The sequence below is a fragment of the Cryptomeria japonica genome, chromosome 5, assembly GCF_030272615.1.
Source record: "Cryptomeria japonica chromosome 5, Sugi_1.0, whole genome shotgun sequence".
Taxonomy (NCBI): Eukaryota; Viridiplantae; Streptophyta; class Pinopsida; order Cupressales; family Cupressaceae; genus Cryptomeria; species Cryptomeria japonica.
Genome location: NC_081409.1, coordinates 198,125,966 through 198,198,054, shown reverse-complemented (window position 1 = coordinate 198,198,054; position 72,089 = coordinate 198,125,966). Strand labels below are relative to the sequence as shown.

Sequence of the window (72,089 nt, the reverse complement as noted above, 5' to 3'; positions counted from 1 at the left end):
GCCCTCCACTAAACGTGCTCTTAAATTCGGTGCAGATCTGCCTTCTCCACAAAATGCTCCCTCTGAAAATATCAGCCCTATTAAAAGCTTGAACCCTTAGCAAAACAATTGGACAATAAAAGGTCAAGTAACAAATAAGAGAAAAATGCATCAATATAATATGACAAAACGCAATGGTCAAGTTTTTAGTTTTGATATTATAGACGAAGAGGGTTGTGAAGTTAGAATTACTTCCTTTGATGAAATAGTAGAATTGCACTATCACCAAGTTGAAAAAGGAGCTTCATATGTTGTTTCCAAAGGTTCTGTAAAAGATGCAAACACAGTATACAATAAGCTTAACAGCCACCTTGAGATTATCTTGACTGAAACTTCAATTTTGAAGTGGTGAGCCCCTGATTCTGTTGAGACAAAAAAAATCACTTCACCCCTATTAATGAAGTTCTTACCAGCACCAACAATACTTTGGTTGATGTTATTGGTGTTGTTGTCAATGTCAGAGAGATTTTTGTAATTCATAGAAAGGATGGCTCTACTGTAAACAAGAGAATAGTAAAAATAAATGATATGTCATCTTTGACAATTGATGTTAACCTTTGGGGACCGCCATCAGAACAACTAGGCAATGACTTGAAGAATATGCATGCATCTGGAACATTTGTCATCCTTGCTGTTCAAAATGCAAGGATTGGTTATTTCAATGGAAAAGTTATTAATATTTCAGCCTCAGCAACTTTCAAAATTAACCCTTCCATTCCTGAAGCAGACCCCCTCCATTTAAGAGGCTCTGTCCAACAATGCCTTGATTCACACTCTTTGGGTGTGCTTGCCAAAAAAAACCAGTATCAAAGAATGTCAATTGCATCCATCCTACAACGTCTTAGCGTTGTGCCAGAAACCATTGAGACTACTATTACAGTTGTCTTGCGATTCATTAAGGAGGACCAGTTTTATTATACAACTTGCCCATTACATTTCAACGGTAAAGAATGTAAAACGAAATGTAGTAAATTAGTTGAGAATTTGTGGCTCTGCCCTAGGTGTCAAACACAATTCCCTGAATGTAATTACAAATACCTCCTACAGATGAAACTACAAGATCAAATAGGAACTGTTTGGGCTAATGCATTTGATGAGGTTGGTACAGAACTATTGGCTCTATCTGCAAAGGAATTATGCATGTTGTAATATAACTTAACAACAGAAAAACACCTTGCAACATACTTAATAAAGCTATGTTCAACCACTATAGTTTTACAGTTTTGGTGTCTACTGACATGTTGTCCTTGATTTTAGCATGGCCAAAATCGTGAGGCAACCCTACGAAACTGGTCCATTTCCTACCTTATGGTCTTCGGGAGAGCTTAATCGACTTCGTCGGTTAGTTCATTTTGTTCCTTGTTTTTTTGTTTTTATTGTTTTCCTAGTTCCTTTAAGTTTGCAATTTTACCTGCAGTTCGGCCTGTAAAGTCCAAACTACAGGGTTCTTTTTGCTAAATACACTTCAGACTTTAAAGTCCAATGTGTATTTGTAGGCTTTCTTGCCTGCAGTTCAGACTTTAAAGTCCGAACTGCAGGTGGTCTTTGCCTGCAGTTCAGACTTTAAAGTCCGAACTGCAGGTGGTTTTTCCGAAGGTTTCATGTCAGACTTTAAAGTCCGACATGCAAGTTTTCCTATCTGCATGTCGGACTTTAAAGTCTGACATGCAACTGCGAGTTGTATTAAATTTCGCATTAATTGATGAATTGGGGTTTGATTAAATGCTTTTTAAAGTTAATTTTCGCGTTTTAATCTTCATTTTGGTTTGTCTCGCGTGTTCCCTCCTCCATTTTCTCACCTTGACTCAGATCGGATCGCTCCATTGTCGGTTTTTTTCGATCATCATAGTGGAAGAGGTAGGGTTTTGGTTTCTTTTCAGGTTTTTTGGTTCTTGTTTGCTTTTGTTTTTCTGTTCGCTCTGTCTTTTTTCCTTTTGGATTTTTGTTGTCGAGGGAGCAATCGGATTTTAAAATCCCGATTGCTCCTTCCTCCTTATCCTTCCCTTTTCCTAAATGTCTCTGCATATTGGGCTTTAAAGCCCGTTATGCAATATACGGTCGAACCTCCGCATATCGGATTTTAAAGTCTGATATGCGGGATCATAACCTTCGCATATCAGACTTTAAAGTCCAATATGCGGAGAAGTAAAGGTCTGACTGACATGTCGGGTTTTAAAACCCGACATGACAGTCAGAGATTTTCCCCAACCTGCACATCGGACTTTAAAGTCCGATGTGCAAGTTGATTTTTTCCCAGATTGCACATCAGACTTTAAAGTTCGATGTGCTAATCAACTTTATTTACCATTGCACATCAGCCTTTAAAGTTCAATGTGCTAATCAAGGTGTTTTCAATTACACTTCGGACTTTAAAGTCCGATGTGCAATTTTTGTTTTCAAAAGAGTAGGTCAGACTTTTTTCCCCGACCTGCTGTTTTTGGCAGTTTTACTCCTAAGCCTATTTTGAGTTCCATTTTTTGATCCATTTGAGAAAAAATGATTTTGATAATGATGAATAGCTAATCATCAGTGTTGGATGCAGTCATCAAGAATGTCAAAGCTCCCTCACAACAAGCCCGAGTCTTCCTCAGGTCAATTGGAACCTTCTCCAATTAAAGCATCATCAAGAAAGATGAAATATAAGTACGACAGGTACTTGAATCTGTACCCAGAGAGTTCAGTAGACTCAAATATTAAGGAGATCAGAGACGACGAAATTGGGCATGTTGATATGCAAGAATTTGTTGACCGAGTTCAAAAGGCTCCTGCACATCTAACCAGTTTAATCAAACCTGAGCTACATAAGTATGCATCTTTCCCAGTTGCGGCTCATGATCCTGAATTTGTACTGGCAGTAGCTAATCACTTTGATCCAAACACAAGACAAGTAAAAGATGAAGATCAGAATGTCATCATGACCCTAGATAGTGTATTCTTCAATAGTATCTTCAAAGCTTCATCAGTTGAAGTAGCTGATATTTCTCAAGAAAGTGCTCAAGAGTACTATGAGAAACATGAGGATAAATGCAAAAAGGTGATCAAATACTATTTATCTCTCTACTGCAAGAAGTTCCCTCACCTCACGATGGCCTAAGTCCTTCCACAAGAGTGATTTTAATGAGGAATATAACGATATGGTCACCATGTTATCTAGAGTGAGAGGGTTAAAAGACTCTCATTATTTTCAAAACTGGATATCTTATTATATAAATATAATCAGAAAGGGATCCACAAGAATCGATTGGGGAGAGCAGATCAGTGATGTGCTTTATGCTCAATTGAAGGAGGTCAAGGTAACACTGAAGTTTTACATGACCTTGTACTTGGTTTATGCAGCTGCTTTGATGAGGCAATATCCAGGCTTGTCTACCAAGGGTGACAGAGGATTGGTGCCCGTTTGGGAGTACTATGACTAGCTGACAATCAAGAATCAAGGTAATCATTATAGGAGGGTTAATGACACTTTCTTTGTTGTATGGAAGTGTATTTTTGATAAAGGCCTGCAAAAGAGAAGAATATTAGAGGCCGCTTACAGCAGGGTGTCTCATTTTAGGTGTGTATTTCTACAGTTTCCCACATTCACTTATATCCGGATTGGATGTTTCTCAAGTGAGCCCTTCATTCTTCCAAGGTTCCCTTCAGATAAAATCGTCCTTGTGGAGTTGTGCAGACAAATGATTAGTGTGCATGAAAAACAATTACAAGCACATAAGACAGGGTTGAAATTCCCAGAATCAATTGGCAAATACTCAGTGCTAACCAATCCTAAGGCCAAAAATATGGAAAAAGAAATGCAGTGGAATACCATGAGAAGATTCAAGGCCCGAACCAATTTTGATTTTCAGGGTATAAAGAAAAAACTCAAAAGGACTTATACTCATGTTTACAGGTTTGAGGATGTTTGGGCAGATTGTTAGAATGAGGAGGATATAAGGAGGATGGATTTCAACTGCCTTACTATGGAACAAATTGAAAATTTGGATTTAGCTAAGATCCCAATGAACATGGAAGACACAGATGACATAGTGGACCCTGTCTATTATGAGAGGAAGATTGCTGACTCCCCACTTCCACTTGTGTAATGGTCGAAGAAAGAAAGCAAATCTATTACCCAGAGGATATCTCCTATCTTAGCAAACACAAATGCATGGCTGGTAAAGAAAAACCTCAGGATGAAACAACTTCCTGCTAGCTCAGGATATGATGACAATAGTGATGGCCCATTAGGCAAGACAACTACAGTTGAAACAAGAACGAAAAGCAGGGAAGACCCGTAAGCACTACCCTCAGCTCCTGTGGTACAATCAAAGGGTAAAGGACCCAAAATCAAATTTATAGTTAAAGGATCGAAGAAGGGTGAATCATCATCTGCATCATAGGAAGCAGTAGTGAAAGAGCCAGAACAACCACCTGCCAGTAAAGTTGGAAAGGGAAAGGAGGTTGAAGAAGGTGAAATTCCTCAACAAGAGGAAGTACAGGCAGAAGAAGTATCACATCCAATTGAAGTAGATGCCTCAACCGCTTCACAAGTAGTCATCCACTCTGTTGAATCTGACTCTGATGAAGAGGATCAAGATTTTCAAGAAGATGGAGATCTAAGTATGGGTATGACGCAATCAGAGAACGTTGGTCAATTTTTTACAATAACCAACTTCTCTAATTTAGATGATATCCCTTCATCTACTTTTGAATCCACCATGATGGATTTTAATGAAACCTTGCAAGATGCACTTGCAGAACAGGTTTCAGTAGATTTACCTGCCACTACTACCACCATCACAACAATTCCTCCATTGTTAAGTGCTGAAGTTAAATTCACGGCACCCTCAACTCTCCCATCTGTAACTAAAGAGGTAGCAGTAACAAATGTTCCACTAGATACCTCAATATCAGCACCATCAGTAACACTTACAACTGCCCCAAGCTCCAGTTAACCTGCTCCTGAAGCTTCAACTCAAAATCAACAAGGAGCTACTATTCCATCATCCAATCCAGAATTACCCCCTTGGATAGAAGTAGTGGCCCCTAAGAGGAAAAAAAAGGTGATATCTCCAGATGAATTAGACTTTGAACTTCTAGTTCCTCCAAAGCCTAAGGGAATGAAAAAGTCAAAGATAGTATCTCGGGTGGTAGTAGACCCAGCTTCCAAGAGAAAATATGTTGAAGCTATGGTGTCATCATCAGACAAGGACAAAGGCAACATACGATCAGAAGATTATACCATGCAGGTCATAGAGCTCGGGGTGGAAACACATGAGAGTGTGAAATTAGATTCTCAGACAACCTTTAATTCTTTGTTGAGAAGATTGGATTAGGAGAGGGATGAGAAAAGCATCTTGAAGCAGAAGTGTGAACAGTTAACCAATGTTCTTTTAAAGGTAACACAATCTTCTCAAGAGGTTGAACCCATAGGATCCTCAATAGATACCGAATCCCTCAAGAAGATTGAACAGGTGGGAGCTAAAGGCCGAGTGATGGATGAGTGGATCTCATGACTAAGGTCAGAAGGCTCTCATCTTTTGAGCTTAACAGTGGAACTATTGTCTGATTATGAAGTAATCCAAAGTTGAATGCAAGGACTCAAAACCTCTTTATCATAGGAGATTGAGAAAGTTGTGAAAAGTACTACCTTGTCGAGGAAAATGGAGGACTTTAGGATAGATGTCCTGGTTGAGAATAAGGCAATTCCCACAAGGGAGAAATACATCTAGATCTTGTCTTTATTGTCTCACAAGCAAGAGACAATGAAGTTAATGATTGCAGAGCTGGACCAGGAGAAGAAAGAAGGTGATGACGAGGTTGACCTTATTTTTGCCAAAGTTGGTGATCTACCTTGCTATTTATATGATGGCAATCAAAATCTCGTCACTGCTGAAGTTGTCAAGTAGGAATTCCTTTCCTTGATGGATCAATGCATGGTACAAGATTTTTCGCTTGATACTTTTGATAAACTGTTATAAATTCAGGTTAGCTTTGCAGTCCTCGCATCAATGTTGAAGGATGTTAAAAAGAAATAGGTGAAGATTCAAGATGCAATGTCCCGCATCCAAATCATCACAAGTTCTACCTTGATGCCAAATGAAGCAGAGGTCAAAGCCATCCTTGTTAAATTCGAAGGTTTCCAAAAATCCAATGAAGAAGAGAATCGAGAATGAAGTACCCCCTTTTGGCACTCTTTCTTCATGCAGTTGCACCGATAGATGTTGTCAATTTTTGTGCAGACGCACGTTTTCTTTATGTAGTAGTTGTAGTAAAATGGGACTGTGCAGTTGAATAAGTCAATTGTGCCCACCTTTTTCTCAACTTCTTTTCCTATATAAGGAGGACCTTTTTGTAAATATTTTATCTTTTTCATGCTTAGCAAAACTCTACTGAATTTTTATCCCAATTAAGACTTTGGGCTTTTGTGGTGAAAATTCAATCAAACGAATAAAGAAAATAGTTTTGTTGATCACAAACTTTGTGTTGTATCAAGCAAATCATTTATATAATTTAATTTTCCTATGTCCATTGAATATATATTATCTTTAATTCTTTGATCTTTAAGATATTGCTGCGTGGCTAGAGAGCTCTCAAATCTTGCAAATAGACTTTATGCTCTTAGCATACTTGAGAAATCTACTGATAAATTAAGTAACTTGTGGTAAACTTTGTATTGTTGTGGTTATTTGTAGTTTAATGGATTAGAAATCTATACTTGAAGACTTTGGGCTTTAAGCTGAGTTTCTAATTGTTTAATTTGTAACAATCAGTGTGAATTAGTGTTACCTTAAAGGAGACTTTGTGCTGCTTAATAGTAACTCTTGGTGTAGTTTGTTAGATTAATAATTCTTTTCTTTAAGTATCTGAAGAGGTAGAGAAATTGTAACTAGGTGAAGGGAGAATAGATAAACTCTAAAAAAAGAGAGTTATATGCCCAACACCAACCCACAAATTTAATTTCTTATTAATTAGAGGAGAAATTTCATAGGGAACCTCCCCTTGATGAGAGGAGAGATTAATTTCTCAGCATAGCGTTGTGTGAATTATATATTTTGTCATTAGTACGCTGGTGAGAAAATATTCACCCAACATGACACATACAACTTTGAGCCTAGAATAAAAGTAACAATCAAGAAAGTGCAGAGGCTCGATTTTGAAGCTGAGTGCAGCTACCTACTTGCAGAGATTGCCAAAATGGGTGCAACTGCATGACTCTATACTACAGGAAAAAAAAAAAGGATTTACCTTTGACTACGTTCACTATATGAAGCTCATTTTTTTTCATTTACAAACAGTTTGACAATATTTTGTTCCTCAAAACTCGGTCATACTTATTTCAAACATTGAACTTGTTGGTAAACAGATTTATCATTGCGGTCGTTTACCTGAAACCGACCCTATTTGCTTGATGAGCAGTGACAAACGTTCCAATAGTTGGAAAGATCATTCTATGAAACATGATCTTCCTCTGCGTTTGAGAGGGGCAGCTCCCTCGTATGATAGGGGCATTTAGGATTTTTGTGTACTTTTAACCTGAAAGTACATAAAGGAGAAAACATAAAACTAAAAAGAAATAAAGATAGAAACCCCAACAATAGACATACGACCATCAATTGAGATTTCTCAATATTAGCAACAAATTACAAGGGGAGTTTAGAAGGTAATATGCTTAGCCATGAGATGACGATAAAGAAGAATGACGAATCTCAACATACGGAGAGATAAGATACTTCAACACATTCAAACTGAGATACCAAAGGTTGCTTGTGCATCATCACATCAATTGTACATATCACATATGCATAAAAAGACTACCAATTTGACATATGAGAAATCAACAATGATAACACACGAATACATTTAGAACACATGAACTAAGACGTATTCTTCATTATCCTTTTGGAAATATACAAGTCCAAAATCCTTTCTATACATAGTGCAAATCAAAATGTCATTACAAGTTTCTCTTGGAATTCCAGCAGAGTTTTCCCCTCTATAAAAAGTCTTCCCGTACATTACAAATAGCCTTCCATTTATAGGTTTGTAGGATAACTACCTTATAACCAACTTCAATCCTGGGTTAATAACTAACTCTTTTCTGCGTAAATTTCAATGAGTTAATAACTTACACACTTATGCGCAGAAAAAGTCAATTTCCTAACCTTTGGTTACAATAAGTGACATAAGTCACATTTATCAATGAGAATTTGAAACTCATAACATCAAAAGGACAATAAGATATCGGTTTCATTGACGTGGCAATGTGTCCTCTTGCAATCATGAAGAGCTTGTTTTTGGAGGAAATCCACTTCAACTCCAACTTGGAAAGTTGCTCCCTTTTGTGGAATCAAATGTCACTCTTTCGTAGCTTTGCAATTTTGGACTTGCATCTCCATTCCTTCTTCAAAAGCACCACAAGTCACAAAATGAAAATCCAATTCATCAGAACTTACATCATGATATGATCCATCTAAAAGAAAAACCCGCACAACAACAAGAAAGCCTACTAGGACATCATTAGTCATAATCCTTCCATGACATAAACTCCTTAGACACACATTAAAGTATCAAATGTCTTCTCATTAGGAGCAAACCAATTCTACTTCTTTGTCCCACTGAATAAACTTAAAGGTACCTTGACTTTTTAAGACTTTTCAAAACATGACCAATATGTCCCATTTTCATACATAGCTACAAGAGACATCTTTAAATCTTCATTTCAAGCCATTCTTTAAAATAGGTATTCGATCATTTACATTCAAGGTGTTTTCACTGTTTTGGCCTTCACATTTCCCATCAAATTTATGTTCAAAAACTTTGAATTCCATGTTCCTTGATTTTATGCATTAACACCGTTACTATAACAAATGTATCATCAACATCAGAGCATCCTTGTGAGTTTCACATATGCACTCCTCAATAGGATATTATAACCTTTACGTTTGACAAGTAGGTTGGCACATATGATATACCAACTCTCCAGTATGTTCTCATTCTTAAAGGACTATGATTGCATTCATTTTCAATTTTGCACTTCAATCATCAGAAGGTGTTCAAGGGTACTTCATTAATTCAAATCGAGAACTTCCTTACAAAATCCATGTTGTACACAGTCTGCAATTATTTCATGGGATGACATTCTCTTCAGGCATTTTGTCGAGTAGTTCCTGCGCTTGTCTATGCTTCCACATTCACATCATGGAGGGTGTGAAAAAGATAGCAAATTCATCTTTGTGCTTGCTTGTACATTTTCAACCATAATATCTGACACTAATTTACTCTACGATATATCTTGATGGGTATCCATTTGCTATTTTTGGATATGCGATATAACTTGTGCATTGTTATAGTATTGCAATTCTACTTCTCATATTGTTTATACCTGGAAAAACACATCCATACAACTGCCACTGGTCTAAATAGCATAATAAAATAATCGAATTGCATTTGCTTGAAAGTTTCTAAATGTTCATTATGTGCATATCCTGAGATCATCTTATTCCATGGATGACATCGTTTGAGGTATTCTGCTGAACAAGGAATGTGTGGCGCAGATGTTTTAATGGGTGTCAATACCCCATTCAAAGTCCATTTTGTGGATATCCTGCAATTATCACATTTCATGACACCACATTTCTGCTATGCAAAATTTCATGAGACCACATTTCTGCAATATCACTTGTTCTAGGAAATACGTTTCAATGAAGAGCATTCTGTCGAATAGTTCATGTGCCATGTCTATGCTTCAATGGTTGAGAGCTTGGTTAACATCATATCCTGCAACCATCATATTTCCAATTTGCAACATGAGCTTGGTTGAGAGCGTTGTCATCACCGCATGTCATGAGACCACATTTCTTGGATTAACACCTGCCAAAGAGACGTTTCTTTGCAGAATTCTGACAAACATTTCACATGCGCTGCCTGTGCATTCACCATGTCATGAAACTGCATTGTTGGAGTTAATGTCTATCAAACAGTTTACATGCATTGTCTACATTGATTACATGAGACCACATTTCTTTGAGAGATTTTGGCAAATACTTCACTTGCTGGTTTTAACCTTCAACCTATGGCATTTCATGAGGTATTGCATCAAAAATTTTGCATACGTTAATTACACATTCACTTCCAGCATCATACATGGCATGAAATGTGACTAGTCGGTGGGGAGAATGAAGGTTGCAACAGATTTATATGGCGTTAATTCTGCAATTCTTACATCACGTGGCAAGGTGACATCTCCTTAAGGCACTTTGGACAATTCACTAGATGTTTTTTTTTTCTTCTCATTCTGCACACAAGACTACCAAAGTGATTACATCTGCCAGCTTGCAAACCATTCTAACTTTTATGCTTTGACAAATGACTCAGACAGTACGGTGCATATCCGACAATCATTTCAATTGTCTCCCTCCATTTTCTCTGCGATGTATGGCTTGTTTATACTCACCACATTCTCTCATACTTTTGCATTCATATCCAGAATCCGCGACATGTCTGTGCTTCCATTCTGCAATTATAAGAGGTTAAGAATGCTCAAAAAGTGAGCATTTCTAACCTTCTTGACAAAGAGGGGCCCACAACATTAAGAAATGAGGTTAGGAATGCTCACTTTTTGAGCATTCTTAACCTCTTTTTTTATTTATGAGAGGTTAAAAACATGGGTTAGAAATGCTCAAAAAGTGAGCATTTCTAACCTTCTTGACAAAAGGTTAAGAAATGAGGTTAAGAATGCTCACTTTTTGAGCATTTCTAACCTTGTGTTTCAACAAGCTATCCTTTACACCTTGGAAACCATTTTTAATTGAGGATGAATCAAGGAAGAATGCCACCGATGACTGAAGATGATTTCCTTATCGTAAATGACCAAATATATTGAAAATAATTTAAAATATTAAATTATCATTTGAGAAATAATTTAAATATTTTAAATATATCGCTTTGGCTGGAGAAAAATGGCATAAATTTCAAACGGTAGGGAGTTAGGTCCTGAAATTCAAAAAACATGTCAATGAAAGAGAAAAAGGTCTACACAATTGTTTACACCTCATGACAAAGCCTTAAATGAGATATTTTAATCATTTGGGAGCAACAGACACCAAAAATTGAAAGTTTAAAATATGACAAGGTATGAACTGGGTTCAGGTGAAAGTTGGCCACATGATATAAAATGACGCTTAGATCCTGACTATCAAGCGATTTCCCTCAATTTGTGATAATTTTCAAAATTATTTCATTTTTCATATTCTGACTAGTAAGGACCTTGGATTGCGTGTTCACTGTTTACTCAAAACAACTATTGGATCTTTACTCGACACTAAGACCGATTTAAAGTTCAAATTTTATGTAGGCAAAATATGGGGGCAATAGAACTACTACATATAACTACATATTACTATTCCGTTGTTTTGCATTTTGAGATGAATAGCTCAAACCTTTAACTGATATTTGTTTCTGCCAATGAAGGCTAGCAGTTGTTGTGTCTACTTTTGTTCATAGCTTCTTCTTCTATGGATGCTTTTATTTTGACAACCCTCCACTTCAAAAAACACTTTATGTCAATATTAATAACATTCCATTTTGGTATCCACATATACACACAATCTTTGTTACTATGTGCATATTTACAAAATTACATTTGGATCAGTACCTCAAGTTGTCTACATTGTTTTAAGACTCTTTTTGAATACATATAAATGTAGGTCTCCTTTTTATACTATTACAACTGCAATTCTGACTACAATTTTATGCCTTGTTATTGATTGTTACATAATAAAATTAAACTTGACGTTACCACTGTACAAGCTTGTCCAAATATTTCTCTTTATATATATATGAATGTATTTGTGTGCATGTATATCTATCTCAGTCTGTCTGTTCCTAAGTATATGTGCATATGTGTATACAAAGATTAATATGTCTTCCCATATATATCTATCTGCCTATGCACATATGTAACTGCATATTATACCATTCTGCACATATATGTATATACATATATATGTATGGATGTATCTATGTGTACATATATAAACACCCATAATTTTCAAGTCTCCACCCTACAATCTATTCACTTGCTGCTTGCAAATAAAAAAACCCATTCACCAGTTTTCTTTGAAGATGATTAAAAGAAAATACACTTAAGCCCATTTTCCAAGAGCAAAATTTTACTTCTCTTCATATACATGTGTAGTGCAGTCCACTATTATACCTAAATAAACATTATTTTATCCAATATCCCTAAACATAAATATCCCTTGTTTAAAATTTCATTCGAACAACATTAGAAACAAATGACACCTTTATATTTCAGCATTTCTAAACATAAACATATCTCCACAATTTTAATCGCAATGTGCATGTCTATGGATTTTGTTTTCTATTCAAAATGCAATTCTATATACGCTTTCTTGCCACCTCTTCCATATTTACATAGCAAAATTAAAGTTCAAATCATGGCAATGCTAACTTCTTCGAATTAATCTTTATACAAATACATTTAACTATTTGCATACACACAAACACACATATATATGGATGTGGATATGAGTATATATGCATATGTGCATATAAATATATATATGTGTTTGCATATACACATATGTAAATATATATTGCTTTGAACTATATATATATATATATATATATATATATATATATATATATATATATATGTATGTATGTATGTATGTAGCTATATATGCATGTGTGTGTATGCATTTACGTAGAGACGCTCCTCTGTCTATGTATTTCCATATCCACATTTGTAGCTATATATTGTTTTTACCTACATATATATCTATATACATAACTATGCTACAATCTTCTTCATGTTCAATCGGCAGAGGAGGGTGGAGAACCATTGGAAGGGAATTGGGGTTCTACTGATTGAAGCATCTTCACTGCCTTTCATGCATTTTGAATAGTGTATTTTTGCCATTATACAGTATTGTTATATTCTGCCTTACCAGCATAGTTCACATGTCTTCTACTTTGTAAAGCTTTGTTAGATTATATGTTACTAGCATCGTTGTAGGAATTCTGGATGGAACAGATCGTGATAGGATTAACTGCCATTAATCGAGTTTTCCCATTATCTATAATGCTACCTACAATTACTATTTTCCCTTTCTCTATCTTTTACTTGCTCAACCATAATAGTAATTAGTATTTTCATACAACTTAGATCTCACAAGGCCTCTATTTATTGTAATAAGTCTTCCACTAAAACGTTCTTACCTAAATTTCAGAGACCCAAATTCACCCTTCCAATTATGGTCCAACAAATTTATCTTTGCACTAATTGTTCATGCCTATTTACATTCTACTTGCATTCTTTCATCCACATTCTAAAATTCCATCTTTGTAATTTCACACTGTGCTAGAATTTACAACAACTTCTGAAGTACAACATTATTTCATTGTGATTTAATCTTGCCAAATAAAAAGTAAGGACGGTTACAAACTACTCAATTATAACTTTGTTATATTGTAAACAGTTCTTGGAAAATTAACTTGCCTATCAAATAGTGAATTACTAATTTAGTGCAGACATATGGGATTTTGGGAAAAATAAATAAATTAAAAACATGGTTGCCCACATCTTTGTTTTCTACCATCTCTTTTCAACTTATTAGTTCTAAGAAGACCTCAGGCCCTCCCATAGGTTGTTCGTCTTCTTTACAAGCCCAACAGATTTTGTAGTCCATATTTACATTTGCTTAAGGAATCAACATCTAAGCTATGTGTTTTGGCAAAAAAATATTTCTTTTCTTGTTATTTAACTTTATTAATCTATATCTTAGATTAGTTACTCTTTTCAAACATTTGTTAGTCTATATCCTGGTTTCCTACCATTATGTAATTCTTTCAGTTTTTTTAAAATCTTCCCACTCCGCTGTTCACATAGACATTAATTTAATTATCTTCTGTCCATAATGATAGTTCTGCTGTATGTATTGTCCAACGTCCTTTGTTAAATTAGTGTTGTTCCTTTATAATGGTTATTCTCATAACCTGCTCGTCAAATGGCATGAAATTGACATTCTAAACTGCATATATGCTACCTTCTTGAAATAAATCTTTGTACATATACATCTATCTCTTTGCGTACACACACACACACACACACACACATATATATATATGCATGTTAGTATATATATATATGTGTGTATATATATATACATATATATGTTACCATATTTATCTATCTGCATATGCACATATGTAAGTATATATTGTTCTAAACTACATATATGTGACTATTTACCTATTTATCTATATATATATCTATGTAGGTACATATGCATGTCCGCATGTGCATATACATATATATGCTCCTCTATCTATGTATTTACATATGCACACTTGTAACTGTATACTATTTTGAACTACATATATAGCTATATACATAAATAAGTATGTCCATACGTCCTTGCATTTATCTAAACAACCACATTTATATGTACCTTGCATAAATGCACTGCACCATTTATATGTACCCTTGTATGCCATTTCTATACATATAAGTATGCAACCACACCCGTATACGCCCTTGCACAACCGCACTTGACCAAGGTGCACACCTTCTCATTAGGCCATCCATACAATAGAATTCCCTTCATCTTAAATCGACAGAGGAGGGCGGAGAACCATTGGAAGGGAATTGGGATTCTACCAATTGAAGACTCTTCACTACATTCTAGATTGTTACATCAGAAATAAGCTTCCACCCAAATGTGTCGCACACTCAATAGCCCTCCACCTATTTTTTTCCCTTTATTGCTTCTCACTCTAACACACCACCATTCTTGTATTTCTTTCAGATCTCCAAAGAGCCTGCTACACAAATATCTAATTTGAAAAAAGCTAGAAAGAGAGAACAAAATAGGGTTTACTATGCAAAACATAGAGAAGAAATTTCTATAAAGCAGTGATACAAACGCCTTAATCAAAACATGGATTCCAATACTTTGCAGCCATTGCCAAATCTGGTTGCAACCCACTCTACAGGTATTCCCATACCTCAAATATTGTCAAGCTCATTTGCAACCCATCCTTCATATATGCTCCAGCCACATTCAACTGTGCTCGCCCAATCAGTCGCACAATATGAACAGTCATACAAGCAACCTTTGCCAATTGATCAACAGATAAATACAACTTTTCTTGCTACAACAACACCAATCTCAGACCATTTCAGATCTTCTGAATTTACACATGCATTGGCTTCTTTTCGAACAAGAATAGATAGCTTGTCGCATCTACACATATGCACAATTTGCAAATAAAAGTATGCTGGTATGCATGTCAAATTAACTCGGCCTGAGGTCATTTGCTCAAGATGCTATAACGAAAAGGGTGTTCACTGATTCTCTATTACAAACAATATGGATCCTAGCGAACAACCCATGGTTTTAAAATGACTTTCACAGGTTGAAGAAATGCTTATAGCAAGGATAGATCCTATTTTGCAAGTTAGCCATGCTAGGGGTGGTCAATACAAATATATAGGACAGACCATTAATTTCTCACAAGACATTTTAGAAATAGCAACTACTTTGCCACACAAATTCCAACATTTGGAGATTGTGATTATTCGAAGGACAAATCTCGAAGGGGAAAAATATGATTGTTATGTAAGCAGGTTCAATGCTATGGACGCATTGAATTACAAAATTCAACATGACCATTACTACAGTGATGTTATCATTGACATTGCAACTACTGATTTATTGCCACTAACATCTACCAATATATCTGATTTTTTGCATACCCTTCCAAATTGCATTGATCCTTAGCCTCCTTGACCAACACAAGAGCCACTCTATAATGTTGATGAATTTGAATTACATACCACATCATCATTCATTCCAAAGTTGCCATGTTCAACCCCTGAACTAGATGCCATTAAAAAGATATTGCACTTAGATAAGCATGATCAAAATGTTGTAGCTTGGCCTGAAATAAGTTGCTCACCCATTAATGAATACAACATTGAAGGCTTGTTCGCTATGGCTTTCCCAACATTGTTCCCAAATGGATCTGCACTACCCCAGCAACCAAGGACAAAACATGTTCATTTGCATGAATATGCTTTACACTTGATGAGATATCATGACCAAAGATTTGGACAGCATGTTAGGTTCAGTTATTATCTTTACAATCTAATAATGAGACACTGTTCCCAGCAGTCAACTTCATTTTTCCTACGCACCAACTTAGAAGACTCCTTCCCAACTACGTTGCAAGATTTACATGAACAGTTACAGGCTACACCTTCCGATCAATTGCCAAACCAATTAATGCATTTTGTAGCTTCATTGCGAGGCACTAGAGCTTATTGGAATAGATCACGCAAGGACCTCACTACAATGGTACACCAATTGGGTGCACCTACATTGTTCTTCACATTGAGTGTAGCTGATACAAAATGGCCAAAACTACATAAATTGTTTCCACCCAACTCCTCTTCAGAATTCCAGTCCACAAAGAAAAATTTATAGAAAACATTATCCACAATCCACACGTTACAGCCTTGTTCTTGCATTTTAGATTCACAATATTCCATGAGGAGATTATTGACAAAGTTTTGGAATCAAAAGATCATTGGTATAGGTACGAATGGAAACATTGTGGCTCTGCACATATACATGGATTTTTGTGGTTGCCGAATGCGCCTAATATGGACAATATAGACTGGTCTAACTATGATGATGTGCAATTAACTAAGTCCTTTTTTGATAGGTATGTTACAACATGGAATCCTCGCAACCAACTTGCCTGAGAGAATAGACTGCACACTACTTCACTATTTGATCCATGCATGGCTGATACAAACCAAATTCTATCTACTAACCCTTTCTCTGATTATGAGGAACTCGTCAATGTTGTTTAGCGGCATACAAAATACTCTACTCATACTTGCTTAAAAAAAAAAGGCCCAACCCTCCATTGTCGATACAAAGCTTTTTGGCCCGAGCAAGATTTTTTAACGCTGATTATTGATACTGACCGTGTTGGGCCCATAGTAAAAATTTCCATTTCATATGTGTCCTTGTTCGAAGTAATGCTTATCTAATTCGTCGGTCAATTCATTTGCTTAAATTTTCCTCATGTAATTCAGTCATTGTTAAGTTTCACTGCGTTGAACTTGAACCTTTTTGGTTCAAGGTTCAAAGTTCAACGAGCGTTGTTTTGAATGTTTTTTTTTCCTCTCATGCGGTTTTGAGTTTTACTAGTCCTTGTCGGCATTTTGCATTATTTAAACTTTGAACTTGAACCTTTTTGGTTCAAGGTTCAAGGTTCAACATTTGTCATGTTAAGTGTTGTGTCACGATTCTTTTGCAAAGTGCAAAATTGGATGTATAGGTTTCTTGGAGGAAATGTGACTTGCCACGAGATGACAGCACGAATTTTTAGGACATGATAAATGGCCGCCAAGGGAAATATTCTTTCTTCAATGATTTGAAATCTGCCACTTATAGCAAGTATGTGTGAGGATCCGTTGTGTCAGAAGTGAAGTGAATTAACATTTAAAGCTTGCTTCAGCGTAGTCATTTCAAAGTAAGGTCACACGAACAAGGAGTAATGAAGGCAACTTTTGGTAATGATGGGTAAGATTTTCTCAGCTTTAAAACTGAGTAGTTGTCACGTCGGGATTATTATTTTCTTAAGAAGGTTTTGAGAAGGAGTTTTCGGAGTGGGAGAAATAGGCTACGATAGAGGTTTACTGAGGACAGAGGAAGGTATGTTTAACAACTCTCTAAATTGTTGTAGTTTGTTTTAAAGATCTGGGTGTTTTGTTAGCTGCTTGCTTCCATTTCCACTTTCCTTCTTTGCTTGGGTTAATTGGGGAAAATCAATAACTAAACATGAGTCCTATTTTACCCAAATTGATGAGCTCGTATTCCCTTGTAAGCTCTTTGCTGGAATCAGGTGATACAGTGTTAGTCCAATTGGATTTGAATGTTTTTCTGGAAAGAGTAAGGAATTCATGCGCAAACCCTATGATGAGAGATGTAGCACAGAGCGGATTATTAGAAGTAGCCACCTTTCCCACAGCTGCCCCTTTCCTTGAATTAGTCTTAGAATGTATGAATCATTATGACAAGGGTAATAGGTGCATAAGGAAAATGATGGTGAAGTCCTGTTGTCCATTGATAGACAGACGGTGATGGCAGCCATGGGTATTCCACACCGGGAACCCTATGAAGATTGGACCATTGGTAAATCCTATGGGATTTTCTCTGAGAAAAAGTAGTATTATAGAACTGTTATTGCACGGAATTGGCTCCTAAGATTTTAAAAAGGAGGCTCAAGGCTATCGAGACCTCTAACCTGCAAACATTTAATTCCTGCAATCCGAGACTTGGTAATTTTGTTGAGTAGGGTAAAGGGTAATTCCCACTCTTTTTACTCGGAGGACTAGATGTATTTCTTCATTCAGGTCACTCTGGATAGAAATCAGTTCATCGGCTGGGGAACTATCATCGTGGAAAGGTTACATGAAGGTTTGAGTAATCATCTTGGGATGCCTAATTTTCATATGTCTTCCTACCTGTTATATATGCTTGCCTGTGTGAGAGAATGGTCTGGGTTGTCTCATGTAAAATGGGTTCAAGGCATGAGAATTTATGAGTATCATCCTAATCTGACTTTGAAAGGGCATGTTGATGATTATCTTCGTTGGAATGATATTTTCGCTGGAAGGCCGACCTTTGAATTACAAGGTAACTTGCATAGAAGAATGTCTGCAGAAGCTATTGAGCTTGTTAACATTTATGGCAGTTTCTTTATATAGTTCAATCACTTCACTTACCTAAGAGTCAGAGGATTTAAAGGTGAACCCTTTAGGTTACCCAGGTATGTTTTAGACTCTTGCATTTTGATAGAAATTTCTAGGCAGCTTGCCTATGTTGCAAAGGATTATGGTGAGGACTCAGACAAAAGTGGGATTTTTCCCCTTGATTTAGGCCATTATAGCTGTAGGTCTGTCTCTGATGCGCTGAATCTTGAGCTAGAGTTTAAAAGGTTTCATTTGAAGACCTTTGTGAAAAGGGATAATTTTGATAGTAAGGGTTTCATTGTTCAATATGTGAAGAAGATGGTGCTTGATCAGCATGTTCCTCAGTTAGAGTATTATTGGGAGGGTTGCCAGGATGAATATGAAGTAAGGAAAAGGACTTGGTCTAGATTAACTTTGAAACAAATTCGTGACATGAAATTGCCAATGGGTACCTTAGATGTCACTACTGATGATGAAGACATACTTGACTTTGAGTTTATGAAGCGGGTACATGATGAACCTCTTCCAGAAGTGGATTGGAGAAAAAAGATGGGGGATAGTGTTTAGACACGCACCTTCAATCTAATTCGCAGGATAGAAAATTGGCTTAGAAGTTGCCGATTTCATCTGACACAAGCAACCAATTCTAGAAGCAAAAGTGGGAAGAGGAGTATCACAAGGAAAACTTCTACTTTAACTAACATCCTCGTTTCTAGTGCAGGAAAAGGCAGACAAAGATCAAAGAAGAGAAACTTGACACCGATGTTGAGCTTTCTATTGGTGGTCGAATTACCAGGTCAAGGTCGAAGAAGTGTTTCCAGCCGTTAGCTCCTCATCTTATTCTTGATTTGGATGCAAAGGAAACACGATGCAAGATGGCTTCCCCTGTTTCTAAAGCAAACAAGGTTTCAATTGACATATATGCTACTCTTCAAGACTCAGGGACACTTGAAATCCAGTCTCATACGGATCGTGCCACACCACCATCCTCAACAAGATTTTCACCCATACCATCTAAGGAATTGACTCTGGCACCTAAATGGTTAAGTGATTCAATCACCAGGAAAAGGAATGTGGTTCCTATTTTGGTATCAATGGAGGATGTTGTGAGCAAATGCCTGGGAAGGTCTACAAAGCCCAAAAAGTTAAAAATGGAGGCCATGATTGATTTCAATGAAAACACAAAGCATTGGACTGTAGACATTGCTAGACCTGAGTCTGACAAAGATGTTGTTATGGCTTCAGAAGCAGATTATGCTATTGAACGAATTGATTTGGGGTTCGAAACCAAAGCTGTAGATGTGAAACATCTGGAGACTTCGACTAAATGAATTCTCTCGTAATTGGAAGGATGAGAGAGACAAGGCTGAGTTAAAATAGAGTTTAACACAAATGGCCCAGTATATTCATGCTCTGTAGAATAGTTTGTTACCATTGTCTCAAAGTTCAGGACCATTTAGTCCAAAATCACCTGGTAATCAAAAATTCCTTGATGAAGTTCAGCGAAACAAGATGATTGCCGAGGTTTTATCAGAATGGCTCACCTCGATCATGCATCAAGCAACCAATTACATAACGGACTTGGTGCAGATCTTCAAAGATGCCAACAAAGTCACTAAAGCAATGGACTCTGACTTGGTCTCGTGGCAGAAAGAGAAATCCAAATGGGCAGTGATTTTGAAACAGATGCGGGATATTTAGCGTTATGGTCTGATGAATTTTCTTTCTGAAAATCAAGTATCAGGATTAAATGAAGATGTAATATTTATCTGCAAAGATAGTATTGAGTGGCGCAACCAAATTATTGAACAGGGTTATAATGAGTTGGCTAGTCCGCGTGGCGAACTGACGACCTTAAGAGCGACCATGCAGAAGGATTTACACTGCGTGGATGTTCAATTACTTAAAGAAGATAGCAAAACCCTGGAAGATACTACAAAGATGATTAACCAGTTTAGCAGCCACATCAAACAAATTAAGGGTGAGAAATCCTTGTTCGTGGAAGACTTTACGAGGATTTCTAAAGTGGAATTGATGCTCACAGTTTGTCTCGATCACTTGGATTCCCACAAAGATAAAGTGCAGATGGTGAAGAGAAAGAAGGAGCTCTGGAAGCAAAGAGTAATTCATATCAGTTTGCCACACATAGCTGTAATCTAGGAGTTTTTGAAAGTGCATCGAGAGTGGAGCGCGGTGAAGGCGGTGATGGTGTTTGTTCAAAACCCCAACCCGAGCGATCACATCAGAACTGAGTAGATGACATGACTAGCATTGCTGGCAGTTGTTTGCCAGCGAGTCTAGTTATTTTCCTTAGTTTTGATTATTTAGTTAGGGTTGTTTTCTATTGACTCATGTGAGTTAATTTTACTTTGGTTAAAAGAACTATTGGTCTGGTGACCTATAAGTATGTTTCGTAATGACTTTGAAAAGGTTCACTAAGTTTTTGAAAAGACTATCTTTAAAATTGGCTAAAAATATTTTGTGTATGTAGAAAGTGGATGACCATCGGTGAATGAAAATCTTGTTAACAATTATCTTCAGTTTCAAATCTGTGTGTTTGATATTTGAAGTTTGACTTCTGTGAAAATATGTTTCAAAGAAGGGGCTATTATACTTTCTATATGTGCAGAAAACTATTCGTAAATTTCATCTTCATAAGCTTTTCATTTTGTTTTAGTGTACATGTGAAGTCTGTCGGCTTTATATAAAGAGTTATATATGAATCAATGCTTGCATTCATTTTGTATTGACTGGTGTATGCAATTACCTTTAAGTGCTTTTTGGTGAAAAGCATTCTATTGATTGTGTATAATTTGAAACCGATTGAATATTTACTTGAGGGAGTTGTACCTTAATTCAAAGGTTAATCAATTTAATGATTTTCCAACTATTTGGTAGAAAATTTATCTTTCTTTTCATGACCCACGGTGCTTAAAGATTAAACAAATAAAGGAAGACAAATCTGTTTACCAACAAATCGCAAGCCATGCTATCAACCAGCAAGAAATGACAGTCGTTTAATTCACAACCCAGTTATGCTGGCAATATGGCGTGCAAATGTTGATTGCCAGCCTGTTTGTTCCAAAATGGTTGTTCTACAATATATCTCCAAATATGCTTCAAAAATAGAACAGAAATCAGAAGGCTATGTTGACATGCTAAAGAAAATAGTTGCTACAACTAATACTCAAGATACCATCTTGCTAGCATACCAAAAATTCATGATGGGGATAGTTGTTGATCAAGACATCAGCACACAGGAAACTTGCCATTTGTTGCAAAAGCTACCATTGATCAATTGTACTCGTCATTTTGTCTCCCTTAATGTTAGCAGGAAGGTCCTCCACCGTATTACTAATCAAAATGATAATGCTTAACTTTGCAAATCTTATATTTCTGCTTATATGGAAAGGCCTATTGAATTGGAAAAAGTCCCGCTAATACAATCAACACAACAATTTTCATACAATAGCCAGCATAAGAAGCATAAATGGCAAAAACTGCAAAAATAAGCAATTGTCAATGTTTACCCACAATTTAAAACCTCTCCAAATGAGGATGATGACAACTTTGAAGCTTATTGTTGGAGTGAGTTGCTCTTGTACAAACCCTTTTGTCATATTCCTACAGATATAGGTGGATTAACAAATCAAATCATTGCAAATTGGAAGCTATTGTACATGGATGGTTACTCATGTTGGCATATTTATGGAATAGAACAAGAATGCACAATAGAGAATGATGAAGACTCTGATAATAATGATTTCTTACATTCTCACAATGAAGACCAATATGAATGGGAGTACCTTTCACAAATGGGCACTTCTAACAAAATCAACATCAATGATCTCCAAATGTTGGGTAGACGTGATTACGATATTAACTTTAATTGGACTGAACCTCATCCCACTAATCCATTTCATCATACTACTGTTAACTTCATTTCCACAAATAAAATAAATTACCAGCCTACCCTTCTCCAACCAGCTTCTTCTACCGCTGATGCATTCCCTTTGGCAGCAAAACAAAAACTTGCACTTGACCTTATTCTTGCCCATTATGCATCTCATCAAACCATCCCACCTCTTCGTATGATTATATAAGGGACTGCAGGCACTGGCAAATCATATTTGATACAATGCATTAGAAAAAAAACTTAACATTTCCACTAATCTAAAGCACAATCCTTTTCTTGTACTTGCCCCAACCGGCGTTTCTGCATATAATATCCAAGCAACAACAATCCATGCTGCCCTGCGCATCCCTCTTAGAGATATGCAGCCTTTGATAGGCCAATCTTTAATGTTCTTCCAAGAACAATACAAACAATTACAATATATTCTAATTGATGAAATGAGCTTTTTGGGTCCTAAATTGCTTTTAAAAATTGACAGCAGATTAAGTCAAGCCTTCCCTCGCCAACAACACGAACCATTTGAAGGTATCTCACTAATCCTTGTAGGTGACCTTGGCCAACTACCTCCTGTAATGGACAAGCCTTTGTATGCATCGCATTCTACAAACCTTGCATTATGGCGCTCTTTCCAAACTGTGGTTACCTTAGATACAAGTTTCCGACAGCAAAGCACCTCAAATATCTAACAATTTCATGTAATCTTGCAGAACATTAGAAATGCCAATGCGCTCCAAACAGATTGGGAAGCTCTTATGTCTTGATCCTCCACTAAACTAGTTGTTGATGATAACAAACACTTTGACTGTTCAATTCATTTATTTGCAACAAATGCATCAGCCAAACACCACAATACTAAAATGTTAAAACAATTGCACTTGCATGTTGCACGATATCTTGCCCAAGCTCCAGGTCAAACTAACATTGCATATGATAATGATGAACCGATCCCTTCGGAAATACTCCTCTCCCTCAATGAACAAGTAATGTTAATTGCTAATTTATGGATACAAGCTGGCTTGGTCAATGTCTCATTAGGACAAATCAAATCCATTGTCTATGATACAAATTCTAAACCTCCTGACTTGCCAAAGTACGTAGTTGTTGAGTTCAAAAATTATACTGGACCTCATTGGGACAATGCAAATCCAAAATTTGTGCCTATACCTCCTATTACTCGAGGTAGCCGCACTCAACTCCCCCTTGCAATGACTTGGACTCTAACTATTCACAAATCCCAAGGCCTCACTTTGGACAAAGCAAAAGTAGATATTGGAAAGACTAAAAAATAGGGGTCAACCTTCACTGCAATCTCACGAGTTAAATCACTTCAAGATCTAAGAATAGACCCGCCTTTCACTTTTGAAAGGTACTCAAAATTACAAAGCAATGCTTATACAACTATCAGGAAGAAAGAAGAAAATAGATTGGCCACTCTCTCCAATCAGATTTCTGCATCATGCCTCAATCATCCACTCTAATTAGCAACAACATTAGGTATGCCACTCCACACTTTCACTTCCACTCCACCCTTTTCCTTTTAAATTTCTGCACTCCATTTTTACTATGCATTTGATAAATAACGTCACTTCTTTTCTTGCAGGGTCCATTTTAACTATTGTTCCACTACTTGTTGTTCATACATACACCCCCATTAAAGGCTTTTCTTCCTCCACCTACAATTTCTACACACAACAACGTTCAACCTTTGCCTTACGTTATCAAGTATGCCAGCAATTTTGTATGCTACCTTCTCTTTGCATGCTCATTTCACATTTAACGATTCCACCACCCACTTTCCCCATTGCGTCCCTAAAAAAGGTATAGCTATCTATTTCTGTCAGGCTGTCCATTTTGGTTTAATGATTTTTAGTTTACTCTTCTTTTCAACTGTAAGAAATAATTTAATACAAAATGTTCATGATTACATTATCCTACACTGGGTAACTGAGTTACAACATTATTCTCCTCCTCTACCACTCCATTTCGTTAGAGCAAAATTAGGTACGTAAAATTTTGAAGTTTTTTTGTTATGGAGATGTTGTATCAACTATTCTAATCTCTACAAATACTGTGAGTATATTCCTTACTGTTTTATTTAGATCCAACAAATTTCTCTGTAACCTTGTAGAATGTCTCACCGATGATCTTTAACCTCATCTATTTTCTATTAGGGAGAGGAGCTAAACAAACAGATTGAAGTTTCTTCATATACACAGTACAACTCAAAAACACATCAGGTAATGGGATTCAAACCTATATCATCTCTAATCTTCTTGTATTCATTTATATGTTCACTACCTAAGCATTGTTATCAATTCAACCTCGCTTTTACCTCCTCAATTTCAAAAACTGCACTCTTTGTTTACAATCAATGTTGTTCTAATAATGTAGCATTTCTACATCACTAATTTTCTACTCTTTTATAATATTAAACTTGTCTTCAATGCACCAAATCAAGCTTGTAATTCAACCACCAATGTAGAAGGAAAACAAAAGGGAAGAAACACGTGGAAGCTATTCAGTTTTGTAAATAAATAGCTGCCTGATTAAGCTTTATCCTCAAAGAAATTATCTACTACAAGATATGTTGTTCCAAAAATATCAGTCTTCGCAGGTTTTACTCTTTCAATTGCATAGTTTGATTTGTTCCATTGTTTTGCTTTGTTTCTTATGAAAATTGACATTACACAATCCAGAAAACATTCAAACCATCACCTACAATAATGCTTCTAAATTATGTTGTTGCTTCACTTTCGCAGGCTATAATATTTTGTTCACTGCCTAAGCACTGTTACAGGTTCACGTGGCTCTTTTCTCCTATGCTATATACACTATTGCAGTGCTTACCTTTTGAACATAATACAAACAGTAAAAAGGTACACATTGCTCATTTTTTACTCTTTCCTGTTTTGTTTACATCATTTTTCATTGCTTTTCTCTTTGTTTTATTCATTTTCTTTAATATAGATGTTTCATTAACCAAACCATTTTATAATGGCTCCCAACTTCTTTATCGTCTTCCTTTAGACTGCTACCAAGGCATGCTTAGGTATTTAGAGATTTTCAAAGTTTCTCTCTTGAACTCTCAAATCAAATTTAAACAATTGTGCTTTCGTCCTCCACAAAGTAAAACTTAACAGTTGTCATAACAAATTAGTAATTACCATTTTACTGCCAGCTCTTGTAAGTACAACTCATGCTAAATTTTATTTCCATTTTTTTCAGAAACATTTTTACATAAATTAACACTAACATTGCATACCTCTTTCACAGTAAGCTTGGTTGTCATTGAATACATCTTCCGTTGTTTTCTATTACCTTCTCTGCTATGCTCATTCTACTAAGATAAGCTTATAAAACAACGATCCTACTAGGTATGTTTAAGTCACTCTCCGCTCTTTACTGTTCTTTGCATCTGTTTTAACAACATTTGATTCTTCGCTTCACATTTTTACATACTCATTTCTAACTTGCATTCACTTTTTTAAAATTGGTCATTTCTAAGACTCATACATTTACAAAAGCTCGTTATTTGTGTCCTTTGTCTCACACAAATAACTGCCAACAAAAAAACAAGGTACTTATGCTTTCTTTTGCTTCCATTTACCAAGTGAGCAGTTTTGTTACTTCTATCCTCTTAATTCTAATTCTTTCTACAACTTATCAAGCTATTTTATTCTAATGCCTCCCTTTGCAATGCAGGACCAACTCTTTTGCCCAACATGACTAATTAAGTTTCCCTGTTTCACATATAAACTTTAAAACTATTTCACATATATCAGCAGGTATTTTGTTTCCTTCCTTTCCCAATTTTTCAAAATGGTGATTACAAGTGTTTCCCACTTTTCCTGTGCGCAACAGTTATTTTGCTTTTGCAGTTAATACAAGTTGCCCCCCACCAACTCACAAGGTGTCTCTTTACTCTTCTCTTTTTTCTCACAATTATAGCACCTGCACCTCACTGTAAATATGTATTTCTCGCTTCTCAGCTCACACTCTTTGTCGATTTATACTATCACTACACTTTCATTTGTTCTTCCGCTTACCTCTGCTTCAGTATGTTTCCTTTTCTTTTTTGTTTGCTTATATCCCCTGCATCTCCACTCCTCTCACTTATTCCATGCTCAGTTCAAACATATTTTTAACATTTACCTTTATTAGATGTCACAGTGTTGCTTTAATTCCCGAACTACAAGTTGTCCCAAAATTAGCAAGGTATGTCTACTCCTTTGTCGTTCGACCATTCAAAACTCATAATTTTCTGTTCCGTTGCATACTTTATACTTCTTCCCTGTCCAGCTTGTTACAGTAATATTCCTTATATCTTTTCCTTCTATGCATATTGACAAAACTTCTACAGATGCTACCTATAAAAAATTGTCACATTTAGATATATCCATTTGAAGCATCAATCACATTACTTCTACTATCTCACCCACTTTTGTTTTTTTGTCTGTCTGCTTTGTAAGATTTAACTTTTCTTAACTTTTTTTTTGCCTAATTTGCATGATTTGCACTAACATTTAATTTTCCTCTTTCAATTCATTCATTGTACCTCCTATCAACTAAGAAATTGCCTCTCTAACCACCTTTTGCTACCACACAACAGTTTCAAGTACTACTCACATTTAACATCATCTCTCATTTCTTCAAAAAATCATTTTTATGATTTGACACTAACAATTCTATTTCTTTTCAACTTTGGTTTTAACGCTTCCTTTTCTCTACAGAGACAATTCCCCTGCCCAACTTAAACTATTTTTATTTTGCCAAATTCAGTTTTATACATTTAATCTATCGTGTACATTTTTTTAGGTATTTTACACTTTGCACTGTCACTCTTGCAATTTAATATTGGTTGACACTCCTTTTTTAAGGTTTATTTAATTTTATATTTTCTTGACATTCTCAAGGCATTCTTTGTACAACCATACTGCTTATACATTTACCATGTGTTTGCACCATGTTCCTTTATAATGCTATTTTATCTTTGTTTATCCCCACACTTTTTCATCTCATCTATCTTCTTTCAGGTTGCCAATATCCCATTCAATGGATGGCATTCATCACAAGACACTCTGTTTTGTATATTCCTTACTGTTTTATTCACATCCAACTATGTTCTGTATAAGCTTATAGATTGTCTTGCCGATGATGTTTCAACTACTCTGTTTGCTATTAGGGAGAGGAGCTAAAGAAATAGATTGGAGTTACTTCATACACCCTACTCAGAAAAAAGATCCCAGGACCTGAAACAACCACGATATCCACCAGAGTGCTAAAAAGCAAAAAAATAAATAAAATATGCATGGAGTAGAATCTGGAAAAAAAAACTCATATTTCTGGAAATTACACAACACAAGCTTTCTGAAAATATAAAGTTTTCAAAAAATGGAGTTCGGATGCTCATTCTACGTCTCCTAGAGTGCAAAAAAGAGACCTCACTTTGACTATAAAAAAAATAGTCAAACAGAAAAATTGGAAAAAATTACCAACACCATGAGGTCGGCCTTGGAACCAGCTTTCTGACGCCTATTCATTTTTGAAAAAATGACTCCGTATGCCCAAGATAGGGCCAAAAAACCAAACCCCCCCTGAAAAAGCCAAAAAAGGGAGTCTGGTGGTTTGTTTGGGCATCCGGTGGCCAGTGGGTAGCCAGTGGGTGGCAGTCGGGTGGCAGGGCGGTGGCCAGGTGGCGGCCTGGTGGTGGAGTAGTGGTCGGTCAGAAAAAAGGGTCAGGTGTGGGCAGCGGGTCGGAGAGTGGCGGGGCCAGGCGGTGCCAGGTGGCTAAGCAGCGAGGGCCAAGGCGAAGGCCACATGGCGGCGAAGCTGGCTGAGCGGGGGCTGCAGGCGGCAGTGGGCCACAGGTGGAGGCGGCAAGGGTCAGGGCCGGCGATGGCAGAAGCCAGTGGTGGCAGGAGGCTGGGGGTGCGGGGAGTAGAGGGATGCAGGTGGCAGGAGCTGCAGCAGTAGCGGCCGGCGGCAGGCGACGGTGGGCGGTCCCCGGAGGAGGTGCTGCTGGCGAGGAGAGGCACCGGGAACCGGAGATGGTAGGGGCTAGAGAGTGCAGGGCCAGTGGGGGCCATAGAGGCCAGACTGACAGGTCTGACAGGCCTGTCAGTTCGGTACCCTGTGGTACCCCCAAACCCCAAAAAAAAATTTCCCAAATTTTTTTTTTTAAAAAAAGAAAGAAATAAACCCCTTTTTTTTGCTTTTTTTTTCAATAAATTTTTTTAAAAGCAAATTTCGGCCTGCATGCCATAAAAAGGCCAAATTTTTTTAAATTTCTTGATTTGCGTGCTAGGGTCATACGACATGGATCTGAGAAAAGGCTCAGGAACCAAAATAAGTCGAATTTTATATGACCATAGGGGTTTTCAGGCTTTTTGAGCATGATGGTGAGGTCTGTTTAGGCCCAAAGTGCTCAGAAAAAATCTCAAACCCTAGGTACATAAAAAATTCCTGAAACCCCATATCTGTTTCCAAAGCCAAAAATCTCAAAACAAGAACAGGTAGTTGCAGATCTGAAGCTCTGATACCATATAGGAGTTGAAAAAATACAACACCACAGGAGCCCAAACAATCTCTGCAAGCTGAAAAACCTATTATAAGGAGAAGCAATGAAGCAAATCATAGAAGGAAAGAATACACAGGAAAAATATGCTCCAAAAGATGAGAGCTCAATAATCTCCAAAATGTATTGTCAATAATAATCCTTCTTCATACAATGAAAAGAAAGAACTCAACCTTTAATAGGTCAAGAAACCCTAAAAAGGGAAAACCTAGGTTTGCAAATAATAATTAATTATATGCACCTAAAGTTAGCTTAAGTGTAAAAGAGATAAAGGGAACTTAAATAATTAAACAAAGAATGTTTAATTAATCAAGTAAATACCCGAATACGCTAACAATATATACAGTGCAACTTAAACTCCCAGCAAGTAACATTACATTAAAGTATATTTACTTCTCATTTCAGATTATCTCTTCCACAGAACTATAAAACTTTTAGGATTTATCAGAGTTTCTAAGTTATGTTCTTGCTTCTGATTTCTAGAATTTCATAACCGACTCATACATCACTTTGGTTCTCTAATTCTAGAATCATTTCCTCTACAAAATAGAGTCATTTTAGCCAGGGTAAGGAAGATTAAACTAAGCCTCTTCTCTAAAAGTTAAAATATTCATTCTTTCTCAATCTATCATCTACAATTTTTATATACAATTTATTGCATACTTTTACTCACTTTGTTTGGTTACTTCCCCCCTGCAGGATTGATTCTTCACAACTCTTTGACTATCTATAAGCCTTTGAAGGTTTCTTATACACTTTCTTGTTAAGGATTACACATCAGATGCTTCACTCTTAATAAGACTTTCAAGATATATTTGACAACTTCTTATAAAAGATTTATACAATATAATTAAAACCATCACCTACAATAATATTTCTAAATTATGTTTGCACTTCAGTTTCACTACATATAGTGTTGGTTGTTTTATCTACTTCTACATTCTGTTGCAACATTATAAGTGTTCTTCGTGCATTCCACTCTCAAAGCTCATCCCACAAATTCAGGCTCACCTATCAGCGAACCGTTGCAAGCACTACTCCTGCAACTGCTAGTTTTACTTATATGTGAAATCTTTTTTAAGGATAAACGAAATTAAATTAGGAAATTTTTTCCCCATGTATTAGCATTTGTACCAAAAAGAAATGAAATAGATAGGTTGATCTTAAAATATATCTTAAATAATATATTAGGAAAGAAGACCAAAGGAAAATACATGGCGTTGTCACTTTCTATTAAATCATTTTACTTTCATGTGAAATCTTTTTTAAGATAAAAAGAACTAAATTAATAGATTTTTTTTCCATGTATTAGCGTTTGTACCAAAAAGAGATGAAATGGATAGGTTGATCTTAAATATATTTTAAATAATATATTGGAAGGAATAATTTATACAAAGTGAAAATGAGTTGCTTAGTTGTGGTTATTTATTTATAATATAAATAGATTGATTTTGAAATGAAACAAAGTTAATAAGAATGAATGCAAGTGAAATTAAAAGGTGAGTTGTTAAAAATGTTTTTGTAATACAAAATTTGTTTATAACGCATGCATACTGTCACCTTAACAGATACATTATTTGTTGTCGATAGTTGAGATATCTTTTTTACAACTCTCACAAATCAAAAACCATACAAAATTTAGTACTCTAAACTTCAATGATATTTAGTCTTATTCATCCTATCTCTTGTCCTCCAAGATCTTTTTGGGCAAATTCTTATTTAACCTACCCAATTGCATTAGCCAAAAAAAAAATGCCACATATTCAAATCACATTTTGAAGAATTGAAAAATGAAAAAGTAAACCTAACAAAAATAAGTTTAGATAATGTCATCTTTCAAATCTTTTTTTTTTTCAATGTAATAAACTGTTTATTTAAAACCTAAAATTAGAATATGTCACATAATTTTGTTTAAAGGAAGAATTATAAAATCTAGAAACTTAAAATCACTTTTCCAGGAAAAGGGAAAAAATAGAATTTATTTACATTAGTGAATTTTTTTTTTTAAAGGAATTAATTTACATTAGTGGAATTTAAACCCTATCAAAGTATTCATACAATGAATGGGAGAATATATTCTCAATATTCGATTGCATAAAGATATTTATTTGTTTAATTAAAACCATCATACAAATTTAGGTCTTAAAAGGGTTTAAAACCATAATTGTGACTCTTAATCTACTTCTAACTTTACTGCTAGCCCTAACACTAACTCTATTTCCAACCCTAAGCTTCATCCTTACCCTTTTAGTCTAACCTTGACCCTAGCCCTAAGTGTAACCTTAATTCTAACACTAATCATAATTGTAATTATAATCTTGATTGTAACCCTAATGTTTATCCTTAGCCAAATTTTAGTCTAACTCCAACTCTAACCTTAGCGTAGCCTTAATTCTAATAATAATACTAATTGTAATTATAACCATGATTGTAACCCTAGCCCTAATTATAGTTATTCTAACCTTGATGGTTATCCTAATTCTATAACCCTTATTCTATCTTACTTGCAACCCTGATCTTAATTATAACTCTAATTATATTTTGATCCTAACCATAATAATGATAATCATCTTAATTCTATTTATAATGTTTTTATTAGGATAAAACAAGTTTTGAAGGGTCCCCGAAACCCTTACAATTAGAGAACTGCCATCAAAAAATGGGCAAGACTACTTGACAACAAATCACATATTTTGGCATCTAGAGCCCAAGAAATAACGGTTGTCAAATAAATAATTAGCAATCAACGCAGTCACTACCAACCAACACTATCCAAACATAAAAAGAAAGACATTAAAGAACAGACTGGTACAAGGAGCAAATCTGGGTCAGCAAATAGAAACCTCAGAAAAATAGAGAATGAAGGATTTTCGGGCACCCTCAGCCAACAAGAAGGGTTTTTCCAAGCTCCCATAACCTCTAACAGAATCCTTGGGTCACAAAGCACCACAAGACCCAAACCTAACCAAAAACAAACCTTGGCCAAACTGGGCCCTTGAAAACTACTAGCACCCAACAAGCCTTTGATAAAAACAAAGACAATAAGGTTTTTCCAAGCTCCCTCAACCTTGAATGTGGGTTTTACATGGCTCCCACAACTAGACAAAGCCTAGACCACAACAAAACATCCTAAAATTACAATCTGGGAGACAAGGTTTTGAAAAGTAACCCGAAATCTTTTACAAAAGAGACCACAAGGATTTTTGCAGGTTCCCTCAACCCATAAAATAGACTGGAAAACTGAGTTTTGAAAGGGAACCCAAACCCATCTGTGAAGGACACCATGAAAGAATTGACATGCCACCTCAACCAATAACACAAATTGCAACAACCGAAGATCTCCCTCACCCTTTCTCTCCACCTCAATAGAGCCACCTCAATAGGATAATAGGAAAAGCAAACCGATGGCCCATAAAGTCCACATGCAGCCAATAGAAGTTGAACCACTCCCTCACACCAAATCTCCACCTCAATAGGATGATGAGGAGAGTAGACCAATTGCTCATGAAATCCTCTCACAACCCAACACACAAACAACCATTCCATATCTATAGGAGGGAAACCCATTGCAAACAAAGAACCAAAAAAATAGGGTAGAGCAGAAGAATCCCGAAACATGGATGAGACAAGGAGAGAACCAAGGGCGTGCTCACCCAGAGCCAAAGACTCCCACCAAAGCAGCTGCACAAAACCAGGACCGAAGCCCTACACCAAATGCCAAAAAATAGCAGAAGCCACCCAACACCTGCCAATGAGAGTAAGGGAGAGAAAGAAGAGGTAGGAAGAGGAGTAAAAACCACAAGCTTCGCCACCAAACTCAAAAACAACATCAACAACCCCTCTACTCCCAAGCTAGACCAAACCCACACCAACAGCCATGCGAAAAGAAAGTACCAACCACGGGAACATGAACTACAATAGGAGCATAGAAAATATCAACGAAATCCACAACCTCCTCCCGACGCAATACAGAAGCTACAACAACACCATGGTCAACGGACAGAACACAAACAAATGTTGCAAAGCCTAGAGAGGGAACCAAAACTTGTGAACCCGAGAAAGGAAGGGGCATCTAGACCACTCCCAACACAACACCCATCGCCCCTGCAACAAACCAGACCAACCCCAACAAAGAAACACCTAGAACAGTCATCCCTGCAACAACCCAAGCCTCGTCGTCTCCATCATCTTCAAAATTGACCTCCTCCTCCCCTAAGGAAACCCTCGAACCTCCACTCTTGCCTCTTCCGCTATTAGTAATTCTATTTATAATGTTAATTCTAATTCTAATTGTAAATAATTAAGTTGCCCATAAACATAATTGTAAATTATTATTATTTTAAACTTAGATTATTTTAAGCTTGATATCTTAACTTTTATACTTGGGATAAATAATAATCACTATTAAACAAAATTCTTAATTATTATAATTGTAAATTCATATTATTTGAATTAAATTTATTTCAAATTATTTATTTAAATTTAAGTATTGTAAATATATATTACTTAAAGTAAATTATGCAAAATAAATTATAACCTTGGATCTTAAAAAAAAATTATATGCAAGTTGTGAGACTGGGGCACACTCATAAATTTAAAATAATTTTTTTCTTTTTTTTTTCAAATGTAGGGGTCTCTAAGTAACAGTCCAAGACCTGAATTTTATTGGAAGATTGTAAACATCAAATTCTCAAGCTACATAAAGAAGAATTCCTTTGTTCATCTCAGTTGCAAAATTATTTTAAAATCAAATTGTAAGCATGTATTTATCAAGTTTAAGGCTTGTCATCAATTACTATCTTATAATGGCCTATTGTTAACATTCACTTGTTATTATTGTAATTTTGTTTTGTGTGTTAGTTATGGCTACTATGGTAGTTATTTTACTCCCTTGTATTGTATTATCCTACTTTTTGCATTATTTCAATTAAAAAAAAATTGAAACAATATAAATTATTTTAGTATTTTATTAAATATATTTATTTAATTAAATTTGTCATCTTAAAAAAGGTTAAAATTGCTTGTGTAGCTCTAACTTTAATTCTACCTCTATTGTTAACCCTAACACTAACTTTATTTCTAACCTTAAGCTTCATCTTTTGTAGTACCCCTTCCTGACTTGTCTTTCTTTTTATGCATTGATAGACTTTATGGACCTAGTTTAGACTATTTTATGATGCTCTTGACTAATACTTATGGATCTATGTATATTTCAGATGCTTTCAGTTGATGTTGGACATTCCATATTGACAGTGGATACATTATGGTTTATTGTGGATGATGATATATTCAGGATTATTATGATGATGGACATATGCTTGGTCATCTATATGCACTCTTTATATGCATGTGGAGTTAATATCTGTTTATGATGATATGGTGCTATGTGCTAACCTTGCGTCATGCTTATATTGAATATGATAGGTTTATTGATGATGTTACGATTGCTATGATTATTCTTCTATTGCGGTCATGATAGGGATGAGGCCATGCCACTTGTTTTACGAGCATGGTATAATGTCGTGACTCTCTTTACCCTGTTTGATTAATTCATAATATATGCAATGTATATGTGGTTGCATAGACATTGATGAGTATACAAGAATGCAGTACTAGACATCGACTCCACCTAGTTTCACAAGTATGAGCATGTCTATAATCCTAATGGCAAGTTGATCAGAGGTGACATGAGGATCTATCACATACTCTAGGCATAGTTGGTACCTGGTTGGTCCTAGTGTCATGGCTAGAGTTGTCCTTGTAGGCGTTAAGTGGTATTTTGTCTAATCCTTGTTGGGATGCTTTGTGGAGTTGTGGATTATTAATTAAATACTTAATTAATTAATTTATATATAGTTTATTAATACTAAATTCATTAATGGCTGATTTTAGATATGTATTATATATATGTTTAATTTTTGAGAGTTTATAAATATTAATGTTATTTTGTGGGAATTATATTTAATAGTGGATTTGTATTATTTATGCATTTGGCTTATTTGGTTATCTATTTTATTGGTTTATTTTATTGTTTACCTTTTTAGTTATTTGTTTTATCATTTATTTACCTACCTTGTTTTACCATTGGCTTTAAGATTGGATTTGGGGGTTAATATTAGTTTATAATATTTTACATTGATTTTTGTGATGGTTGGTAAGTTTATTATTGTTTATAATTTTTGGTTTTGGTTGTGATGAGGTATGATTTTTGGATTAATTTTAAATATGGTGATTTGATATTTTCGGGAGGTTCTTTTGGAGGTGGAAGTTATTGCATTTTTAAAGTTTTGGGTTGGAATGCATTTTATGTGATTGCATGACAATTGAAGATTGGATTTTGAGGCTTGGTTAAAGATGCAATTGCATTGGCCAGTTGTGGATTTGACTTGGTTGTGTATCTTCTACAACTTAATCTTGTCCATTTCTTTGTTTACGGGTTGGAGGATCTGAATCCCTTCTATGCTTTTTATTTACAAAAGATTGTCTGTGAAAGATTGCTTGCTATGTGTGTGGAAATTTATATATATGTGTATTGTGCAAGTTATATTTAAATCCCATTGTTTTGGTTACTGGAAGTTTGGCCTTTTGGGATCTATTTTGTCATGAAATGTTGTGGAGGAATTTGATTATCCCCTTCCTTGTTTGTTGTTGTGAGAGAAGATTGTACTCTACATCTCTTGCCGATTGCATTAGCAGAGAGTATTGTTTTCCATATTTTTCCTTGTATTTGGATTACCGGGAGAGAAGTGTTATTTGTTTGTAGGGAATGTGATTCTGTGCAGTATCAGGAACTATATGTCTTGAACTGGTTTATTTGTCTTTCATTTTTATGTTGTATTTTGATTTTGGGTTGAATGGCACCCTTGTGAGCTTAAGTTTGTGTTGTAATTTACTTTTACATTTATTTTGACTCTATGTTGTAAATGTGCCATTCTGATGAATGCACTAGTCTGGGCAACATATGCATCATTTTGTACTATAAAGGCGTCATAGTCTATGGTGTATTCACTAAATCTTGTGTCAAAAGTGTTGATATGTGCAATAAATGTGCTATAAGACCCTATAAATGCGCTAAACTAGTTAATGTGTGCATTGGATCATTGTTTGAATCCGTTGTTCTAGCTAATGAAAGTGCCAGAGATTGTTTTATATGCACCAACATAATTTGTATATGTACCACTCTATTATTTTAGGTTTTACCAGTCATTTTTGCAGTCTCAGACTTATTTGGTCAGACTAGAGGCTTTGTTTTTTGAATGTTTGTGAGTTTCTATGTTCCAATTCTGATTTGCTTGATCTGAGTTGGATTTATGTTGCATATGACTAGTTGCAGATATTGTTATGTCTCCCATCGAATTATTGGAATTCATGTTGGAATAATATGCCATGCTTGAATTTATTTTCTCTTGGTTGATAAATTAAATATTATATGAGATTATTGCATTATGGCATTACGAAATTAGATACATGTTATGATTCTAATATGATATGGATATTTTGGATAGATATTATGTAATTTCTTAGGAAGAGCCTTATTTGCATGAGTATGTTATGTTATACCATAAGGTTTAAGAACGTGATAGGGAGAGTGGCTTTCAAGTGACTACCAAGGTCATGAGAGATAGGCCGCTAGGAGATTCCTTGAGATGGGTGTCAAGGTCTAGGCTAGGTCAAGAGATCTCATTGAAATTTTATGTTGTAAGCAAGTAATAATCTTTCATAAATAAATTTAGATGGGATGGGTAGTAGGTTTCACCTTAATAAGCTAATGAAATGATTAATGGTGTCTCACTCATGGCCTAGAGTGCTAGTACAAGCTCAGGATGAGACTGGGAAGGCCTTGGATAGGCAATCAAACTCCCTTGGTTCTCTCAAAGGTTGAGACGGCTCTGCATGGGTATCACGAGTGTCGGGGTCAAGAGACTACCAAGATAATCCCCTTTTTTGTTTTGATAGCATGTGATGACATTCTTAGGGTAAAAGCACAAACCTATGTCACACTTTTATAAAGGCATCGACCAACAAAACTAAAACTATTTAACTTCGACTGCATAAAAGTGACATTTCTAAATTGAATTTTGAAATGATGTAAACTGATCAAATGTATAACTATTAATGAAATTTATGTCTGTTATTTTTTAAAAAATTTAGAATTTTTTTTTATAAATTCAAAGACAAATTTTTCATTGTTGAAAAATGCTAAAAATCAGAGATTCTAGTCGATGTCACCAAAAAAAATGAAAATGGACTTAATTTTTCAGATTTTTTTTTTCTAAATAGAGAACATATATATGCAGTGTTAAAAAAAAATAAATTTTGATCTTTATTTTTCTCGTTATAATATTTTGAAGTCCAACATAGCTAAATTTGATAGTTTTTGCTCAACGTCACTTTTTTACTACTAAATTTATCATTATCCAAAAAAAAAAAGCCTTTTCAAGAAGATTCTCTCATCTAGTGTAAAATAATTTTTTTAATTTTTTAATTTCATTTAATATTTATTTTTTAATTTCTAATCAACCTCTTTTTTAACATTAAAAAACTAATCACAATGTTTAATTAATAAAAAATATTAAAAATTATCAAAATAGTAAAACAATTATATGACCAGATTCATGACTTCAAGCTCTGCAAAAGGGTATTTTTCTTTTTTTGTAAAAACAAAAATAGTCTGGTGAAAAATTGGCCAAAAGTTCAATCTAGTAAAAATGCAAAGAAAAGGGCCATTTTGGTGCCACATCAGCTAGTCTGGCTAGACTCCTTCCTGCCAAACTTGGTCCCCCATCCAACCATGGGGCAAAATTAGATTTTTTTTTTAGTTTTATTTGCGAAGTCAACTAGCTAGGTTATCAGGGTCAATTTGACGACCATTTGGACGTATTGTTGATGACTTTTACAACGTATTTTATCCTCATCTGTTTATGTTGATATATGAGTAGTCCACATGGGTAGTTGACCAAGGTTGACTTGATGACATAGAAGGTGATGCTGAGGACGTGGAGCATATAGGACAAATCAATATCCATCTAGATGAAAGTGGAGATTTTTCTTGTAGAGATGGGTTTCATGAATACACCAAATATGGTAGTTTGCATTTCAATCAAAACTAATCGTAGATAGAAATGAGAGATAGATAAATTTAATGAAGAACAAGTTGCAGACTATCAAGTGGCTCCAAAAGATCTAAAAATATTTAGTCAATAAGATCCCACAACCATGAGAACTTCAGAACATCTTCAATTGATAAGACATAAAGACACATAGCAGGTGAAGATTACTAAATATAGTAATCTAATCTCAGAGATCAATCCAAGACTAGAAGGAGATGCAATTAACGATGGGGATCAATCTTCCTATTGGATAGATTTCTTGGAGGCTCAAGAAGATTTTTTTAATTATTTTTGGAGGGAAAGTCTTGAGTGTATAGAGATGACCACAAAGGGGCAGTTTGATGTGATGTGAAGTTGGTGGAATGAAAGTGTAGCAGAAGAAGAGAAAATAGAATAAGTTCAAGAGTGAATGTTGAACATATTTCGTAGGAAGGAAAAAGTGAAAAGCACAAAATAGTACAGTATGGAAAACACACTGGAAAATTGTTAAACAAGATGAACAAGTCAATTATTATGGGAGAACAATTTGAAAATGGATGGATAGATTATTGAGCCAAGGAACTCATCTTCTATGTTCAGTAGTTATTCTTCTGAACAACTTGGAGGAGGTAAAAATTGAACTTGATAAAACTTTGAATTTGTTTTCAAATGAATTGGAAGCACATGAGAAGGACTTCGACTCTTGGTTCAAGTTAGAGGATTTCTAATTGGATGTTCTAGTTGATAATAGAGTGCTCCCTTCAAGGGATATGTACATTGAGAAAAGGGAAATACTTGAACATCAAATGAACACAATAGAAATGCTTATCAAAGATTTGAGAAAAGAACATAAATAATGTAATGATAAAGGGACATCATTGAGAAGATATCAACTCTTCCTTGCACTTTCCTTGATGAAAACTAGAAGCCCCTTCATGAGGATGCTATTGTCAAAGAATTTAGCATGCTAGTTGGTGAAGAGGTTGACATACAAGCTTTCTCATTATCCTCAATTAATAAATTGATATATATCCAAGTAAATCTAGATTATCTAGCCTCACTTCGAAGAAAACGCAAAAAAAGTTAGGTGAGCCTTTGAGATTCTATCACCCGAGTTAAGGTCATCACAAATCACACTAAAGGACCTGATCAAGAGAAGATGAAAGAAATTCTTCAAAAGTTCAAGGAATTCATGAAGCAGGATCAAAATGGAGTGTCTGGTGACACTTAGTATTTTTCATAGTAGATGAATTTTTGAATAAGACTTTGACACCTCAAGTGTCATTTTGTATTTAGTTTTTTCACTTGGGTAATGCACGAGTCCAAAGTCAATTAGGACTCTTCTTTGAATTAGTCATAGCTTTTCCTAGTTTTTCTCAATGCACTTCTTCTACATATAGAAGGTTTCTCCTTGTAATGTGTATCTAGAATCTTTAATCTATATGCCAAAACTCTGCCTAAGTGAAGAGAAAAAAGTGAAACTTTGTGTTCCTATTGTAATCCTACAAACTTAATCAAATAAGAAGAAAGCATTGGCATCTAGACTTTGTGTTGGATTCATTTGTAGTTTATTGCGACAATGTTCTTATGTCATTTTTATTATAAATTATTAATTTTCTCAAGTAAAGGTGTTTTTGAGAGAATATTGTTAAAGAGTAGAGGCGATTGTTAATTTGTGAACTTTGTGTCATATTTTGACACTTGTTAATAGAATTAGGAATTGGTGATTGTGATATCATTTTGAAGACTTTGTTTTTCATATTAGTATTTTCAACTTTAAGTTAGCTGAAATATATTAAGGTAACACTTCAAAGACTTTGTGCTTCATTGTGCCATCTTGGAAAGGAAATCATAACTTGAAGACTTTGAGCTTCATATTATCATTTCAAAAAAATATTATCGAAAGTTGTAATTACGAGTCAAGTTAAAGACTTTTTGCTTTAGTTTGATTTTATTAATTAATACATTGGGTTACAAAAGTATTTGTAAAAAGGTCGATAGGACATAAGTGAATTTTAAGACATTAAGCTTAACCACTCTTTCACATCCCAGAGAAGCAACTAAGGACTTTGCGCCTTTATAGAAACTTTGCTTCTTTCCTTATCCATATTGTATCATTCTTGCATTCTAAGTTAATTCATAACAATGAAATTGTAAAAATTATTTCTGCTCTATATTATAAATTCTTTCCTAAACAAAAAGAGGAAAAGAATAACGTCTATCTTGAAGAAAGAGGATATGATGGTGTACCACCAAAGTTAGATTAAGAGTTGAAATTCGTAGCTTATTTTATAAGGGTAGTAGTGAAATACAAGGGAGCCTTCCCTTAAGAATTAGGAGAGATTTAATCTCATTTTGTTGTGGTTGAAACCACAATTTTGTAAACTCTCCTAGTTTGAAAAATTTTCAACCAACATGCAATAAGATTGCTCCCTCATAAAATGGTGCTATCAAATGGGGACATAGGTTCTATAAGTGCCTTACATATTGAATTATGTTGCAGTCTATCAATTCATGGTGAATTGTAGGTATGCAACATAACTCAATACTAAAAAATATTTTGTAGAACCTAGTGTCTCCATTACAATCCTCAATAGAGGGGGTGTTGGAAAATATTCAGAGCGTTCAAACATGTAACACTCAAATGATCTCTATAGTAATATTTCTCCCTCAAAAAATGGTACTAGAAAATGGGGACACAAGTTTTATAAATGCCTTTTATATTGAATTATGTTGCATTCTATCAATTCATAAATGTGAAGTTCATAGTTTATTAATAAAAAGGCCTTTATAAAACCATGTGTCTTTGTTGTTGGTCTCCCAAGAATGGAGGCATGGAAAGCAAGTGTCATAAAATATGTTTAGGTCTCCATCTACACAAGCAGCTTCCCATGTAGGAAACAATGGTTTTATGTCCTTAGGCAACCTAGTTTTAATTGCTAAAGCGACAAACAATATAAAATAAGTGTGAAAGAAAGTAGGAAAAGTTGGCATGTTTAGTGATGAAATGAACCATTAAGTGGTTCTTGCATTAGATGTTGAACAATAAAAAATTAATGAAATGTGACTAGACATGTAGTAAATTCCCCTTGTTGGATGACATTTAGAGGATGACATGATATTAATGTAGTTCATCTTCCACAGAGAGTGGCAGACTACTTGCACAACATGCAAACAATACAACTTGGATGTCTGTCTTGACATGTCACTTCTCTTGTTTGACATAAAACATGATTTGTAGACCCAAAAATAGGCCCCTCTTTTGACACCTTAGACAAATTACGCCTTTCCCAAGTGGCAGATTGAGTTTAAGGGTGATGGAAAGGATAGATTTTGTTAGGTGATGCAAAAAATTGGCACATAGTAATTGTGTGGTAAAAAAAGTGACACTAAGCAAACATGCCCTAATCTCACTTTCAATCACACATTTGTGGAATACGAAAGAGCCTAGAGGTATCACACAATTGGCTACTCCCTTTTGTGGAAGAGAGAGCCACGGGCTACCTATTAGGATTTCTATTCCTTTGTTGTAATTGAAAGTGTAGACACCCAAAATTGTCCAGTTTAATTAAATAAATATTTTATTTATTTAATTATCTAAGCGTAATTCTTCTATTAATTAAATAAATTTTTATTTATTTAATTAATTCATTTATCCTCTTCTAGCCTTATTTCTCATTTAAATAAATACATTTATTTATTTAAATTATCCTTTTCCTAAATTAAATAAATATTTTATTTATTTAATTGATCCCTATTCCTCTATTAATTAAATAAATCTTTATTTATTTAATTAATTCATTAGTCTTTTTCTACACATGACACATGTCATTCATCTCTTAATTCATACACTACCTACCTCTTTCATTATTTTGGTATTTCTTTTACCTACCCTCTAATCTTAGCCGACCTCTCTTTTTACACCTCTCAATCTTAACCCTCCATTTCATATTGTGTCTTCTATTTAAGGAGATGCTTCCTTCATTGTCAAACCCTAATGACTAATCTTGAAGACTTGGCTACATTACGATCCTACTTGCAACCACATTCCGTTCTTTGTTGAGCTCTTGTGCACATAAAAATCTGAGAGCAAATATACATCAAGCAAGATCAATGGAGATAGGAAGAATGGAGATCAAAACCCTATTGGACATGTGATGGTATAATCTTTGTGATTTTGAGTTATTTGCATTGTCTTAGGTAATCTTCATATGTTATGGTGGATCTTTGTTCATTGTTAGGCTAGGGTTTAGTGGTTGGATTCATTTAGCCTTTCAATATTGTTGTTATTGTTATCCATTTTCACCATACACAGAAAGATAAAATGATGCAAGTTCAAGTCCTAATCCCAAAATGCAAGTATGAACTAATAACAAGATTGCAGAATTGAGATTAAACAATGAAAAGACGTAAACACAAGAACAAGACAAGAATGCAGATACGTACCCAGAGTTAAAATCTAAGTGAAAATGTTCAGGACGGGGGCACGGGCGCCACTGTCCTAATTTTGCACCTGAAACTGCTCCTAAAACTGCTGTTTTGCAACCTGAAAAGCTGTCAAAATGCTGAAAACTTGTTGTTTGACAGAGGGACCAGGGCGCCCAGCGCCCCTGTCCTGGCAGGACCAGGGTGCCCCACGCCCCTGTCCTGGTCTTTTGCTCCGAACCTTGGTGTGGAGTGCTGTCTCGGCTTGCTTTTCCCGGATCTGCAACTTGCGGCGTAGTCCAAATCCTGAAACTTGCACTTATATCTGAAAAGGGTATGGTGGGTGGCTATATAGGGTTTTGCCTTAGTCAAACCCCCGCTTCGGTGATTTCCACCTCCACGAATAGCCAAGTTGTATGGTAAAAGTAATGTGTGTGCAGACCTTGTGTGTGTGCAAGATCCTAAAATGTAAGTAAGCAAACTAGAGCAACCTAGAAAGTAAACCCCAATTGCTTGTAAATGATAATGTAAATGCTCCAAATCAAGATGCAAAGTGATCTAAAGCATGAATACAAATGAGATAATGAGGCTTATGCAAAGACATGAAAAACAACATGAAATCATACCCAACCCCAAGGGAGGGGTACAAGCCAATCTTCAGTCGGTGATCCCTTATTGCTCTTCAATGCCTTCAAAGCCCTAAATGGATGAATGAAATTGATGAATGCTTGATGCATGGATGTTGAATGTTGTTGAAGTCTTCAAAGATCTGCTCTTTCGCTGCATAGAAGGTCCTTGAAAGCCAAAATTCGGATCCTTTCAAATGAAGAAAGAGAGCTCTTATATATGAAACCCTAGGTTGTAATTTCATCTTTTGGCCAACCTAGAGATTGAATCTCCCACCAATTTCTTGGGGTTAAGCTTTATTTTATGATTGGATCGTGCTCCTAAAATTTCGGGAAAAATGTCCGGGACCATGTGCACTCCGGGTGCCATGGTCCTCTCCGGGCGCCATGGTCCCGACAACTTTTCACCAATTTTTCAGGGCCATCAAATATGATGATTTTAGAGAGAATCCTGAAGTTACAGGTGATTTCGAGATGTTTTGACCCCCGAAATCAAGCCTTAAAGTTCAAAATAGGACTTAATTAGGGTTTTTGATTGAATGATGTATTGGAGGAATAAAATGAAAAGGGCACACTTTAATGAAAGGGCCCAACTTTATGATATAGGAGATGATAAAATAGAACCTTAGACCTAATTAATTTAATTAATTAAGTGCTAAAGGGGAAATGCAATGCAAAATGCAAAATGCGCCAAGGTGGGTGCTAAACTAGGTGTGAAATTGTACCACCCTAGCAAGTGCGTACAATTTACGACGCTACATTTAGCCCCCACTTTAGCGGTCATATGAACACTACGTGCATATGCAAGCTAAAGTACAGAAAAGTAAACATTATTTGAAAAAGGATATATCCATAAGTCTGTCGAACGAAGCCCCCAGCGGTATCTGTAGTACACAGTTAGGAACCGCACCCTACAAAACACATGTTAGATCACAAAATCACCTAATGCTTACTAAGGAAGGTGATGAAAATTCGAGGGTAGCTATATGCCCCCCCCTGTTTCGGCTTGCTAATTTTAGTGAGTTGAAACAGGGTATCATGTTTACCACTTAGAATTGTTAAAGAATATTGATGACAAATGCTCACAAGAAGATTTGATATGAGATCAAAAACTAATGGAGAATCATTTGGTAAGAAAGAGGACTAAATCTCAATTCCAACACAACAAAGAGTGTGAGGATTTGAGAGTTCTCTAACACAAGATGAAGGATGTAAATGGAAACAAAATGCAAAGAGAAAAAAAGAAAGGAAAAAAGCATGAATACACACATTGGTGATCCATGAGAAGAATAGTGAGAGAGAAAACATGGACTTCTCGCCCCTAGATCTTGTCTAGGTGATCCATGGGAAAAAGGACATGGAAAACTAGCCCCTAGAGTTTGTCTAGGTGATCCATGTAAGTGAGGAGAGTGAGAAAGTCTAGCCTTATGCCGCTAGTTCCACTCAACCTCGTGCATGTGTGTGTAAGGGAGGTTAGAAGCACCTCATAGGAGTCTATGCCCGAGTATGCTACAACCTGTATATGTATAGTACAAAAACGTGACATCTCGCTCTAAGAGTTTGTGCTCTAGTTCCAAGAATGACCCATTGCTCAAAAAGTGTAATGTTTATGTCATAAGCAAAGTAGAACAAGGATACCTACCTTCATCATAAAAGAAGATACCCCAAAAATGCAACAATGTCATAGATCCAAGCAAGAGGGTTTTGCACTCTTTAAGCAAGGATAAGATAGTTGAAAAGGGATATCTTGTAGTATGTGTAAAGGAGATCCTTTAGAGGAGAAGAGATCTTTGTACAAAAGACACCTATCCCCGAGAGAAATTGTCCTAGACAAATATAACATCTTCTAGAATAAGACAAAGAAGAGAATAAGAATGCAATACTTCCTTCTTTTGCGAGGTGAAAGTGATTCTTAATGAAGGATGACGCTCTTTTTAACCCAATTGGGAGAGTGAATTCATTATGGATGTATTTTACCAAGTGCAAAAGAGGTTGTAATCAAGGACTTACACCTCTTGTAAGAGAGAATCCTTGAACAAACAACAACAAATGCATACAAGGAATAACATCAAGTAATAAAGTTCACACCATCCACAAAATAGGAAAAAGTGGATCCTTAGATAAAAATAAGGAAAGATCATTGCCTCCCAAGGATAAGGACAATGAGAAGGGCTTACACAATCTTCTAGGGAGAGATTTAGACATAAGAAAAATGTACTACATACTCACATGAGTTCATGCAAGCAAGACATTAGTGTATGTAAAATGCTCCTCACAAGAAGTGGGTAGGATAAGAAAGAGAACACACATCTTCTCCCATATCTAGGAAAAGAGGATTCTAAAGAAAAGATGATCAATATTTCCACACTATTACCGCAAAGGGAAATTTTGACCATAAAAAGAAGAGATGTATGAAATCACTCTTGTCCCCATAGGAACAAGAGATAACATAGAAGATTAGGCTATTATGTTGCTTCAAAAATATGATTGCACTTGAAATTGTACCATCATGAATGACAATGAGCCCCCAGTAAATGAGCTACCAATGTCACATAATGATGAGCAACATAATAGCCATTAATGTTATTTAAAGACATGATAGATTGAATGAGGTATTTGAATATGACATGCTGAATGCTCAACTATAAAAAACATGTATAAAATGATAAAAATTGAAGAAGGACAGTTACGAGAAATCTTAGAAGAAAGACGAGTGTAATTTATTAGAGCCTTATCCTTAGAGGAAAGGACTTTATGATGAATAGGAGATAAAGATTCATAAGTGGATTTAGAAATTTGAGGGGAATCATAAAGAGATTTGCTCATCGCCAAGATTTCCTTATGAGGGGAATGAGAGTTGATAGAAGTAGAAGATGATTTAGTTGACGTGAGATCATCATCACTACTAAATATAGCATTCACATTGAGAGATGGTCTTTTAGATGCTTTGGTGGGCTTAGAAAGATTATATCCAAGTCCAAATGAATATTCATGCATGTTATGTTCTAAAGGAACTTTAATTCCTTGTTCACGAAGGCCACAACCATTTCCATTATACCCATACTTAGCTAAAATATGAAAACCACGACCATAAAAATTAGCCATTTCAGAAAGAGAAGGTGGTTTTTCGTAAGACAAAGAATCAAATTCTTCAAAATTAGAGGTGTGAGGAGAAGAAGTTTGAGAAGTGGCCACAAAATTATTGTTCATAGGTTCAGGTAAGGTTGATTGATCTTTAGTTTCTTCCTTCTTTTTAACTTTAAGCTCTCTAGGAGGAACCCTATACTCACCTACAAAGGTGGGATTAAAGTCAAGAGATCCCCAATCGTCTTCTGCGAGAACCTTCTCAGGATCAAAAGCCTTTTCATGTGTAGATTCAAGTTGAGAAGAATCTTCTTCAAGAACTTCAGACTTATCCAAAGAATTTTGATTATCAGAGGGTGATGATTCATCCATAGGTATTTTGTTTAAAGAGTCATCACTAGAAGAGGAAGGTTTAGAAGAACTCCCTTTGGAAGTAGATGTTTGCAAACAAGCTTGAAAATTAGTATCACCTATCAAGGTATATGTCTTATTGTTATAAATGAATTTAACTTGTCTTTGCAATGTAGAGGGGACAACTTGCATACCGTGAATCCAAGGTCTCCCTAATAACAGGTTGTATGTTAGATTTCCTAACATAACATGGATAGGAGTAGGCAAAGTAATAGGTCCCACTGTGATGGGTAAGGTGATAATACCTAATGAAGACTTAGCCACATTATCAAAGCCTCGAATAGGACGAGAGTCAGGCTCAATAAGGGATGTATCCACATTCATCTTATGCAATAGATTAATGCTACACACATTAAGGCCAGAGCCATTATCTACCAGTGTTCGTCTTATAGCAGTGCCATTTATGATAACCACAATCATCAAGGGATCATATTGATGTTGAATTTCACTAGTAGGCAACTCATCTTGAGTAAACACAATTTGAGCTTTAGGATTCATCACAGAGTTAACCAAAGATACTATATTACTAGATGTATTAGGTGGAGGAACATTCAAATCTTTCAAGGCATCTTGTAACATTCCATGATGAACGGAAGAAGTTTGGATCAAATCCCAAAGGGATATCTTAGCAGGGGTAGCTTTAAGTTGTTCTATGAGATCATATTCTTTACCAAGAACTTGTGAAATACGTGGAGCTTGCGGAAGAATTGGTTGAGGATTAGGAAGAGAAACTGGAGTAACAAGAGGAGGATTAGGTTGCCTATTTTTTCTTGTGTTATAGGTATGAGCAACCGCATTATAACTCTCTCTAGTTAGTTGCTTAGCATACTCATAAGGGCTCTTAGTAGAATAACCTCCTTGCATAGTAATAATAGGTTTCTTAGGAGTGCAAAAAGAATCATTAGCATACCCACCTTGAACCACTAAGATAGGCTTATTTAAGGGTTGAGAATTTTGAGAAGGACAAGCACCTTGGACAGTGAAGAGAGGTTTGTTAGGTGTTTCATTCACATGTATCAAATTGATTGAGGATGGTTTAGAGGAATGAAAAAAAGTGTTGGAAGAATTATTGATAGTCTTCTCTTGAACTAAATTTTTATCAATTTTAGCTGAGAGACAAGGGGTAGGCATTGATGTTCTAGTAGGAAAAGTAATACTAGGAAAGGTCATATCATCCTCTATCATCAAAGGACCTACATGGGGAATAAACTCTCTAGGAGAAAAATCAACATTACTCTCTCAAGTTTCACTTTTGAGAGGGATATCTTTGAAAGAGATGTTAACCATCTTGCTTTGAACTAGGGTATCCTTATGAGTAGAACCAAGTTGAGGAGAGGGAGATGCTTTATTTTTAGAGGGAGAATAATTGAGATTCAAGGAAGGTGAGAAACTATCAAGGGAGTTTTCAATCTTGATTTCATCCCCTTTGGCTAGGGTTCTCTCACAGGGTAGAGAATAATCTACACCTTCTTCTAATGGTTCATCCCAAATAGTGAAGTTGTTGAAAGGAATGTTTGAAGTATTGTCAATTTCGGGAGAGGAGATAACATTGTTTATTAATTCCTCATCCTTAGGAGGGAGAGCATCAATAGATGTGTTAAACTCATCCTCTTTCCTCAAAATATGTTCAATATGATCTTTAGGGGAGAGAGAATTAAGGAAATTTCTTATTATTTCATCTTCTTTCTCTAAGGGATGCTTATGGGTAAGACAAACTTTAGGAGAAGGGTAAGCATTTATCATTAATTCATCATCTCTAGTGGGAATTTTGTTGGAAAAGGAAATGCCATCACTAGGAAATGTAGGGATAATGTCATCTTCTTGCACAAAAGGATCCTCATGAAGGGAGTGTTTTTTAGGAGGAACATGAACATATTTCTCCAAAGATTCATGCTTAGGAAGGAGATCTTTGAAAGAAGTGTTCATAACCTCTTGTTGCACTAACATGCCCCCATTGGAAGGACCAACTTTAGGAGAAAATAAGTCAATGTCCATCAATACCTTTTCACTTAGAGAGGCATCATGTAGGGAAGGTGAAGTAACATTAAGAAAGGTGTTTATGATATCATTCTCTTCCTCTAGGATAGCTAAATAGGAAGGGCACATTTTAGGAGAATTGTCAAGATCACTCTTAAAGTCTTCATCCTTAGAGCATGGGAGAGTCTCAAAGGGATTGATAGCAACTCTTTTAGGCACTAAAATTTTGTTATAGATGGGGGGAGGTTCTTTAGGAGAAGGAAAAATTGAAACAAGGGAAGCTAACCCATTATCACATCTATGAAATGAATGCATCATGACAACAATTTTCCTCTTTCAAATGATAACACATGCAAAATAGAAGGAAATGTTTATTTTAACCAATGCAAGCGCTTAGAATGTAGATTTAGAAAATGAAATTTATGATTCAAATGAGTTCCTAAATCAGATTTGAAATTATTGATCCCAATTAAGCTATCCCCAAGTTCAACTTTGAATTGAAAAATTAGGGTTTTAGCAAAAATTTCCTCTAGATTTTTTGAATCTTGCAAGAAATTAAAACTTGTAAATAGCATAAACACTCAAATTTGAAAACATAAATCAGAATTAGAGAAGATTGGAATTCACGTCGGGTTCACCAAAAATGTGTGGTGAAAAAAGTGACACTAAGCAAACATGCCCTAATCTCACTTTCAATCACACATTTGTGGAATACGAAAGAGCCTAGAGGTATCACACAATTGGCTACTCCCTTTTGTGGAAGAGAGAGCCATGGGCTACCTATTAGGATTTCTATTCCTTTGTTGTAATTGAAAGATAAAATGATGCAAGTTCAAGTCCTAATCCCAAAATGCAAGTTTGAACTAATAACAAGATTGCAGAATTGAGATTAAACAATGAAAAGCCGTAAACACAAGAACAAGACAAGAATGCAGATATGTACCCGGAGTTAAAATCTAAGTGGAAATGTTCAGGATGGGGGCGCGGGCACCACTGTCCTGATTCTGCACCTGAAACTACTCCTGAAACTGCTGTTTTGCAACCTGAAAAGCTGTCAAAATGCTAAAAACTTGTTGTTTGACAGAGGGACCAGGGCGCCCAGCACCCCTGTCCTGGCAGGACCAGGGCGCCCCACACCCCTGTCCTGGTCTTTTGCTCTAAAACTTGGTGTGGAGTGCTGTCTCGGCCTGCTTTTCCTGGATCTGCAACTTGCGGCGTAGTCCAAATCCCGAAACCTGCACTTATATCTGAAAAGGGTATGGTGGGTGGCTATATAGGGTTTTGCCTTAGTCAAACCCCTGCTTCGGTGATTTCCACCTCCACGAATAGCCAAGTTGTATTGTAAAAGTAATGTGTGTGCAGACCTTGTGTGTGTGCAAGATCCTAAAATGTAAGTAAGCAAACTAGAGCAACCTAGAAAGTAAACCCTAATTGCTTGTAAATGATAATGTAAATGCTCCAAATCAAGATGCAAAGTGATCTAAAGCATGAATATAAATGAGATAATGAGGCTTATGCAAAGACATGAAAAACAACATGAAATCATACCCAACCCCAAGGGAGGGGTACAAGCCAATCTTCAGTCGGTGATCCCTTATTGCTCTTCAATGCCTTCAAAGCCCTAAATGGATGAATGAAATTGATGAATGCTTGATGGATGGATGTTGAATGTTGTTGAAGTCTTCAAAGATCTGCTCTTTCGCTGCATAGAAGGTCCTTGAAAGCCAAAATTTGGATCCTTTCAAATGAAGAAAGAGAGCTCTTATATATGAAACCCTAGGTCGTAATTTCATCTTTTGGCCGACCTAGAGATTGAATCTCCCACCAATTTCTCGGGGTTAAGCTTTATTTTATGATTGGATCGCGCTCCTAAAATTTTGGGAAAAATGTCCGGGACCATGTGCACTCCGGGTGCCATGGTCCTCTCGGGCACCATGGTCCCGACAACTTTTCACCAATTTTTTAGGGCCATCAGATATGATGATTTTAGAGAGAATCCCGAAGTTACAGGTGATTTCGAGATGTTTTGAGCCCCGAAATCAAGCCTTAAAGTTCAACATAGGACTTAATTAGGGTTTTTGATTGAATGATGTATTGGAGGAATAAAATGAAAAGGGCACACTTTAATGAAAGGGCCCAACTTTATGATATAGGAGATGATAAAATAGAACCTTAGACCTAATTAATTTAATTAATTAAGTGCTAAAGGGGAAATGCAATGCAAAATGCAAAATGCACCAAGGCGGGTGCTAAACTAGGTGTGAAATTGTACCACCCTAGCAAGTGCGTACAATTTATGACGCTACAGTAATAGTTATAAAAAATAAATTTTGGAACAATATCATGTTCAAAATAAATAAACAACACTCATACATATATTAGTTTATAAATCTCATTACATACGTGGAGCTTTCTTCAATTTTCATACAACCATCACTACAAAAAATGAGTCTACACCTTGTAAGACTTGTAATCATCAACAAAATATAAGCACACTAGATTACCAATGTCAATCCAATTGGAAAGGACTTTTTCATGGATCTCATAGATGATATTATAGTATTGCATGGAGCAACAATGGGATGCACATTCTCCTTTTGAGTAGGATTTGGGATTAAAAATTGAGTTTGATTTGAAAATTGAGTGCAAGGAACTTATGATTGGGTGATTGGTTAAGAATTTAATGCAATAAAAAACCTTAGAATATTTACATTCACCAATTCTTGAAATAAGGTATGATTTTTCAGGTAAGAGGTTCATTAGAGAGCTTAAACATTTTTCTCGCTATAGATATTTATGTGCCATCTCCAACTCCTTTTCCTTCTTCTCTTGTGCCTTTTGGATCTTCTCTTACTCCCTTTTCTTCTCGTTTTCCCTCTATTTTACAATCTTCAACTAATTTTTTTGTGTGCTATCTCATCACCTATTTTTTCTTGCTCCTTTGTTTCTCGTGTGACAACACGTGTTTCCTTTTTCTTCACATTCTAGCTTTTCTTTTGATATTTGATCTCCTTGAGGTCTTTGTTTCTTTGCTCCTACTCCTCCAACAGATTCATGTACTCATCTAAAGTTAACAGTTGGGACTATCTGCTCAAGTGAATCCCATTATCTCCATGAATCTTTGGTTTTTCATTGACAATGTGCATAGGTGGGTTTAGGAAGTTTGAAATGGTTGGCACTGTGTCAAAATGTATTCTTTCATTTAATTGTGAGTCATCCATGTTGTCCAATTCATCAACAACTTCTTCGGTCTCTTTGTTGAAACCTGCATTAGCATTGTTGGTATTGGTATAGTAATGTACAACCTCATGCACAATAGTTATGGATAGTGGAGATGGAAATGAAAATGTTTACTATTCTTCTTGGACATCTAAATCAATACCAAGAAGACCATCCACCAACCATGACGGTTGGATTTGTTGTGAGAGAAGACTAAGATTATTCTCTAAATCCTCTTTTTGATTGTGTACTATGTCAAGATGATCCCCCTCTTCCACTACTTGTGAGAATGATACATCTATATCACTTTGAGGTGTACCTCCTATAGAACCATGTATATCTACTTGCGTTGTATCTTACAAATTACCATTTTGAAGAGTGGACAAGAGTGTTTGTGTCACTTCATCCAATGAAACATTAATATCGAAAAGACTAAGGATGTTTTATACCACAAAAGCATCATCTTATACATTGATCTATAAAGTGTCATTAGGATGCATGTCTTCTTTCATTGTCTATATGTTCAATGGCCATATGCCTATCCTTTTAAACCTTGCAGTGATATTGGCTAATGTTAACACTTTTTATAGCAACCTACTACCTAATTATGCCGATTTATCCCTCTTGATTTCTATGTTTAACAACTTGGCTAACCATGATGCCCATTCACTTTTGAAGTATGTCTTGAAAGGTGAAATTGCATTCTCATATAAAGGATGAAATTTGCGTGAAGTATGTGCTGACAATGTCGATAAGTCAATACCCAACATCCTTACTTCTTGGATAGTTGTGACTACTACATGGTTGTCATGACCATCAAATATTATTGTGTCTATTACTACCTGTGAAACCCCTCCTAGAACCAAGTGGGAAAAGTGATATAACTAGTTCATGAACAATTATTTTATCATCCAAGAGTTTGTTGGCAATTGACACTCATTTGATTCATTTTGTTGCCATTGATGGTAACAAGATTTGATGGGAGTCATATACCGGCATTAGGAGGCATTCACCGGCAGACACAGGCATTGGACCATCCAAGGTTACACCAGCACCGACATCCAACACTTCAGGGAAGCCGACATCAAGGAAGATTTATTTAGAAAATCATTTTATAATTATTGTATAAGGTCGGCATTGTATACCTTTTGTATTGTAAGCCGACATAAGTCATATTGTTTGTAATGGGTATATAGGCCAGTGTGTTAGGTCATTATGAGATATAGATTTTTATGAGAGGATAGAACTTGTGGATGAGGATTGTGGAATGTGAATCTTGTATCATGCAATGATCTGTAAATATTGTGTAAGACATTCTTGGAGGGAAGGTGATACCGGTAGTAGTGTTTAGGGTTTATGAACTAGTACAGAGCCGAGCTATAACCGGAACTCTTTTGGCATAGCAGATGCATTTTGTGAGTTCATTTTCACTGTTTTCCTTCAATAGAAGCTTATAGTCAGTGAGACTCTTTAGTGATGAGCAATGTGCTTTACTGCATGTGCAGGCCCCCTCTTTATGTAATATCTTTCATATGGCCAGTGAACTAATATTGTGGGTTACAAATCCCACCGTGTTTTTTCCTCTTTGAGGTTTTCCACATATAAATTCTGTGTGTTATGGTGTTCATTTATGTGGATGGTTTATTTGCTTCAAGTTATATGTTTACTTGTTTACCAGTGTATATGTGTATGGTATAAAAGCATAAAATCTTATCCTACCGGCATAACACTGATTCACCCCCCCCCCTCTCAATGCTCTTGGATCCCAACAATTGGTATCAGATCCTCATACCTCGGAGGAAGTTTAGTAGCTTGAGGAAGATCCTAGAATCGGAATATTTAGGCATGGCTATGGAAAGGCAACTTGAGATGGCTCTTGAGGATTATGATGTTGAAAGGATGAAGAACTTGAAACTGCAAGATGAATTGAATTCTGCAAATGAATTCATTCTTGTCCTGCAAGAAAGGTTATCATTAGCTCAAGCTAGAAGGAAGGAACTTTTGGAAAAACAAGATGATGATAATGCACTCAAGGAACAATGTCAGAAATTGATTCAAGTGAACATGCTCATGCAAAATGAAATACAAGACTTGACTATGAGGATGTCTAAGGATATTGAGAACAAAAAGAAGAAAGAAGAAAATCTTGCTACATCTCTGAAGAATAAATTTGAGGAATGTGACAGATTGGCTCATGAGAATGACATGTTGAAAACTAGTTTGGTGCAATCCTGGAATAATGAACAAGAACTTGAAAGACAAGTAATATATATGAGAGATGATCTGACTACTGTAAGTGAATACAAAGAAAAGTTTAAGATCGGTGTTGCACAATTGGATGACTTTTTGAAAGGACAAAGGCAAAATGATGCTTCTAGAGGACTTGGATTTGTACAAGGTGAAAGCTCTGGTACTACAAATCAGACAACCGGTGTGCAGAACTCATCAGAACAGAGGAAACCAGTAAGACAATCTAATGCTTATAAATTCAATGGTAGATGATTTATCTGTAATAAATTTGGGCATATGGCTAAACAATGTAGAAATAGAGCAAATCAAAACTACAATTATGTTCTTGATCAATGCACAAATTACAAGAAGTATGGTCATAAGTCAGAAGATTGCAGAATGAATGTTAAATGTCATGCATGTCGAAAGTTTGGATATTTTGCTAATCATTGTAGATCAAGGAATGATACGGGATAGGTCAAAGCAATTCAGAAGAACAATGTTACATGTAGGTAAGTGCACAAAGATGGTGGTCAAAAAGGGGGGTATAAGTGGACACTTTTTTTCTGAAATCAGGTGAACCTGAACTTGGAGGCAAAATTTGAAACTCATCCACTAAAGATATGAAGATAATAAAAGAAAAAATATTGTATTAATCTGAATCTAGTTTCCAAACTACTAAACTTTTTTAAAATTGGATAAGATTAAGGGGGTCAAATCCTTCGTGCACGAAAAAATGACCTTGATTTTTTCTGAAAAACATAACATAGTGTCTGACGTGCGCATCAAAAAAGTCATAGTTAGATTTAGTATTTTGACAAATCCTTTGGCAGAAAGATAGCTAAGAGTGAGCACTAGAAGATGTGTATTTTTTTTTAATGATTTTTCCAATCGAGCACATCCAGAAAATTAGGTACCTGTTTGTGCGCGAAGCGTAAGTTGCACTAAACAAATCGAAAATGCAAATTTGTTTTTTTTAAATTGTAAAGAATCAAGTCTACTACAATAATATATAGATTTTTTAAAATTTGGATAAGTATATCAAAAAAATTTCAAAAAATGGTGCACCTATGTCTGTGAGAACTATTGAGACACTGGTAAAAGAAATTCAATAATAATATGTTATTGTTGTTCAAATTGAAAAAAAATTATATGATTAGAAAGCTCAGAAGATGGGTGAAAATATGGTGGCAATTTTAGAAATACCCACTTGATGAAGTGTAAACCTGATGATGACAAAGTTGATAAAATAAAACACGTCAAAAATGAGAGAAATGGAAGGAAATCAAACTTCCAAACCGTAGCTTTGTCATCCATGCCTATTTCCAAGCCTAAACAATCAAAAGCGCGTACGAGGTACTTATGGTGTAAGCAGCACGTACGCGCTTGTTTCCCTATAAACAGTGCATACGCGCTATCTTTACTATAAACAACGCATACGTGCTATTGTATAATATGACATTCTATATATAATGTGTATATACATATAATATGTGTATATTATGATATTGTATATATAATATGTTTATATGTTAGGTCTCGGAGACAACTGAGAGGGGGGGGTGAATCAGTTGTCAAATAAATTCAAACCAAAAACAACTTAACCAACTTAATGCTTAATACCAGTAAACCAGTTAAGTATGTCGGTAGACAGTTTTAACAGTTAATTGCTATACCGGTAAAGATTAGTGCATGAAACATAAACACAAAGTCATCCACAACACATAACACCAATATTTGTACGTGGAAACCCTGTAAGGGGAAAAACTATGGTGGAAAACCTTACCCACATTCAGATGATACTACTGCAGATAGTAAGTGTACATAAATGGGGTCTGCACATGCAGAAAGGCCAACTGCCTAGAGCTCACTGCTCAAACACAAATGGGAGTCACACTGACTACAATTGGATGGTTAAATCCAATAAGAATGTACTGCTCAAAATAGCATCTTCATATGTTGGATTCAGTACCGGTGTAATGCTGATATGCTTTCACAAAAACCTAGCTTCACCTTCAAATGATGTCTACGTGTATAGCTCTACTTAATCTCGCATATACCTTCACACTATCCTTCTTCGCATTCTATATTTGATCTTGCAAATAAGATCTTACATTTATACCATAACCTAAGACCAATTTAGTAGGTCGACTCTACAAGATATTACAATAAAAACATTTTACAAACAATATAATATCCGATGCAATAACCAATTGAAAATGTCGGCTTAATACATTTACAACAATAATTAATCATCTCCATAGCATGCCATGCTGATCTGGAAAAGATAAACTTGTCAGTGTAACCCTAGATAACCCTGGACCTATTTGTCGGTAAAAGCAAATATGCAAATATGAATATACCAATGATCAATTCATTAAGACAAGATGTCCACACGATGTCTTTGATATTAACAAGTGTCTTCCATTCCATTCCAAGTGTTGGTGATCATTATATCCTGTCGGTGTACCATATACCAGTAACTATGCAATAGTTACTTGCTTGCCAGTGAATGTTGCTGGATCTCCAAAGTGCTAGTGTTTTAGTAGGTGTTGACATCAATGACAAAACCATACCAAAATACCAACAATATCCCCCTTTGGCATTGATGGCAACACAAGATGGAAAAACCATCAAAGTGCCAAAACAGAAATGCCAAATACCAAAAACCAACAATCTCCAAAAAGATCATAACCAGAAATCAAAATACATACAGAGAGTAATAATCTCTCCTAAACAACAATCTCTCCCCCTGGGAGCAACATGTGTTTTCGTTGTGTTTTTCAAAGTTTTTCCATACCAATCTCTCCCCCTTTGACATCAAGTGCCAAAGTTACAGCAAAACCAAGTTCATATACAAAATACCAATCAATTCAATATACCAACTACTCCCCCTGAGAAGTAGCTTCCTCATCAAAGTCGGAGTAAGAATATATCTCTGTTAATTCTATCGGTTGATGACAATCATCAATTTCCTAAGTCTCTACCGGTGGGGGTGTGACCCCAAGCTGATCTCTGAGATATTCAAAAGTCTCCTTAGGCAGAGGTTTAGTAAAGACATCTGCAATCTGCTCTTTAGTATTCACATAAACCAGTTTTATTTCCTTTGCTTCAACATTTTCCCTTAGAAAATTCAATTTGATAGAAACATGTTTGGTTTTAGAATGTAGTACCGGATTCTTAGATATATCAATTGCTACAGTGTTATCACAATAGATAGTAATAGGTTCCATGCATTTTACCTTTATGTCTTTCAACATTTGTTTAAGCCATAGTACCTGTGTACAGTTAGTTGCTGCTGCAACATATTCTGATTCTGTTGTTAATAAAGATGTACAACTTTGTTTCTTACTCAACCAAGAAACTAATCTGTTTCCAAGAAAGAATGCTCCGCCAGTCGTGATTTTTCTATCATCCACATCTCTTGCCCAATTTGCATTTGTGTATGCACATAGTTCAAAGTTTTCATCTCTGGGGTACCATAATCCAAGATTTGTAGTGCCTTGTAAGTACTAGAAAATCCTTTTTACTACTAATTCATGATTTTCTCTAGGATTACTCTGAAATCTTGAAACAATACATATTGCATCCATAATATCAGGTCTGGTTTGTGTCAAATACAGTAAACCTCCTATCATAGATTTGTATCTAGTCGGATTAATAGGTGTAGATTCACCCCTTTGTGATAATTTGTCATTTGTTGTCATAGGTGTGCTTACCAATTTAGAGTTCTCCATCCCAAATTTCTTTAGTAACTCCTTTAAGTACTTGGATTGACTTAAGAATATACCTTTATCAGTCTGTGAAATCTGCAATCCTAAAAAGAATTTTATTTCTCCAATCATAGACATTTCAAATTCTTGCTGCATTTTAATAGAAAATTCTTTACATAATCCATCTTCTCCTCCAAAGATTGTATCATCAACAAATACTTCTATAATCAAGATGTCATCATTAGTTATTTTTTAATATAAATTGTTGTCTGCATTTCCTTTAGTAAAACCAATCTTCAAAAGATACTTATCCAATCTTGCATACCAAGCTCTTGGAGCTTGTTTTAATCCATACAGAGCTTTTCTTAACCTGCAAACCATATCATTGTCATCTGTCAAAGAAAATCCATCAGGTTGTTCAATATAGACTTCCTCTTCAAGATCTCCATTCAAAAATGCCCATTTAATATCCATTTGATAAACTTTGTAGTTCTTGTGTGCTACAAAAGCCAAGAATAATCTGGCTGCCTCAATTCTAGCTACCGGTACAAAGGTTTCATTGCAATCAAATCCTTCCTTCTGAGAATATCCCTTACACACTAGTCTTTCTTTATTTCTGACAACCTTACCATCTTCATTAAGTTTGTTTCTGAATACCCATTTGGTTCCAATTACATTTTTATCTTTAGGCTGGGGAACTAATGTCCAAGTGTTATTTTTCTCAATTTGTTCTAATTCTTCTTCCATAGCTTTAATCCAGAATTTATCTTCACATGCCTCATTAACAGATGATGGTTCAATTTGAGAAATAAGACATACCTCTTCATTTGCCAATCTTCCTCTTGTCCTAACTCCTTTAAACGTGTTTCCAATTATCTGATCTTTAGAATGATTCAGTCTTACATACCAGGGTGTCTTTGTTTGTTGTTGTTCCTCAATTACTATGGAATCCTCATATGATACCGGGGTAATTGGATCTTCATTCTATACCGATGGATTCAGTGTAGGTTCATTTGTCAAAATTTTTGTTTCCGGTTCAGAGTCTATATACCTTGAAGTTCCTCTGAATTGTTCATCAATCTTTACATTTGTACTTTCAACAATTTTCTGCAATCTTTTGTTAAAACATCTATATGACTTGCTCTTAGATGAATAACCAAGAAATATTCCTTCATCACTTCTAGGGTCAAATTTTCCAATATACTCATCTCTTCTAATATAACATTTACTTCCAAAAATTTTGAAATACTTAAGAGTAGGAGTATTACCAAACCATAGTTCATGAGGGGTCTTACCAGTTTCACCTTTGAAGTGAACTTTATTGAATGTATAGACCATTGTACTTACTGCTTCTCTCCAATATACATGAGGTAGGTTTTCTTCTGATAACATACTTCTTGTTGCATCCAAGATAGTTCTATTTTTCCTTTCAACAACTCCATTTTGTTGTGGTGTTTGAGGTGCTGATAGCTGTCTTCTGATTCCATTCACTTCATAGAATGTATTAAATTCCTTAGATGTAAATTCTCCTCCTTGATCTGATCTTAGACATTTGATTTTTTTACCGGTTTCATTTTCAACCATTTCTTTGAACAGTTTGAACTTTCCAAGTGCTTCTGATTTTTCTCTGAGAAAAGTAAGCCAACACATTGTAGAATAGTCATCAATGATTAGCATGAAATATCTATCACCTTTTAAGCTTTTAGTTCTAGCTAGACCACATAAATCAGTGTGAATCAAATCAAGAGCATTATTGGATTTTTCTGGAATACTTTTGAAACTAGCTCTAACCTGTTTTCCAAATTGACATTCCTTACATACTGTATTGTGAGGTTTGACAATTTTAGGTAAATCTCTAACTACCTTAGTAGTACTGATCTTCACCATGCAATCAAAGTTTACATGACAGAGTCTTTTATGCCATAACCAACTTTCATCTATATGTGCAATTAAGCATGTCTTCTCACTGTTATTCAAATGAAAGATATTACCTCTAGTCTGATTACCAATTGCAATTTCCAAACCAGTTCTACTCATGATTTTGCATTTTCCATTTTTGAATTGTAATTGAAATCCTTTCCTAACTAATTGACCAACACTCAAAAGATTATGCTTTAATCCTTCAACATAGTAAACATTGTCAGTGTTATGCTTACCATCAAGAGATATTGTACCCTTACCTTTGATTGAACAAGCTTTGTCATCTCCAAATCTCACTAAGCCTCCATTGTATTCTTGAAAGTTCAAGAATTTACCTTTGTCTCTTGTCATATGATGTGAGCATCCAGAATCAATGATCCATTCATCCTTTACTTCAATTTTAGCTGTTAGGGCTTGTTCTACTGGTTGAGCAGTAGGTGTTGGTTGATCTTCTGTTATAGCAACAAAAACCCATCCATTGTTTGCTGGATCCTCATTAGAATCATCAGTCACACCTTCATCAGCAATGTAAGAATATTTGTCTTTATTCTTCTTAAATTTGTATCTCTGATATTCAGGGTTAGGCTTGTATGTTCTTCTAGCTTCTTCTCTTAGTCTAGCATGTCTATTAGGGCATCTCGAAGCCATATGACAAATCTTATTGTAGTTAAAACATTTAAAGGGTGCTTTACCTTCATACTTACTTCCAACTGGATCTTTAGGCATTTTCCTTGCAAATAGTGCTTCAAGTTTTTGAAGTTCTTCATTCTCTTTCCTACTTTCTTCAAGTTCTCTTGCATAAAAGGCTTTCCAATCAGATTTTTCAAATGATGGAGCAAATGATGTTGATGCTTTAAAGGCCAAATCTGTCTTTATAGTAGCAACAGGACCAAATTCTTCAATTTCAAAAGCTGAAAGTTTCCTAATCAATGTATCCCTAGTAACTGATGTATTAGGCATTGTTCTTAACTCATTTATAGTAGTAACCTTCATTTTATATGCGGGTGGAAATCCTCTTAAAAATTTTGAAACAATTTCATCCTCACTTAAGGCTCCTCCACAACATTTAATACCCAAAACAATTTCATTTACTCTTTCCATAAAAGCAGAAATCCTTTCATCTTCTTCCATTTTCAGATGTTCATACCTGACCTGGAAGCTTTCAAGTTTTGCAATTTTGATTGTGGAATCTCCTTCATTCAATGTTTCCAAATGATCCCAAATAGCTTTACTAGTAGACCTATCTGATAGTCCCATGATTTGTTGATCTAATAATGCGCTCAAAAGTGTTTCTCTTGCTTTGCAATCATTTTCTTCATCTTTAGTCAAGTTAGCTGGACTAGGCTGACCTGGTACAACAACAGTATAACCATTCTTTGTAACATCCCAGATGTCCTTTCCAAAGAAATTTAGATGTGTCTCCACTCTGATCTTCCATATCCCATAGTTGGTTCCATCAAGTTTAGGATTGTCCTTCCTGAAATAATTAGTAGACATTGGATCTCCTCAAGCTGTTAAACTTCTACAAAAGAGGACTAAGCTCTGATACCAATTGTTAGGTCCCAGAGACAATTGAGAGGGGGGGGGGGTGTGAATCAGTTGTCAAATAAATTCAAACCAAAAATAGCTTAACCAACTTAATGCTTAATACTGGTAAACTAGTTAAGTATGCCGATAGACAGTTTTAACAGTTAATTGCTATACCGGTAAAGATTAGTGCATGAAACATAAACACAAAGTCATCCACAATCAGATGATACTACTATAGATAGTAAGTGTACATAAATGGGGTCTGCACATGCAGAAAGACCAACCACCTAGAGCTCACTGCTCAATCACAAATGGGAGTCACACTAACTACAAGTGGATGGTTAAATCCAATAAGAATGTACTGCTCAAAATAGCATCTTCATATGCTGGATTCAGTACCGGTGTAATGCTGATATGCTTTCACAAAAACCTAGCTTCACCTTCAAATGATGTTTGTGTGTATAGCTCTGCTTAATCTCGTATATACCTTCACAATATCCTTCTTCGCATTCCACATTTGATCTTGCAAATAAGATCTTACATTTATACCATAACCTAAGACCAATTTTAGTAGGTCGGCTCTACAAGATATTACAATAAAAATATTTTACAAACAATATAATATCCGATGCAATAACCAATTGAACATGTCGGCTTAATGCATTTAAAACAATAATTAATCATCTCCATAGCGTGCCATGCTGATCTGGAAAAGATAAACCTACTGGTGTAACCCTAGATAGCCCTGGACCTATTTGCTAGTAAAAGAAAATATGCAAATATGAATATACCAATGATCAATTCATTAAGACAAGATGTCCACACGATGTCTTTGATATTAACAAGTGTCTTCCATGCCATTCCAAGTGTCGATGATCATTATATCCTGTCGGTGTACCATATACCAGTAACTATGCAATAGTTACTTGCTTGCCAGTGAATGATGTTGGATCTCCAAAGTGCTAGTGTTTTAGTAGGTGTTGACATCAATGACAAAACCATACCAAAATACCAACATTATATACATATAATATATAATATATGTATATATACAATATATTAAACATATATATACATATGTAAGTGTATTCTCTATCTCTCTCTCTCTCTCCCTTCCTCCATACCCCATCCCTCCCTCTCTCCCCTTATCCCTTCCTCCATACCCCATCCCTCTCTCTCTCTCGCTCTCTCCCCTTCTCCCTTCCTCCATACCCCATCCCTCTTTCTCTTCTTCTCTACCTCCCTCCCTCCATACCCCACTGCAACTGTGTCTGCACTTCTATAGAAGTAAGTGAATTTATTTCTTGTCTGCAACTTCCTCTTTGATTTTTATCATATATGCTCTCCTAAGAAAATTGGCTGATGGATTTGTGTGTATGTATTGAATAGAAGGAATAGGGTTTGAATTTGAACCATAGGTGTATTACCGTGACAAACAAGAAAACCTGTAGCAATATTCTTCTCGAATGTGTTTTTAATGAGCAGAGCAGATGTGGAAAATAGAGTCAACAAAGAAACATCATGAGTCAGAGTACCTGCAATATGTTTTTCAGAAGGAAACGACAGGTAGGAAGAGAAAGAGGGAGAGTAACACATATGATGTCCTGTAGAATGATAGTGTTGGGTATGCGAGAAATCAAGTGTGTAATTCCTATAGTCACAATCGAGATCAGTCTTATAACCTTGCAAATTTAATAGCATATGACCCCTTAGGTGTCATTAGAGGTCGTATTGTTTCCTAAGAGGTCATATGGTGTCCTATGACCCCTTAAGACCCCTCCTCTCTCCCTCCCCCCTACTCTCCTCTCTCTCTCTCTCTCTCTCTCTCTCTCTCTCTCTCTCTCTCTCTCTCTCTCCCCTCTCCTCTCCCTCCCTACCCCCACTCTCCCTCTCCCTTCCTCCATACCCCTTCTTCTCTCCCACCCCCCCTCTTCTCTCCCTCTGTCCCTCCCTCTACCTCTCTCACTCTCTCTACCTTCCCTCCCCCCCTCTCTCCCTCTCCCTCTCTCTCCCTCTCTATCCCTCTCCCTCCTTCCCTCTCTCTCTATCTCTCTCCCTCTCCCTCTCCCCTCTCCTCTCCCTCCCTCCCCCTACTCTCTCTCTCCCTTCATCCATACCCCTTCTTCTCTCCCACCCCCCTCTTCTCTCCCTCCCTATACCTCTCTCCCTCTCTCTACCTTCCCTCCCCCCCCCTCTCTCTCTCTCTCTCCCTCTCCCCTCTCCTCTCCCTTCATCCCCCTACTCTCCCTCTCCCTCTCCCTCTCTCTCCCTCCCCCTACTCTCCCTCTCCCTTCCTCCATACCTCTTCTTCTCTCCCACCCACTCTCTCTCTCTCTCTCTCTCTCTCTCTCTCTCTCTCTCTCTCTCTCTCTCTCTCTCTCTCTCTCTCTCTCTCTCTCTCTCTCTCTCTCTCTCTCTCTCTCTCTCTCTCTCCCTCTCCCTCCTTCCCTCTCCCTCTCCCCTCTCCCCTCTCCCTCTCCCTCCCCCCCTCTCTCTCTCTCTCCCCTATTCCTTCCTCCATACCCCTTCTTCTCTCCCACTGTCCCCCCTCCTCTCTCCCTCCCCCCTACTCTCCTCTCTCTCTCTCTCTCTCTCTCTCTCCCTTTTCATTCACATCTTTTCTACTACCAATAGCGCGTACAAGGTAATGAAACTATTAGTTCATTGCCCTACCATAACTTTTTTAAGGCAAAGGAGCGCGTACGCGGTACTTATTACTTCTAAGCGCGTACAGGGTACTGTTCCCATTATTCGTTACCCTGTGATAACATTTTTTAGGCTTAGGAGCGCGTACACGCTACTTATCAGTCCAGAATGGGAAAAAAGAATACCGTTGGGCTTGTCAACATTTTATGGTCTAACAGCACGTACGCGGTTTATAGACATAGTTTTAGTTGCCCAAGAGCCTCAATGACCTCAAAAGAAGTTTTTGAGGTCGTTGAAGGCCCCACTGGAACTGTGTCTACACTTCTATCATTGTTTTATACATAAAAGTAAGTGAATTTTTTGTTTTTGCATGATTTCAAATGATTGAATTGTTGTTTTTATTAGTTTTTTGTTTTTGCATGATTTCAAATGACTGAATTGTGATTGTTTAATATTTTGATTCCAAAAAATAGTGATAAGATGCATATTTATGGTTATTTGTTTGTTTATGAACTTTTGTTTACATATATATGTAATATGATTCTATTTAGGACAACCGATATCAACCATGGGAAAGAACAAGCAAGGAACCATGGAACAACGAGAGGCTCAAAAGGAAAGACAAAGGCAGTGTATGAAGAAATTGTGTGACATAAGAACAATGGGAGAATAAGGTATGTCATCCTCAACATATCAATTCGATTTACCAAATGAATATAATGCACCTAATGCAATTGAAGAAGAAACATTTGATAATTTACCATTTGAACCTAATGCAATTGAAGAAGATACCGCATTGAATAATCAATTAAATGATGAACATATTACACCTTCTCTACTTGATGAATTAAATGTACATAATGCACCTATGTTAACACCTCCTAGAATCATTCGTAGGAAACCAAACTATCTAATTGACATTGATGAGAATATATTGAAGCCAATGCCCAGTAAAATGAATGAATGAACTTGTAGGAGAATGGTTAAAAGAATATGGAAAAACTATTATCAAAACTTAAATCAAACCGCAAGATGTCAATTAATTGTTCAAAAGATTAAAAATTTGAATTTTAGAGAGAATGAAAATTCTAGGCCTAAGATCATTTGAAAGTAACAGTGAAAGAACTATTGTCAGAAATATATTTGATGCATATCAATCTATTGGTTCAAAATCACATACTAAAGATTCTAATGCTACTCGACGTGTCATTACATCGACCATAATGAGCAAGAAAATAAAAAAAGATTGTTTGATAAGAAAAACAAGTAAGTCATTAAACATTAGTAGAACAACATTAAGTAAAGCATTAAAGAGGCAGGAACAAATAGAGAAACCTAACAATAATTCTCTTTGGGCATTCTCAGGTAGACTACCATGCAAAGACAAGGTTGTTGTTGATGCACTAAAAACATTAATTGAAATTTTTTGGCATCACAACACAAGAGTATCGCCCAACCAAAGAGATGTTGTTAGACGGCAAATTAGGTCTACAAATCATGAGCAACATGCCAAACACTATTTGGATATGACTCAAACTAAATTTTATGAAAGATTCCTTCAAAAGCTTCCTCAAATAAGAATTTCTCAAAGATTTTTTGAAATGGCAAAACCTTTTTATATTAAGATTAATCATGTACGCACCACGTGTTGTTGTAGGATGTATATTGAATTTTCCATGCATTATGATATTTTTCATCATATTTGTTGTACTTTGCACACTAACGATGTTTTGCGGGAATGTAATATACAAGCACCTCCTAAGTCGGTAAGAGAATTTATTTCAAGTGTGCTATGTAATAGACATGATGGTTGCATTTATTATAAGATACCTCGTTTGGAAGGTTCTTGTGCTATATGTGGTGGTTTGCAATGTTTACCAAGATGTGTACATTTGGAGAGCACACATGAAATTGGTACGAAACTAGTTTCTTTCAGAAAATACAAGACAGTCACATATGGAGTTAAAGATGGAAAATATTTGAAGAGATGTGAGCTAGTGAAAAATGATATATGTGTAGCTCAATTTATGAAAATGTTTCAAGAGAAACTAGTTTATGAGTACATAATGCATACACATAGAGCTCGATGGTTAGATGTGCAATTCAAGTTATGTAAGGACACATTTCCTCTTGGCACCATTGTCTCTATAGTTGATTTCGCTGAAAATTATACACTACAACCTCAAAATGAAGTGCAATCCATGTATTATCACTCTACACAAGTTTCTATTTTTGTACACATAGCATTCATGCATGCAGATGATAGCACAGAGGAGGATAGAAAGGTTGTAAGAGAGTATCACTTCTACATAAGTGATGATTGTACTCATTCATCAGAGTTTGTACAAGGATGCTTTAAAGTTTTCTATGATAGTTTAAGGGAAATGAACATACGATACAACTAACACTTAATATGATCAGATAATTGCACCGCACAATTCAAGAATGCAAGGACATTTTATTGGTTGACAAGGATGCATATGACAAGTAGTGTACAACATTTTTGGAATTTCACTGAGGTGAGACATGGTAAGGGAGAGCATGATGGTGTAGGAGCATGTGTGAAAAGAGCCCTAGCTAGGGAAGAACTGAAGTACGAAGGTGGTGCTGAGTTGATAGATGCAGAAACAATTGTGTGATGGTGTAAGTCTATGATGGGTCCAGGTAATCTAGGTACATCAATGGTTTGTAGATATTTTTGGTTGGTCACTGAATCTAACATTGAAAACTATCTAGATTGTTGTACAATTGCAGGATTGAGTGACATGCACTCATTTATGAGTTCAAATTCAAGTTCACTGGTAATTTATACAATACATATGGTATGTTTTTGCTCTTCATGCATGTATTGTTTGCGGGAAGAATGTGAATCACAAGAGTGGGTTGACAAATGGTCTTGTAGACCATTGGTTCCCATTGATTCATATCAAATTCTCAAAGCACTACAATTGAGCCAGATGGAGACATGAGTGAATTTTGACCATGTATCTGACCTAGTGGATTCAGGTGATTTTTTGAGTTAATTTTTTTGCAAGTATTCTTTTTGGTTCATTTTGTTGTACATCATACTTTATTTTTGGTATTAATTAACACTTTGTAAAATGCAGGTCATGTGTATGCAGTTGTTGCATAAGAGAGCAATGAAGAAGGAACAAATTACTATTTGTCATTGTGTTGAGCCAAAAAAAAAATTGACAACCACAATCATTGATGGAGAGGGCATTGAGTACCCAATAGGGTCTGTTGTAATGACAGGAACATGGATTCGGAGATACCCTATCAAGAATTTTGATGTTTGGTTGTTCAAGGACTTTGAAACACACATACATATTCTTCATTTCTCTAACCTTGTTGTTGCAACAAATATTCATTTGATTAAGTATCGTGGTAGACCTCATAACAAGATTTTATGGAAAGTTCATGAATCTGACCACGAGGCAATACTTGACACAATACGGGTTAGAGCCGATCCTGAAGGCTCACTTGATTGATTCTACGATTCAGAGTAGAATGATTTTGAGAATTTTGTATAAATCATCGACGAATTGTTCTATATTCATTTTTTGTATATATAAATGCCCATGAGCTGATTTTTACATGTTTAGGGGCATAATTTTGTATATTTAAATGGCAATGAGCTGATTTGTACATATGTACATGCCAAATTTTGTATATTAAAATGGCGATGAGCTGAATTGCACATATTGTAATGCCAAATTTTGTATAAAAGCCCATGAGATGATTTGTATATTAAAATAGTGATAAGTTGAATCACACATATTGTAATGCCAAATTTTGTATAAAAGCCCATGAGATGATTTGTAAGACATTTTTTTGTATAATCAAATAGCCAAGAGCTGATTTGACCATATTTAGAGTCAAATTTTTGAATAATATGTGATAATCTTTTGTGACTATTTTGTGTGTCAATGTTTTGTGACTATGTTTTGAGTATATTTGATGTGTCCCTAGTCAATCATGAGAATTCTTGATTCTTGTATAATCATGGAGAATTATTTGAGTCATTATCGGGCCATAGGGGTCATAGATTAAGACTAGATACAATTTGAGCAAAAATTGTCATTGTTGTCAAAAAAATTGTCAAAAACGTTGTCAAGCAACTTCTACATTGAGTCGATACGGTATGACTCTTGATGTTCCAACACTTTGTGATGCATGAGAGGGGCATGCCTAGCGTAAACTTGCCCACCCAGACGTGCTCATGACGTTAGTTTGTGCACAGGACGAACCAAATCAATTCTAGCCAATCTTGCAACTTTTCATTGCATGCAACTGACAGTTTTTGTAGTAGGTGAAAAAATGCTACCAATTGAAAATGGCTCAGAGTCATCAAAAACTGAGACAGGACATTATAGAGGAGCCTTACACGACCCCACAGGTTCAAACGGGTCGACCATATGTGTCCTGGATTTGAAGAAATAGTCCGTCAAATTTTGACAATTTTTTGGACTCAGGGCACTTGAGAGATCACACCGGTATGGTATGACTCTTGGCATTCTGACGCTTTGGGATGCATGAGAGGGGCATGCCTACCATAAACCTGCCCACCCGGATGCACTCATGATATCAGTTTGTGCACAGGATGAACTGAATCAATTCTAGCCAATCTTACAACTTTGCATTGCATGCAACTAACGGTTTTTGCAATAGGCGAAAAAATGCTACCAATCGAAAATGGCTTTGACTCGTCAAAAACCAAGATAGACCATTGTAGAGGAGCCTCATGCAACCCCATGGATTCAAACAGATTGACCATATATATCCTGGATTTGAAGAAACAGTCCATCAAATTTTGATAATTTTTTGGACTCAGGGCACTTGAGAGATCGCACCGGTATGGTATGACTCTCAACGTTCTAGCACTTTGGGATGCATGAAAGGTGCATGCCTATCGTAAACCTACCCACCCAGACATGCTCATGATGTCGGTTTGTGCATAGGACGAACCGAATCAATTCTAGCCAATCTTGCAACTTTGCATTGCATGCAACTAACGATTTTTGCAGCAGGCGAAAAAAATGCTACCAATTGAAAATGGCTCTGACTCGTCAAAAACTGAGATAGGCCATTGTAGAGGATCCTCACGCAACCCCATGGGTTCAAACAGATCGACCATATGTATCTTGGATTGGAAGAAACAGTCTGTCAAATTTTGATAATTTTTTGGACTTAGGGCACTTGAGAGATCGCACCGGTACGGTATGACTCTCGACGTTCTGGTGCTTTGGGATACATGATAGGTGCATGCCTACCATAAATGTACCCACCCAGATGTGCTTGTGACGTCAGTTTGTGCACACGACGAACCAAATCAATTCTAACCAATCTTGCAACTTTGCATTGCATGCAACTGACGGTTTTTGTAGCAGGCGAAAAAATGCTACCAATTGAAAATGGCTCTGACTCGTCCAAAACTAAGGCAGGTCATTGTAGAGGAGCCTCACGCAACCCCACGGGTTCAAACGAATCGACCATATGTTTCCTGGATTTGAAGAAACGGTCCATCAAATTTTGACAATTTTTTGGACTCAGGGCACTTGAGAGATCGCACCGGTACGGTATGACTCTCGACATTCTGGCACTTTGGGATGCATGACAGGTGCATGCCTACTATAAACCTACCCACCCAGACACACTCACAATGTTAGTTTGTGCACATGATGAACAAAATTTGACCATTGCAAGCATGAGGGTGCTCTCGCACCAAACACATATTGTTGTTTATATTCATATTGTTGATTACATATGCAAATATTCATTTAAATTTATAAAAGGACAACCACAAAATACAACGAATACAAAATAATGAACTTAGTACACATTTATTGGATCGAATATTGATATTTATATATATAAAAAAAGGTATGTCTGCCAAGTCAATACGAGTAATACAAAAATGTGGCATATGCCATGTGTAAATCGATATACAATAAAAATGTAGAATATATCTACATGTATTGGTCATTCTATGATCAAAACTAACACAATATGATCCTAAATTTGTGGTGGATCATCAAAATCAAGCCTCTTCGATGCAGTACATGGCTCTGTAGATGGTTGCAAAACCACAATTCAAAAGCCAAGTTAGAATTCTTTTGTAGAAAATAGTTCACAATTAACAACATAACTATGCATTTAACTTTAATTCCTTTGCAATTGAAATGTAGATTACCTCATCATTTGATCTAGGAGCTAATGTCTTTGCTCTCCTCTCCTTGTCACTCTTAGGAGTTTTCTTGAAGACATAGTTAAATGGATCCACGTTATGGCCATACCGCGAAGGGGTCTATTGTAGATTAAATGTACAATTAATACAATGTACTAACATAAATATATCAAAACACTTAAAAGCTATAATATAGAGAACAATGACTTACATGTGCCTGAGATGCTTCTCCAATGGACTGAGGATGGCTCACCATCGATGTAGAAACTGTCGCTATTACCTATACAAAAAATGTTCAAAGATTAAATATAATTAATATAATGATAAGTATTGAAGGTTAAAAACAATTAATTTTACATATCAAACAAAAGTGTACCGGATCCTGAGATGCTTCTCCAATGCAAGGAGGAGGGTTCGCCACTGATGAAATAGGTATGGATATTTCCCATATGAAAAAATTATAAGATTATAATATATCACAAGTTCACATGTACACGTGCATATAATCATGAAATCAAGAAAATAAAGTAGAGATACATACCTCCGCCCTCTCTTGATTTGCAGGTGAATCAGTTGCATTCAACAAATCCACAAAGCTCAATGGTCGTTGTACATGTAAAATAGACAAAAAACACTAATCAATCTACAAACCCCAACTAATACTTGATTTCAACATTTTCAAACAATTGTACAACTAAAAATGTGTTCAATTACCTTCTTCCCATGTTTTGGCATCTTCGAGGAATTCTTTTTCTTAGGACAAGCCCTAGACGTGGAGGGGGTACCCTAAAAAAACAAAATTAATATGAGATATTAGTACAGATAATAAATTAAACACAATTTAAAAAATCTAAAATGAAATGACTTTCATATTCCATCAAAACAATACATAAAAAGAGTTGTACAAAATATGATACCGTATAGCCTTGTAGGCCAAAATCGATCGCTGAGAGCGTGATGCCATCAATCTGGGACATTTCGTCCCCTGTCAACACCTACAAACCAAAAATTGGACCAAGCATTAAAGATAGTTAGTATATCTTGTATTTTTTGAATTCAAAGTGTACTATTTTATTTTAACATGTTACAAAATTTATACCTCGGGCATCGAAGTTGCAGCTATAGTAACCGAGGGAGGTGTATGGGATACTGCTCCTGCATCCTGAAATGCGTATTATTTGTTTCAATTTAAATCGATGTATAAATGAAAATTCATTTATGTAATTACAAATTTAAAGTGACTGATAAATAAAATGTTATGAATTCAAATCAACACACCTGTGTCTGTGGCTCATGGGCAAACACCGTGTCCATCAACTCATTTGTCAGCGCAACATCCTCAACCGTGTGGGCCTGACATCTACAATCGCAAATCATGTACAAATGATATGAGGATCCATCTGCACCAGCTGCATCATCTATCCCTGAGCATATCCCCGGGCAACTGATACACATATGTTGAATGGGCTCTCTGTCGCCCTCTAATGGCTCATCATCCAATACAATAGGGTGTGCTAATGACATCCCATGCTGGATGATCGCACCAGTCAATGTTGTGGCAGCCTGAAGAGTCTGTAGCTCCATCGAATCTTTCAGCTCTACTGGGACAACCTGATGCACCTTGGGTTTGGGTGCTAGGGGGCGGTGACTCTCCACAGGTAATCAACTATGGGCTCCAGGTCTATGTTGGGTAGAGCCACCACCTCTACCATGGAACTCTCTCACGTCA

The 72,089-nt window shown here is 35.9% G+C and overlaps 1 protein-coding gene across 1 annotated transcript in view; it reads left to right on the top strand.

Annotated features, from left to right (window-relative positions):
• The window catches only part of LOC131875804 (replication protein A 70 kDa DNA-binding subunit A-like), a 2,094-nt gene extending 391 nt beyond the window's left edge, over positions 1-1,703 (top strand). Inside the window, exons 2-3 of the mRNA XM_059220482.1 lie at positions 501-1,137; positions 1,536-1,703. Of these exons, the coding sequence (XP_059076465.1) occupies positions 501-1,137; positions 1,536-1,703 (805 nt within the window). The remainder of the gene's footprint in view (positions 1-500; positions 1,138-1,535) is intronic.
• Positions 1,704-72,089: the final 70,386 nt, after the last annotated feature.